Genomic DNA, 60666 nt, shown 5'->3' with positions numbered 1-60666 from the left:
TGAATTCCCACGTGTTCAAACCCAAGGTGTTTAAAAATGTGGGTATCGGCGGACACTGGTGGCTGTGCTCGTGTGTAAATTGTACAAGGGGCATCTTTCCTAGTGAGTGAGGCGGCCCCTCAGGGAAAGGCCCTGGAAAAGAGCGTCTGCTTTGCATAGAGTTTAAAAAACAGTGGAGAATCAGGGTAGGTTATGTCATAGCTGTCAACTTTTCCCTTTTCTTGGGAGGAATCCTATTCGGAATAAGGGGATTTTCCTTTTAAAAAAAAGGAACAGCTATGGGTTTTGTTATTAGTTGCCTTCCACATACGTTCCAAGGCAATGTACAAAGTATAAAAGAAGTAGAAACAGTTACTACAGCACAAACAAAACAAAAGAGTTTAAAAACAATACAAAAATGGACACATACTCGTCCAGCTGGAAACTGTACTGTATTGTTAATTTCTTATAACCCGTCACAGGACCATATGTGGCAGGAGGGTGGGTAAGAAATTAGTAATAGTAACAGTAATAATAGCATAGTAATAATAGTTTCCAGTCAATTCAACTACATGCATACCCTCCAACATTTCTCCCATTAAAATAGGGATGTCCTATTCCATAATAAGAATAATAAGAATAATTTTATTATTTATACCCCACCTTCTGACTGGGTTGCCCCAGCCACTCTGGGTGGCTTTCAACATATATAAAAATACAATACTGTGATACATTAAACATTTTTTTTTAAAAAAAACATTCCTATACAATGCTGCCTTCAGATGTCTTCTAAAGGTTGTATAGCTTTATCAGAATTCTAAGGTATCAAATATAGAATAAGTGGTCATAAATGCACAAGGTAACCACACACACCTAAGTATATAAACCACATGTTTGAAATAGTACAGGAGAGCAATCCTGAAGCCATTTTGACTCTCCCAAAGTGACCTCAAATGTTTCTCTGCAATAGGAGGAAATGGGGAAAGCTTTCCAGTTGTATTTTCACTTGCAAATCCCATTAACAAAACTGCCTGCAATTCAGCCCCTCCCTTCTGAAATTAGGGTAAAGTTACCAGATTTTTTTCCAATGGATTTTTTATGGGGACTGATTTGTAAATCCGAGGACTGTCCTGGGAAACAGGGACATCTGGTAACCTTATTTAAGGGTGGTCTTAGGCTAAGGGGTTGGAAATTTCAAAAGCCTTTAAAGGTTCCTGCACGCTATTTCTTTCTTTTTTCTTTTTTCTTTTTAAAGAAATAGAAGAATTTGGACAGGTGGCAGGTTTTAAATTGAATAAGAAAAAAACCAAAATAATGGTGAGAAACATAGACCAAGAAACTAGTGAAAGAATACAGCAACAGACTGAGATTGAGGTGGTAAAGAAAGTGAAATATTTAGGGATTGTATTGACTCCCAGAAATATTGACATGTTTCAAAATAATTATGTACCAGTATGGAATAAAGTTAAACGAGACTTAGAGGTGTGGGGTAGAATTAAATTATCATTTTGGGGAAGAATTGCAACGATAAAGATGAGTGTGTTACCAAAAATGCTGTTTTTGTTCCAAGCAATTCCAATAATTAAAGGAGTTGCAATATTTTAAGAGTGGCAAAAAGTGATTTCAAGATATATCTGGCAGGGCAAAAAGCCGAGAATAAAATGTAAGTTGTTAACAGATTTAAAAGAGAGGGGAGGCTTCACCCTGCCAGATATGAAGAGTTTGAAGAAGAAGAAGAGTTTGGATTTGATATCCCGCTTTATCACTACCCGAAGGAGTCTCAAAGCGGCTAACATTCTCCTTTCCCTTCCTCCCCCACAACAAACACTCTGTGAGGTCAGTGGGGCTGAGAGACTTCAAAGACTAGCCCAAGGTCACCCAGCAGCTGCATGTGGAGGAGCGGAGACGCGAACCCGGTTCCCCAGATTACGAGACTACCGCTCTTAACCACTACACCACACTGGCTCACCACACTGAGATTATATCATGAAGCATCATGCATATGTTGGTTGAAAGAATGGATGAAATTTGAAAATACAGATTTGTTAGATCTGGAAGGTTATGATAATAGATTCGGTTGGTAGGCATATTTATGGTATGACAAAAAACGAGTGCATAAAGGTTTTGAAAATCATATTATTAGAGGATCTCTGATTGAGGTATGGGGTAGGTACAAAAACCTACTTGAACCAAAAATACCACACTGGTTATCACCATTAGAGGTGATAGAGGTGATGAGTGTTAAAAAGATCAATATGACTGGGAGGTGGATAACATATGGGAGTTTAATTGAGAAAGAGGGAAGTAAGTGGAAAATGAAACCATATGAAGAAGTGAAAGAATATGTAAACGATTGGCTGCATTACTTTCAGATTAATGAAATGTTTAGAAAAGAGGTTGCAGAAAGAGGCTATTTTGAAAAAGAATCTAGGTTTCAACGAGAAGTATTGAATAATGAAGTTAAAAATTTATCTATGCTGTATAAATTATTATTGGAATGGCATTTGAAGGATGAAGAGGTTAAATCAGTTATGATTCAATGGGCCAAAGACTTTGGATATAACATTCAATTTGATGATTGGATAAAATTGTGGAAGGAAGGGATGAGATTTACAGCATGTACCACAATTAAAGAAAATGTTATGAAAATGATATATCGATGGTATATAACACCAGTTAAATTAAGTAAGATGTATAAGGTGAGTAATAAATGTTGGAAATGTAAGGAGAAAGAAGGGACATTTTATAATATGTGGTGGGAATGTAAAAAAATGAAGTGCTTCTGGGAAATGATATATAATGAGATAATGAAAATACTGAAATATACATTTGTTAAAAAACCAGAAGCATTTTTATTAGGAATACTAGGTGGTGAAATAAAAAGGAACGATCAGAAACTATTTCTGTATGCAGTAACAGCAGCCAGAACTCTTTTGGCCCAGAAATGGAAACAAGAAGAAATGCCTACGATTGAAGAATGGAGATCGAAATTAATGGATTACGTGGAACTGGACAGATTGACAGGCAGGATTCGCAACCGACGAGACCAAAGATTCACTGAGGACTGGAGTAAATTTACAGAATATCTTAAAAATATTTGTGGTAATGATATAACTTTTGTAAGTTTTCAAGAAGCTCTGTAAGAAGATTTGGTAGAAATATTGTTTAAACAACATGGTAAGATAAGATATATATAGTGCAATATAAATTTAAAAAGGTGAAGATTTGTGATAATTACGGAAAATTATCAGACATGTTGATGGAAGTCTAAAAGAAAAAAAGATGTGTGATGAGTTTTTGATGTTTAATAATGTTATAAATTTGTTTTTATTGGAAAATTAATAAAAATTATAAATAATAATAATAATAATAATAATAATAATAATAATAATAATAAAGGTTCCTGCACACTTTGTTCTGGGTCTCTATTACCTCCTTGCAAGGAGGGGAGGGAACTCTGTTGCAACAGAAAAATGAAGATCTGCCTTACTTTCACTATCCTGCCTCCATCCATTCATCTCTGGCTGATCACCTTATTCTTCTTTGGTGAGTAAGATTGTCTTCCATGAACACTGACTTAACAGTGTGTTTGTAAGCGACTGTGGAGGTCAATTCTGGATCCACACATCTTTCCACAGTGGGGACATAAGTTTCCGGGCTTAGGGGACTCAGTCCCTTGCAGAGTTGGGCAAAAAAAGCCAACCACTCCTAGTTTCTATATCAATAGTTACTTCTCTCCTTGGCTTGGGGTCACATAACTCCATACTCTTCAGCATTTTTCTGATGAAAATAGGGACATTCTATCATATGCACCAACATTTATTCGATGAAAATAGAGACTTTCTAAAGAAAAGCGGGACATTTCAGAGTAAAATCAGAAACCGGGATGGCTTATGTTAATCTGGGACTGTCCCTGGAAAATAGGGACACTTAGAGGGCCAGCTACATGTTGCATCCAGCAAATAATTGTAGACTAGTAGCTTTTGTGAATTACTGTAAGCATTATTTAATTCACTGGTCCTTCAACTCAACTACTGGGTCATAGCCAGATCTAAGGTGGTGTGGGTAATGACAGCAGCACTACCTCCCCACTCCAATTATGGTATACTATAGTAATCAGAATAAGAAGTGGGTCCTCAAAGGCATGTTGGATGGGTCCTGGGTCTGAAAAAGTTGAAGACTACTACTTTAACCAGATTGGAATGGGAGCACTGAAGACCTTGTCCTGCAATTTATGACACCAACAAACTGTGTTTTTATAGTTCGGCATCTTATTAATGATCTAAGCACTGTACAAATGTTTGTAAAAGAAACAACACTGTCCTGCTGGCTTAAAGAGCACCTTTGGCATTTCTAGCTGGTGTGAGTAGGAAGGAAGCAAAGAGGTGTGAGCAACAGCAACCAGCCTCATAAAGAGCCAGCTAATTACTTTTCAGCAGGCAATGACATCACCATTGCCTGATAAGAGTTGGTCCATTTCTAAACATTTACCTCTCCCTTATAAACAACTACCTACCACCCTGGGCTTATTTGGCTTCTGGCCTATTGCAGTGTGGTATCAGGAAGCAAAGCTGCAGGGGCTGAAAGATGCCCCTGAGATGCCTTTTCCCAAGACAACCTCTCCCACACCCTCCCAGTGTTTGTATCAGGGCAGGTCCATTTGGTTACCAACAGGGAAGGTTGGTGTCCATTGGGACTGGTAGGATGGAAGGCTAGCAGGAGACCAAGGCAAAATGAATAGCAGATACAGAGCAAATAATAGGCAGAGCCAACCTTTTCTTGTTTTGTCCCCATCCTCCTTCCTGCCAACATGTAGACTGCGGACGAGGAAGTTGACAAGCAATTCCACTCTTCTGACTGGTTTAAAATAGGCAGGCAGGCAGGTTGGGGCTACCTGAGGGCAGACAGAGCTTGGTGGGTCCCATTTGGTCCAGAATTGCAGATATTTGACTATACAATACCTGTGCTTTGTCAGCCTCGCTGGCTCCCATTTAATATCCAAGCCCAATTTAAGACATTTTTAATATTTAAAGCTCAAGAGTATTGGGACCAGGTTACCTGAATATATGCCTTCCCTCATATGTACCTACCTAAACATTATGATCTCCTTCAGAGGTCCTGTACTGAGTGACCCCGTCAAATGAAGTAAGCGGGGAACCACTAGTGTAACTGTTGTGTATTGAGTCAAAGGATTTTATATCTGAATTATTATTGTCTGTATTGCATTAGGGTAAAGTAACTGCCTTTTGGTTCCAGAGGGTACAGCTACTATTGGTTCATTTAAGCTGCTGTATTTGGATCCTCTGTCTTATTGGTTTCCTCCAAAAGGCAGGACTGTGATTGCCTGATATTGTTCCCTCCAAAATGTATCCTTTCTAGCTTGTTCCCTGTCCCTATAAATGTAGCTCTCCCCTCCTCAAGTCTTAGTCTTGTTTGCTTTAATAAAGAAGTGTTACTAGAGAACTGTCTCCAGCATATTATGTCAAGAGAGCTGAAATCACAAACCCCACGTCACAACAACTGGCGACGAGGATGGGATCCGGAATGCTGAGGAGCGGTTAACGCAGCCCTGCCTCAGAGTCCGGATTGAAGCTAAAACAAGACTCACTGGCCAGCTGAGAAGACGACCCCGCCCACAGGACAATGGAGAGTCCAAGGGTATTGGAGCCCTTCCAGCCATCAGAGCCCCACACGTGGGAAGACTACGTCGAACGCTTCGAGTTCTTCGCGGAGGCTCAAGGGATCACCGATGCCAGCAAAAGAAGGGCCACATTCCTGAGCTACTGTGGGCCTGAGATCTTCACGCTGGCCAAGGCATTGCTTGCTCCAGCGAAGCTAAGTGAGACATCTCTCAAAGATATTCTTGCCTGCCTAACAAGCCATTTGGCGCCTACTGAGACCAAGATGGCCCGGCGGATGGAGTTTCATAAGAGGCAGCAGCGTGCTGGGAGTCTGTATCTGCATTTCTAGCGGAACTGCGGAAGCTCGCTCAGCACTGCGACTTCCAAGATCTGGAAGAGACTCTCCTGGATCGTTTTATCGGTGGTCTGAGCAGCAAGAAAGCCAGAAGACGCATCGTGGCTAAAGAAGAGGTTACCCTTGCTTCAGCCTTGAAGGAGGCCACCGCCACGGAGAATTATGAAAGAGAGGCGCTTGATGCCAGTTGCAGGGCCCCTAAGCCACAGATAGAAGTTGCGCATGCCATGGACGAGCTAGAGGCTACTTCGAGCCAGAGCCCAGTCCGTGGGGTCGAGTCAGTGCGTCAGGCCTGCACAGTGCACAAAGATCACCGAGGCAGGTGCCCTGGTTGTGGCGGAAACCATGAGCGGAAGAGTTGTCGTTTCCGGGATGCTATGTGCCGGACGTGCGGGAAGACAGGTCACATCGCCAGGGTCTGTAGATCGGCGGCGTTGGGAGCGACAGGAGCGCCTAGACTGGAGCATCGCAGACCGCCCACAGCAACCCACGTTCTACAGGACTGCCACTACGTAACGGAGATCAACGGGAGGGTCGTGCAGTTTCCAGCGCAAGGCAAGGCACACGTCAAGGTGAAGATTGAGGGTCAGCTGTGCGACATGGAGGTGGACTCCGGATCTGGATTCACTATCGTGTCGGACCAGACCGCGAGGACATTCTTCCCCAGGGGTAAGTTGCCCCCTCTGGAGCCCTTCCCGGCAACTTTGCAGTCATACTCAGCGGGCCGCATCCATGTCATGGGAATGTGTGCCGTGAGAGTACAGTTCCGGGACAAACAGGCGGTACTCAAACTGGTGATTGCGAAGGGCAGTCGCCCCAGTCTCCTGGGCACTGACTGGTTCCCCGCCCTGGGACTGAGTATATCAGGGCTTAATTCAATCCAAACCTGCCCTGAGATGAGTGAGGCATTATACAAAGAATTTGCTGGTCTCTTTAATGGAAAACTGGGTTGTTATAAAGGGCCCCCAGTTGACTTCAAATTGGACCCTGGGGTGGCCCCAATCTGACTCAAACCAAGGCGAGTGCCATTTGCACTGCAACCCAAGATCGAAGCAGAGCTGGATAAATTGGTCAAGCAGGGAGTTCTCTCACCCGTGGACTCTGCTAAGTGGGAGACTCCAATCATCACGCCCCTTAAAGCAAATGGGGAAGTCAGGATCTGTGCTGATTACAAATGTACTATCAATAAGGCACTCAGGGGAAACTCATACCCCGTTCCAGTCGTATCACATCTGTTGGCTAAACTGGCTGGGGGCAAGGTGTTCGCCAAAATTGACCTGGCACAAGCTTACCAACAGCTGCCAGTAACCCCACAATCAGCGGAAGCACAGACTATTGTCACACATAAAGGGTCGTTCAGAGTTAACAGATTACAATTGGCTATGCTGGCAGGTACTGATGGGAGTTGAGAGTCGAACACAAGAAGCTGCCTTATACTGAGACAGACCACTGGTCCAGCTAGCTCAATTTTGTCTACAGCAGGTATGGGGAACCTTTGTCCTTCCAGGTGTTGCTGAACTACAATTCCCATCATTCCCTAACTAATGACCATGCTTGCTGAGACAGATGGTTGCTGTAGTTCAGTAACATCTGGCCAAAGGCTCGCTACACGTAGTCTACTGTAGCTTGCAGCACCTCTCCAGGTGTCAGACAGGGGCATTCCCAGTTCAACCTGGAGATGTCAACATTAAACCTGAGATCTTCTGCATGCAAAGCAGATGCTCTACCAAGGAGCTATATACCCCATCCCCATATAGAGAGCAGCTTGCTCCCCATCTCTGCTCTAATCCACAAAAGCTGATGCATCAGTAAATGTTTCACAAGATCCATGAGGACCCCATCAATTATGTGGTTCCTTCCCATGATGGTGTTTCTCCTCCCACAGAGAGCCGGACAGGTCTGAGAAGAATCACATTAATACACTCCTCAGAGATGACCTAGGCTAGTTTTATGCCTGATCAGAGAAGTTTAAATGGGATTCCCCATCTCCATGAAGAAAATATCACAATCCCCTCTATTTTTAATGTTCAGGTGGTGAGTGTCATTGCATATGTAACCAAAATAGTACTTCCCATGTGTGATAGGGAGGCATCAGCGGGATCAGGGTAACTCCAAGATTTACAAAGTACAAAACATGTTATTTTATCTTTGTGAAAAAAGCCCCTAAAGGGGAAAACCATTGAGGACTCTGAGCATGATCATGCTAATTGACAGCTGGAGGCAGTGGGGTGGAAAATAAGGAAGGAGGGGGAGTGGAATGGAGTATCCTGAGCAGGAGCAGTTCATAATGCAACATTCTCTTGCAGATTCTGTAGCAGGTTTAGATGGATTTGCTGGGGTAGCTCAGTCAAGTAGAGCATGAGACCTTTTAACCTGAGGGTTGTGGGTTTGAGCCCCATGTTGGGTAAAGGTTCCTGCATTGCAGGGGGTTAAACTAGATGATCCTTGTGGTCCTTTTCAACTCTACAATCCTATGATTTTGTGATATGCTAATGCCAATTCAAGTCCTTTAATGCTTACAGAGTTGGAGCCAAAACAACACAATCCTTGTGCAAAAGAGAGAGACCACTGGAGTTAGGCTAACCAGGAGTTTTGCAGATAGTTAAAAAAATGTGCAAGGGGAAACATTTCCCCATGCTGCATTGAGGAAGATGCTCGGTGCTAGAGCATGTGTCATGCATACAGACAGTCTCAGGTTCAACCCCTGGCATCACCAGGTACGGTTTGTAGTGTACCCTATCCAAAATTCTAGAGCTTGATGGACCAATTAATTCAACTCAGCATAAGGCATAAGTCCTATGTTCTTATTCTTTCCTTCCGCCCTGCCCTATAAAATGCCAGCCCCCTAATAGCTAACTAGCTGTGTAAGTGGAGAAAATAACAGACAACTAGGTAGACTGAAGTGGCTATTTTTAAATGTCCCCAAGGATAGAAGAGATGGCTGCTCAAGCATATCAATGGAGAAACTATGACATTTAATGTAGCTGGGTTTGGGCATCATTGTGCCATAGCAGCTCCTCCATCCCCTGGTAATATAGTTTAGGAACCAGGCCTTTTAAAGCAAACTGACAATATTGGAAGTGACATAACAATGAGCACTAGGATTCAACCTTTCAGCCGATCTTTGATGGGTGATGGGTCAGCTCAGAGATCAGCTCCAACTCAAGTCAGTGAGCACTGCTCTATTCAGTACTGAGAAATCTGGTTAATCCAGTCAGGAAGAGAGGAGACCAGAACATTTACTGCCACCATTCATAGACAAGGCTGTGACAGTCAAGCCCTGGGCCTGCCTCCTGGTGACTCAGAAACCAGTGACAGCTGGTGAAACCAACAGCCAGTCAGGAGAAAGAGAGGGGAAGTTTTAAGTGTAGGCTTACTGTTTTAACTCTCAGGTAGGTACTCAAGAATGTAGACCAGGATTATATGTGGCAGAGCTTTCCAAACTTTTTATATTGGTGGTGGCACACTTTTTAGACATGCATCGTTTTGCAAGACAGTAGTTCAGTTTTAATAGCAAGGTAAAGGTAAAGGGACCCCTGGCCGTTAGGTCCAGTAGCAGACAACTCTGGGGTTGCAGATCTCATCTCGCTTTATTGGCCGAGGGAGCCAGCGTACAGCTTCCGGGTCATGTGGCCAGTATGACTAAGCCGCTTCTGGTGAACCAGAGCAGCGCACAAAAATGCCGTTTACCTTCCCGCCGGAGTGGTACCTATTTATCTACTTACACTTTGACGTGATTTCGAACTGCTAGGTTGGCAGGAGCAGGGGCCCAGCAATGGCAGCTCACCCCGTCATGGGGATTCGAACCGCTGACCTTCTGATTGGCAAGCCCTAGGCTCTGTGGTTTAACCCACAGCACCACCCGTGTCCCTTTTTAATAGCAAACCAGAGGTTAAACTAACTCCTTTCCGAGCATTTGCACGACACACCTACACACTGCGGCCAACACACTAATGTGTTGTGACAGTATGGAATGCTCTGGTTTGCATATTAGACAGGGACAGTAGAGATAGGGAGAAACTTTCAGTGTGGGCAGTTGGGGTTTGGGCTATCTGAGTGGGTTAGCTAGGCAGGGCAACCCAGTTTTGATTCCCTGAAGAGATCTTAAATTCCAGAAGGGAATGGGTGAGTGTTGCTGGTTAGGAACATGAATAGCCATTCTAGGTTGGAAAAGTCTATCTGAATCTTAAAATTGAAAAAGTGCTGTTTTAAATTCTCTGTAAAGAGTTTGTGTCTTGAACCAAGTTTAGGGTCCCGCTTAGCGTCACCATCATGCTTTACACTCTCGGAGTGTGTAACTAAATAAACATTCAGTTTTGTTACCAAAGTGTCTCTTCATCTTTTGAACCTATGCATGGGAAATTAGTGAATATTGTGCAGCCTTTGCAGAAGTACACCACTTTGCTTGGCAGTGTAATCATAAATACTACCAGAAACAGCTAAGTCTATACTTCTCTCCTGAGTTAATAACAGGGTTGTTGTTTTTCCTGTTAACATACCAATAAAACCAGTCACGTTACCCAGCACCCATCTTCAGTGAAGGTGTTTATCACAAGGGCTTGTTCAGATCACAAACCAGCAGAAACAAAGCTACAACCAAACCAGTTGAATGCCATACAAATTTTATTATTAACTTAACATTTAACTTAGATTGAGACAAGCGGGTCTTGTTTCAGTTCATCAAGGGACTAAACCATCTGTCCTTCTCACTCACAGTCACACACATACCCATTAAATGGTCAGGAATTGCAACCTCAACAGTTCAGCAGGGACAAGGGTTTTTGCTGCTCCCGTCTGCATTAAGCGTCATTCTCGGTGCCTTCCCCTGCTGCCTCTCCATATCCCGATAAAGTAGAGACTTCTGGGCCTTCAGCCGGCAAGCCAGACACATGAAAATAGATTCCACATTCTGACTTTCTTTGGGGTCCTTGGCTGAGGTTTCAAACAAAAGCATATTATGTGCATCAGCAAACTTCAGGGCCATGCTAGATGGCACCTGGATCTGGTCCCGCAAGTCACACTTGTTTCCCACAAGCACTTTAGGGACAAGGGCAGGGACTGCATGGCCATTGCACTCCTCAATCCAGGTCTTAAGATTGATGAAGGAAGCCATCTTGGTGACATCATAGACGAAGACAACAGCATGCACATTGCGGTAGTAGTGCTCCACCATGCTCTTCCGGAACCTTTCCTGGCCTGCTGTGTCCCAGACCTGCACCTGTGGAACAGAGCAGAATTTCTGAGGAGTCTACAAACCAGGTAGAGAGTACATTCATGCAGGATCAGATCCAGCATTAAGGGTCGACATGGAGGAAGATCCAAAGATCAAGGTATGAGCACCTGCTTTGCCTGTAGACAATCCCTGGTTCAATTACAGGTGGAGCTTGGAATGTCTCCTGACTAAATCCTCAAGAGCTGCTCCCAGTCTTTGTTGATAATATTGAACTGGAAGGACCAATGGTCTGACTGGGTATATAGGGCAGCTATCTATGCTCATATGATGGCCCTCAGTAAAGTGCTTTTGGCAGGCTCTGGGCTCACCCATCTTAGGCAGCAGGCAGCTACAAGTTGACACTGAAACAAATTCCCACAATGCCCATGCTGTACTGTTGTCTTTTTATTTTGTATAATGGCATGGAGCCAAGTAATGCCAGAGGCACTGTGGGAAAACTAACAAGGAAGCTCACAGACCCAGCCACTGTGTGTGTGTGTGTGTGTGTGTGCGAGCGCGCATGTACGCACCCAAGACAGGAACCAGGGCAAATGAGCTCTGAAGGAAATGCTAGGATCTTTTAACAGCTGACAGAAAATGTTCAGCCTCCATTTATATCCAGCTTTTTCTTCAGGAAGCCCAGAGTGTCCCACATGGTTTTTCCTCCCTCTTTTATTTTATATAACCCCCTGGTATGGCTGAGATTTCTCCCAATTCATCTTCTGAGCTTTGTGGCCGATTCATGATTTGAAGCTGGACCCTAGTCTGACACACTTAGGCCACCACATTATCTAAGGTCATATCCACACCATTTAAAGCACACGGTTTTCCCCTAATGAATGCTGGGAACTGTAGTTTGCCTGCAGTGCTCTGTAAGGGTAAACTACTGTTCTCAGGATTTTTTGGGAGAAGCTCTAACTTTTAAAGTGGTAAAAGTGTGTATTGGTTGTGATCTAGTTTAAAATATATGCGGATTTATAAACTGCTTCACAAGAAAAATATGCTGAAGGGGTATATTAAATAAAAATCAAATATAGAAGCCTAAAAGATTATGAATTCAATAAAATCAAAGTCAATTAAAGTTTTTTCTACAATTATAGTTATTATTCCCTAATATGACCCATTTCATAGGTAGGGTCAGCCTTCTCCCCAGCTGAGACAAGGAGAGATTAACAAGAAGACATGGGCCTACTTCCTAGCCCACACCTTTCTTAGTTGAGTAAACATGAATTGACCTCCCTTCACCTAATCTTTTCCCACAACCAGCAATCTCTTCCACATGTTAGCCTTTGTAATCTGGTCTTGAAGCAAAACAAGGCCAAATGGCCAATCTTTGTCCTCAGAAGGTTTTCTGAGGGCCTGAAGGCAGAGGAGCTTCAAGGAAACTGGGTCTGCATTCATGAGGCAATAGGAATACACTGCACTGCTTAAGACAGGGGTGCCCATACTTTTTTTCAAAGAGGGCCAGATTTGATGAAGTGAACATGCATGAGGGCCGACCAAATTAAATTGACCGCCGGGCTGGATTAGGCCCCTGAAACGGACTTTGCACATGCCTGGCTTAAGACCATGTGGGCTGGTTCCACTCTTGAATGCTTCCTTGCTTTTTGTTGTTTTTTTAATTAAAAAAACCCCACACACTGCATCTTCTCTGTAACCTGGGGCAGGCAGGCTCTTCCAGGAGAAAGGTTTGCATGCAGATCTTGGTCTGCTGTGATGGCTTTATATTTGAAGTGACTTTTTCCACAGCCTGGTGCACTTTGCCCGCAGCACTAAGCCAAAACCACAGCTAAGCATGAATGCACTAGTGTGTGGATTCTCACAGTAAAAAAGAATAGTGACTGCTTCACTTCATCCCAGGGTCATCCTGCTCCCATGCTAGTACCTGGAACAAAGGCATGCTCTGGCTTAGCATTATGGTTTGCCTCCTGCAGATAAGGCATGAACAGTAATCCAAAAGCAAACCTTGGCTACAGTTCATGGTTTGTTTGGAGTGAGACAAACCCCAAGCCTCAGAGTTCAGACTTAACATTACGCCAAACCATCCCTTAGCTATGGGGAATGAGAGCAACGGTCATTTTGACTGCATGTACCCACACACTCACATTATATGGGGTTATTTTTAGAGAACACGTTCATGTGGTTGGGAGAGGATGCAAGCTTGCCATACAGAGGGTAACATGTGCGTTTACAACCCTGTGTGGCAGGAAAAAGATGCTGGGGGGGGGGGGAGAGGTTTGCAGTTAAGAAATTGTAATGAGGAAAGGATCAAGCAAAATGTTTCCTGCCAGCTCTCTACTGTCGACCTCCCTTTTTTAAAAGCATTAAAAAGAAAGAAAGACGTTTTTAAACATTACATCCATTTGGGCACTCCAGGTCAGAACCCACAACTGCATGGCATCCTGATCACTGGGGTATCTGCAGTTTTCTTTAAAAAGGAGAAACAAAGAGAATGAGCTATGAGATGCAAGGGAAGGAGAGCTCTTTTACCTTTGACAGTTGAGCAGGACAGGGAATAATGTTGACTGCAGCAGCTTGTTAACCTTAGGAAAAGTAAAGGTAAAGGGACCCCTGACTATTAGGTCCAGTCGCGGACGACTCTGGGGTTGCCGTTCATCTTGCTTTACTGGCCAAGGGAGCCGGCGTACAGCTTCCGGGTCATGTGACCAGCATGACTAAGCCACTTCTGGCGAACCAGAGCAGGGCACAGAAACACCATTTACCTTCCCGCCGGATTGGTACCTATATATCTACTTGCACTGTGTGTTTTCGAACTGCTAGGTTGGCAGGAGCAGCGACTGAACAACGGGAGCTCACCCCGTCGCAGGGATTCGAACTGCCGACCTTCTGATCGGCAAGTCCTAGGCTCTGTGGTTTAACCCACAGCGCCATCCGCGTCCCCAACCTTAGGTAAAGATAACTGCAACTACACTAACTCCCTCTCCTGAACAAAATTCCTTACTGTTCTGAACTGCGCTTGGGAACTGTGGATAGAAAAAGGAGAAAGGTGGACATGAGAGTGGTGGACAGGTCAGATGCTATGGCTGAATGCTTATGAAATTGCTCTGTAGAGTTTGAGGTGGGGTTGAATCCCATGAGCACCTGCTCTTTCAGAAGGGGCTGTAGCTCAGTTATGGAGTATATGTTTTCCATGCAAAAGGTCCAAGTCCAAGCCCTGGCATCTTCAGGTAGGGTTGGGAAAGATCCATGTCAAAACCCTATTGGTTGTCCATGTAGACCAGCCTTTCCCAGCCTGGTGCCCTCCAGATTTTTGGACTATAACTCTCATCAGTCCCAGCCAGCATGACCAGTGGTAAGGGATGATGTTAATTGTAATCCAAACCCCCTAGAGAGCATCAAATTAAGAAAGGTTAGTATATTAAGTTTAAACCCCGCCACTTTGGCAAATTCCTCTATTTTCTGCAGGGCTTCTTGTATACTTTTCTTTGGATCTTCTAATGTTATAACTAGATTGACAGCAAACACTTTTATTTTAAACTCTTTTACTCCCACCCTAACCCCTCTAATTTCTGATGTTTCTCTCAAATTCTTATTTAGAACTTCCAAAGCTGTAATAAACACCAAAGGTGACAGGGGAGACCCCTGTCTGCTCCCCTTGGAAATTTCAAAAGTGTCCGACAAATTATTATTTATAATAAGTTTGGCTTTTTGTTCTAGATATATGGCTTCCATACCTTTGAGAAAAGACCAATAATGTTAGTTAAAAACATGAACAAAGAAGAGACAGAGGAATTGCAAGAGGAGACAGGAATCATGGTGACTAAGAAAGTGAAATACCTCAGAATATGGTTGACAACAAAAAATATAAATTTGTATAAAGATGATTATGAAACTACATGGAGAGAGTTTAAGAAAGATCTAGAAATTTGGGATAGGCTGAAACTCTCTTTCCTGGACAGAATATTGGTGATTAAGATAAATGTTTTACCTAGAATGTTATTCTTGTTCCAAACAATTCCAGTGATTAAGGGGACAGGACAATATAGAGAGTGGCAAAAAATACTGTCGAGATTTGTCTGGCAGGGAAAGAAGCCGAGGATTAAAATGAAAATTTTGATAGATAAAAAAGAAAGAGGCAGATTTGCCCTACCGGACATGAATCTCTATTATGAAGCGTCCTGTCTTTGGATAACACTGGAAAACACAGACCTTTTGGATTTAGAAGGGCATGATAATAGGTACGGGTGGTACTCGTACCTGTGTTATGACAAAATAAAGGTCCATAAAGGTTTTTTAAACCATATGATAAGAAGGTCAATCTATGAGGTGTGAGAAAGAAATAAAAAAATTATTGGGAAAAAAATTATCCACCCCATGGTGGATATCGCCAATAGAAGTGTTGACCATCAAGAAAGTTAACATGGAGGGAAAGAAGAAATTACTGGTACTAGAAAAATTACTAGAAAAATGGAACAAGAGATAAAACTTAAGCCATATGATCAAAGAGAAGGTATGCTTACAGGTTGGCTGCAATACCATCAGCTTAATGATATACTGAAGGATGACACAAAGAAAGCTGGGTTTGAAGACAAAAAAAATCAAGATTTCAAATAGACTTAATAGAAGGCAGAGGTAAAACATTATCCAAAATGTATGATTTGTTATTAGAATGGTTTACAAAAGATGAGGAAATGAAAGAAGCAATGATAAAACGGGCTATAGATTTTGGGCATAATATTGAATTGGATGCATGGTATGAGTTGTGGAAGGTAAATATGAAATTTACGGCATGTACAGCTTTAAAAGAAAACCTAATGAAAATGATCTATAGGTGGCATTTAACAGCGGTAAAGCTGGCAAAAATGTACAGGATGAAGGATAAAAAATGTTGGAAGTGCAAAGAGGTGGATGGAGATTTCTATCATATGTGGTGGACTTGTGATAAAGTTAAGAACTTTTGGGAGCTAATTTATAATGAACTTAAGAAAATATTTAAGTACACTTTCCCCAAAAAACCAGAAGCCTTTTTGTTGGGTTTGATGGTGAAATAAATTAATAAAGTAGACCAAAGATTCTTTATGTATGCCACAGCTGCAGCAAGAAATATGCTTGCCCCAAACTGGAAAGTGCAAGAAGTCCCTACCATTGCGGAGTGGCAGACGAAAATGATGAGTTATGCAGAGTTAGCCAAACTGATGGGAAGAATTTGGGACCAGGATGACCAGAGGTTTCAAGAAAGTTGGAGTAAATTTATGGTGTATACAAAATACAATTGTAAAACTTTAAAAACACTGGCAAGATTGAAATAGCTCTTACAATGTATGGCAGATATAAGATTAAATAAATAGAATATGCAATATAAGAAAATAAGGGATACTCGCTGAAGTATCCCTTCAGCGGATGGGAAGTTGTGAGCTTGGCAGAGCTAAAGTAATTATATGATTTACTGTATTGTATTGTTAAAGTATGAATAAGGAAAATAATAAAAAAAATACTGGAAAAAAGAGGGGGGGGAAGAGAAAGGTTAGTATAGGCAATCTCCTATATGAATTTTTGCTCTTTAAAGGTCTATGACTCATAGAAGCATATAGTTGTAGAGTTGGAAGGAACCCTAAACATACCAAACTCCTACAACCATTCCTCATAAGGCTTGGTTTCCAAACCCTTGATCCTCTTGGTTACCCTCTGCATACATTCCAGCTTGTCAATATCCTTCTTAAACTGAGTATGGCATTAGTATGTAACGTATACTTTGCCCTGGAATTTACAGTAACTGAGCAATCTGAACACTTCTGCAGATGCCGATTTTATGATATCTAAATATTCTGGATTTTATATCTTTCTTCTCCCATCTCCAATGTCAATATGTGTGCTCTCGATTGGCCTAACATTACAAGGATGTAGCAGAGATGACTGAACCAGGACACATATATCCAGTCCTTAATTCCTGGTGTGCAAAAGTGATCCAAAACTAAAACATCCAGAGTTAATAACAGCATCAGAATCCCACAGTATAGGTAGTCCTTGTGCAATCACACAGAGACCTCAACAGAAGTCTGCATAACAGAAGCACCAGGGGCTGAGTACAGTTTCAGGGCTGTGATGTGACTGTGAGAATGCACTGAAATCTTGGCCCTGCTCATACCTCCCCCTTCTACCAGTGTATCTCCCCCACACCTTGTCCATTCTACTGGGAAGGAGGTGTTTGCTTAGTGAAACATGTGAAGTAGCCATAAAGAACAGAGCATCTGAGCACAGTACAGTTATGGAGGCTGGTTCATTCATGCATGCCAATTGATTATGGACATGGTAGTGAACTGCCTGTAGGAAAAGGCCATCACAGATTCCAGCACTGAAGCCAGAACTTTCATATCAGGCATAACAGGGGAGGAGGGTGTCAGTTCACAGATGCAAGTCATCAAGTAGTTGAGTAATGAAGTGATGTAAATGCAGTGAGCACTATGCCCTGGCCCTCTTTTTCTCTTGCCACTATAGGGCATCACAACCAGCTTTAGCAATCGGGAGTTGCCAAGTTGGGGGTGAGGGACAGGGAATGCTTCCACCACACTTGACTTCCAGACACTGTGGAGCCCTAAAACACTTGTAATTTTAGAAATTAGTCACTGTGAAATTAATACCCCAACCTTCAGAAGAACCTGGAGCCAGAATGATGTAAGTAGTTAGGGAGAATATACATGCAACACAGTCAGCCATTGGTCTGTCTATACTGAATAGCAGAGCCTATCCAAGGTTGCAGGCAGGGTTCTTTCTTCCAGCTTTATCAAGGATTGAACCTGGGACCTTCTGCATGCAAAGCAGGAGCTCTACCAAAGATTTACAGCCCTTCAAATCCTTACTTAGCCATTAAGTTTACTGGGCCAGTCCTCGTTTTGCTGTCTCTCCCTCCTTCATCATTTCCCACCCAATAGGGTTTTTGTGAGCATATTAAGATGGTGGTGAGGAGAACAGCACCAGGATTTGGATTAGACAAAATATATACATTTTACACACTGTGCCTTAAGAAGCTTGCAGTTCAGGGTAGATTGCCTACTGTTGCTCCTCCTCCCCAAGCCTGTCTTATACTGGTTTCCCGTTACTCTCCCAAGACCAAACAGGGTTCTATAGCCTGCTTCTCCGGGAGTCCATCGATTTTTTGCTCCCCAGCTCTCCTCACCTCCATGGGGCGCCCTACATCCTTTCAGACATGGCAGCAATAGAAGACGAGCGGAGCTTTCAGAAGCAGCATCCTCAATTATGGTTGCTTTAAAAAACACCCCGATAACAACAGACGAGGCCACCTGGAAGGAGAACCCGGCTCCCAGAAAAGGCTGTGTGCACCAGGCCCGGCTCCCCCGCTCTCTCCCTCTTCCCTCCCTGCTTTTCTTCCTGCTGTACCTTGATGTGCTCTCCCTCGATCTCCACCGCCTTCTCCCTGAAGTCCACGCCGATGGTGGCTTCGGTGTTTGCCGGGAAGGCTCCCCCGCAGAAGCGCACAGTCAGGCAGGTCTTGCCCACGTTGGAGTCGCCAATGACGATGATCTTGAAGATGCGCGTCTGAACGGACTGCTCCATCGAGGCTTCCAGCTCCATTCTGGAAGGACACGCCGTCGGCGCTGGCTAGCAGGCTAGGCGAGGATAAGGCTCGGCTTTTCCGTAGCGCGAGAGCGGGAGGAACGCGCCGCGCAAAAGGAACAAATAAGCAAACCCAACGAAGGCAGGACTCGACGAAAAAGCTCAGGGTTGGCTCAGTACGGCCGGCATGGCGACCGAGGCGAAACACAGCTTCCTGCCTACAAGACTCCAAGCTGACGGTCCAGCCAGCCGCATTTAAGCAATGAGTCGCAGCTGCGGGAGCACCCTCGAGTCACCGGCCAGGAGCCGCCCATCGCTCCGCGTTTCCATTGGCTGCCGACACCCAGCCGGCTTCCAGGGCACAGCCCCAAAGGCGGAACCTTAGCAGCACCCCACCGGCGCCTTGTGTTGCGCTTAGCCAACTAGAAGGCAGGACGAGGGAAACCAATAAGCCTGGGTGGCCCCCGCTTGCTTGCCGGCTCTCTCAGCTCCTAACTGTTCATCCCCTGCTGCGCATGGAAATGTGCTCATTTCCTTAGCGCTTGCTAACATCTGAGACGGGGGTGCTTGGTGACCCACGTTCTGCTGCTCAAAGGAATGTAAAAACAATTATAATAGAAGACACGTACGGAGGCCTCTCATGTTTACAGTGATGGAACGAACACATGCTGCCTAAACAACGCACTCCAATGTCGGTGAGGGCTGTATTGCTGAGAATGTCGGGATAGGACTGGGAAGATCCTGGCTAAAATCCTCACTCATGAAGCTAACTTGACCTTGGGCCAGTCCAGTAGAAAATGATGCTTCTTGGACTTCAGCTCCCATCATCCCTGACTTTGGTCTATGCTTGCTGGGACTGATGGGAATCTGCATCCCAACAACATCTGGAGGGCTCCACATTGACTAGCCCTGGCCAGTGGCCCACCTAGGGTCCCTTGTGCCCTTGGCAAGGAGCTGCATATGCCCACCCCTCAAAAAAAGAACCTTGATCCAACACAGAAGATTCAATGACATATGCTCTCAGGTTAGGCTGTAATCTTAACCCCATTTACCTGGGACTAAATTCCACTGATGGGACGTGGGTGGCTTATGGGTCACAGGTGGCTCTGTGGGTTAAACCACAGAGCCTAGGACTTGCTGATCAGAAGGTTGGCAGTTCGAATCCCCGCGACGGGGTGAGCTCCTGTTGCTCGGTCCCTGCTCCTGCCAATCTAGCAGTTCGAAAGCACGTCAAAGTGCAAGTAGATAAATAGGTACCACTCCGGTGGGAAGGTAAACGGCATTTCCGTGCGCTGCTCTGGTTCACCAGAAGTGGCTTAGTCATGCTGGCCACATGACCTGGAAGCTGTATGCCGGCTCCCTCGGCTAATAAAGCGAGATGAGCGCTGCAACCCCAGAGTCGGTCACGACTGGACCTAATGGCCAGGGGTCCCTTTACCTTTAAATTCCACTGAAATTTACTTCTGAGATTTGGTTAGGATTTTACTGTTAGCGTAGATAAGATTGTGCTGCAGAGTTGTCATCTTTAAACATGCTTACCCATAAGTGAATCCAATGTGAATTCTGTTGGGTTTGGTATATGATTTTAGGTTTGCTGTTTTAATCTGGTCTAGAAGTAGTGACTAACTAAATGGAATATAACTGGTTGGCGTCTGTCTTGGGCAACAATGGAGGAGTGCACCTTTGGGTGTGAAGTCAAAAGGTTGCAGTGCTATGGCTGTAGAGACTGATGCAGGAGAGACATGTTTTGTTGCAGCTGGGGCAGATGAATATAATTAATTGTGCAGTATTCATAAGATAATCAGAATAAATAATAAGACTATGGGCAAGTGGTTCTCAGTTTTAACTGAATAAGGTCAACCTGAAAGATAGAGGAAAATCCCCAGAAGGAGACGCCTTCCACAAATGATGCTTGATTGTAAATGGGGTTTTTGTTCTCCTGGCATGTTAAAGGGTGCATGAAGTTTTTCAGCTGTGACTCTGTTGTCATCCTTGGAGAATTCCAGAGCAGAAGACCAGGTGAAACCAGAAGCTCTCCTGCTTGTGGCAGAATTGCTGAAGGGGTTTGCACCTGCTTCAGTAAAGCAGCATCTTACAATGCTGGTGAGGATGACAGTTAGGATTAAGCTGCTGCTGCTACTATACAAAGTCTAGGCTCAGTTGTTTCTTGCTGAAGCGATCTTAGAATTCTGCCAAGCCTTAGATCAGTGCTCACATTATACGTGGTGCCCACAATACGTTGCTCAGGATTGCAAATGTGCCTTTGGATCCTAAAAAGTGTTGACCACCACCCTGGGATACAGAAATGATATTGGCACATGATTATGGCCAATATTTGTTTGTCATTTCTATCAGCCTTTCCTTTTGTTTACAAAGTGCTTTATGCAATTTTTATATCTTTCATATCTTCTTCAGTCTGCAGGCTGATGCCCTGTTCATGGGGATTCAGCAACTGTACCCATTTAGTAAATAGCTTGCACTGCAACTCCATGCTCAGAACTAGGGGCCCCCTCCAGTCATCCTTTTTGTTTCATTTCCCTGTGCGCTTCCCTGCCCTTCCCTTGAGCACAATGGAAAGGAAGAAGACAACCAGGTAGTTTCACACCACTGGTTTGAGATCCCCCAAAATTGTGCACTCAGTTCTTTCTTTGTTCCCCCACCCCACTCCCTGAAGGGGCCACACACTGCCCAGATCTATGATCCTTGCCCATCACCTTACGAGATGGTTGTGAGCAGGTAGAAGAGCAGGGATTCTCCCAACCAAGACTGCCTGGTAACCCAGGAGTGCCAAGCAACTGTGTGATTTTTGTGGAGTGTGTGTGCTACCTTCTGGGGTGGGGACTAACTTGGCCAGTCCCCCTAGGTACACCTCTGCCTAGGCCAGTCAATCTCTCTCTTAAGTAGGGTTGTTGCGAGGGAATAAATGAGGGGTTGGTATAAAGGAGTCCATGGACACTGCCTTAAGCTCCTTATTGGAAAGGCTGGATAGACAGGTAATAAACCCTGACATCTGTATGACTTGCTGCTAGGAAAATAGAGATAGACACAAGCAGAAAGTTCTACTTGTAGCAGACTCTTATTCACTCACATTCCCCAGGTCTGGCCTTTAAAGCAGGTATTAGGGCTAAAGCATGTGGAAGAATTGAAAACTAACTTCATCCAATGGCATATATACAGTCAGGTGTGTTTCAGTAGCAATGACGCACATACATATGCACACATTTACAATACTCCATGCTTTAGCAGAGCACTAACCTCTCATTCCCCTTCATGGATCACTGCCTTGCCGTGATGAAGGGGCTTGAATAACTCAGAGAAGCTATGAACTATGCTGAGCAGGGCACCCAAGATGAACAGGTCATAGTGGAGAGTTTTGACCAAACGTGATCCACCTGGAGGAGGAACCAGCAAGCCACTCCAGTATCCCTGCCAAGAAAACTCCACGGACAAAGACAACAGGCATATAAAAGTTATGACGCTGGAAGATGAGCCCCTCAGGTCAGAAGGCGTCCAACATGCTACTGAGGAAGAGCGGACAAGTACAAGTAGATTCAGAGCTGATGAAGCGGCTGAGCCAAAGCTGAAAGGATGCTCAGTTGCAGATAAGCCTGGAAGTGAAAGGAAAGTCCAATGCTGTAAAGAAAAATATTGCATAGGAACCTGGAATGTAAGAACCATGAACCTGGCCAAGTTGGATGTGGTCAAAAATGAGATGGCAAGAATAAATATTGACATCCTGGGCATCAGTGAACTAAAATGGATGGAAATGGGCGAATTCAGTTCAGATGACCATCATATCTACTACTGTGGGCAAGAAACCGGTAAAAGAAATGGAGTGGCCCCCATAGTCAAGAAAAGAGTGGCGAAAGCTGTACTGGGATGCAATCTCAAAAATGATAGAATGATCTCGATACGAATCCAAGGCAGACCTTTTAACATCACAGTAATCCAAGTTTATGCACCAACTACTGGTGCTGAAGAAACTGAAATTGACCAATTCTATGAAGACTTACAACACCTTATAGAAGTGATACCAAAGAAGGATGTTCTCATTATAGGGGATTGGAATGCTAAAGTAGGGAATCAAGAGATAAAAGGAACAACTGGCAAGTTTGGCCTTGGAGAGCAAAACGAAGAAGGGGAAAAGCTAATAGAGTTCTGTCAAGAGAACAAGCTGGTCATCACAAACACGCTTTTCCAACAACACAAGAGACGACTCTACACATGGACATCACCAGATGGGCATCATCGAAATCAGATAGATTATATTCTCTGCAGCCAAAGATGGAGAAGCTCTAGACAGTCAGCAAAAACAAGACCTGGAGCTGACTGTGGCTCAGATCATCAGCTTCTTATAGCAAAATTCAAGCCTAAACTGAAGAAAGTAGGAAAAACCACTGGGCCGGTAAGATACAATCTAAATCAAATCCCTTATGAATACACAGTGGAAGTGAGGAACAGGTTTAAGGATTAAGATTTGCTGGACAGAGTGCCTGAAGAACTATGGATGGAGGCCTGTAACATTATACAGGAGGCAGCAACGAAAACCATCCCAATGAAAAGGAAATGCAAGAAAGCAAAGTGGCTGTCCAACGAGGCCTTACAAATAGCGGGGGAGAGAAGGCAAGCAAAATGCAAGAGAGATAGTGAAAGATACAGGAAATTGAATGCAGATTTCCAAAAAAAATAGCAAGGAGAGACAAGAAGGCCTTCTTAAACGAGCAATGCAAATAGAGGAAAACAACAGAATGGGAAGAACCAGAGATCTGTTCAAGAAAATTGGAGATATGAAAGGAACATTTCGTACAAAGATCACCATAATAAAGGACAAAAGTAGTAAGGACCTAACAGAAGCAGAAGACATCAAGAAGAGGTGGCAAGAATACACAGAGGAATTATACCAGAAGGATATGGATGGCTCGTACACCCCAGGTAGTGTGGTTGCTGACCTTGAGCCAGACATCCTAGAGAGTGAAGTCAAATGGGCCTTAGAAAGCACTGCAAATAACAAGGCCAGTGGAAGTGATGGTATTCCAGCTGAACTATTTAAAATTTTAATAGATGATGCTGTTAAAGTGCTACACTCAATATGCCAGCAAGTCTGGAAAACTCAGCAGTGGCCAGAGGATCGGAGAAGATCAGTCTACATCCCAATCCCAAAGAAGGGCAGTGCCAAAGAATGCTTCAACTACCGCACAATTGCACTCATTTCACACGCTAGCAAGGTTATGCTTAAAATTCTACAAGGAAGGCTCAAGCAGTATGTGGACCGAGAACGAAGATCATGGCCACTGGTCCCATCACCTCCTGCCAAATAGAAGGGGAAGAAATGGAGGCAGTGAGAGATTTTACTTTCTTGGGCTCCTTGATCACTGCAGATGGTGACAGCAGCCACAAAATTAAAAGACGCCTGCTTCTTGGGAGAAAAGCAATGACAAACCTAGACAGCATCTTAAAAAGTAGAGACATCACCTTGCCAACAAAGGTCCGTATAGTAAAAGCTATGGTCTTCCCAGTAGTGATGTATGGAAGTGAAAGCTGGGCCATAAAGAAGGCTGATCGCCGAAGAATTGATGCTTTTGAATTATGGTGCTGGAGGAGACTCTTGAGAGTCCCATGGACTGCAAGAAGATCAAACATATCCATTCTTAAGGAAATCAGCCCTGAGTGCTCACTGGAAGGACAGATCGTGAAGCTGAGGCTCCAATACTTTGACCACCTCATGAGAAGAGAAGACTCCCTGGAAAAGACCCTGATGTTGGGAAAGATGGAGGGCACAAGGAGAAGGGGATGACAGAGGACGAGATGGTTGGATAGTGTTCTCGAAGCTACCAGCATGAGTTTGACCAAACTGCGGGAGGTGGTGGAAGACAGAAGAGCCTGGCGTGCTCTGGTCCATGGGGTCACGAAGAGTCGGACACGACTAAATGACTAAACAAAACAACAACCTCTCATTACTGGGGTATTTGATTAATTATAAAAGGATACTCTCAATTAATTTTGCATGTGTATATATATAATAAAAAGGTGGTGAGCAGGTGGCGCTGTGGTCTAAACCACTGAGCCTCTTGGGCTTGCCGATCACAAGGTCAGTGGTTCGAATCCCCGCAACAGGGTGAGCTCCTGTTGGTTTTTCCCAGCTCCTGCCAACCTAGCAGTTCGAAAGCACACCAGTGCACGTAGATAAATAGGTACCGCTGTGGCGGGAAGGTAAACAGCGTTTCTGTGTGCTCTGGTTTCCATCACGGTGTCCCACTGCACCAGAAGTGGTTTAGTCATGCTGGCCACATGACCTGGAAAGCTGTCTGTGGACAAACGCCGGCTCCCTTGGACTGAAAGCGAGATGAGCGCTGCACCCTATAGTCTCCTTTGCCTGGACTTTACCACCTAGGGGTCCTTGACCTTTACCTTTTACACACACAGTTACAAAAGTTGCAGGTGCTAGATACCTTCTTAGCAACAAAGCAAGCTATTAGACTGCAGTTACATAATCTCTGCATTGGCTGTTCTGTCTGTGGTTGATGGGAACTGGAGCCCCACATCTGGAAGGCAATTCCTGATCTAAAAGCAGAACTATTACTTTATTCAAATTAACATTTGTGAATCAGTTAATATCCATTATGATAGGAACATAGGAAGCTGCTTTAACATGGGGTCATCTAGCTCAGTATTGTCTATACTGCCTGACAGTAGCTGTCCAGGATTCAGGCAAGACTATCCCCCAGCCCTATCTAGAGTTGTCAGGGATGCAAAGCAGATTCTCTGCTACTGAGCTATGGCTCTTTCCAATGTCTCTGATCTATGGCCTGCTGACTGGGACTGATGAGAGTTGGAGCCCAGAAATATCTAGAGGACTAGTTTCCCCATCCCAAATTTAAAGACCAACGTACATGAGCAGGGGTAGGCAGACTCCAAGTTTATGAGATCCTGTTAATAGGACCCCGAAATCCACCCATAGGAACCATGTATTGAATGTTGGCTTGGGTGGTGCTCCTGGACATGCATTTAGAATAAAGAAAAGCACCACCTGCTCAGGTAGCAATTTGTTTTCACTACCAAAATCAAAACCTTGATTCCAGTCGTTGGTTTTCCTCCAAAATTTGTTTCAGCAGCTTAATGGGGGGGGGGCTGTTTATTGTTGCAATTGCTAAACCACTGGGCATCCCAAACCACTGCTGATATCCTGCAAATCACTCAAGAGCTTCATCTATGTTTTGCCTGCATCTGTATTGTGGGACACTGCAGAGGTGGGAAAGATGTGGCTTTCCAGATGTTGCCTGACTCCAACTTCCATCATCCTTGAGTATCAGCTATGTTGGCTGGGGCTAATGGGAGCTGGGAGCCCCAGAAAATCTGGAGGGCCATAGTTTCCATGTCCCTGTCCTCAAGCTTCACATCCCTGCCACATTAATATGCCAGCATTCACAGACATCAAACCCATGCTTCCCAGTCCCCCCAGCCTCTGGAATACAAACAATGTTCTGTGTCTCATACTGGGAATTTTTCCTGAACTGGAGAACAGACTTTGGCAACGTGTTTTCCAAAGGCATGGAGGTTTTTGAAAGGGTGGAGTGCCTCTTCAAGCCGTGACTGATTGCCAAGTGGCAGCTGGACCCCACAGGCTGGACCCCATCTGGGACAATAAGAACTCCAGCTCACCATTTGTGACTGTCCTCCTCAACCAGTGTGTGGGCAAAGCCATACTCTGCCCCTACTACTTTGCTGACACCTGGATGATGTTCAGCAACAATTTTCAGGAGAATCAGCTCTCACCAACACACCACACCACATCCTCAGACTGGTCAATGAGAAGTGAGTGCTATCCTAAATCTTCTGTGTGTGGGGATTGATAAGAGATGTGCCTTAAAAGGAATTATTATCCTCAGTGGGGCCATCAGAGTAATATGCACCAGAGCCAAGCTAGCTCTCCCTTTCAATGAATGAACCTTGTTACTAGGCACTATTGTGAATGAACTTAAGAGAGTAAATACCTACACCGTGCCGCCAACCATTTACTAAAATGTAACCATAAGGCACAAGTTGCCATCTTTTTTCTCCTTCTGAAAGCATAAAAAGAGACTACTTGTGGGTGATCTTCTGCAGCATCTGTTGATTTTTCCAGCTTTGGAAATTGGGTTCATTTGGATTTTTCCAGCTTTGGAAATAGGAGCCCAGCATCTGGCCCAAGCCTCCTGCCTTCAAAGGGAGACCTTTCGCCATAGTAGCGAGGAAGAAAGTTCAAGTTGCTTAGAGACCTTTCTGTGGGACTAACACCCAGCCTGGTGAGGATTTTATCAGCAGTGTTTGGGATCATTGGTTGCAGGAGGCTCCCATAAATCCGAAGGCATTCCAGAGTGACGTGCAGGATGGTGTCTTGCCACTGCTCCTCCTCAGGATCTTCACGACGTAGTTTCCAAGGTGCGTGCCTCTGAAGGAAGCCATTTGTCTGCCTCACGCAGTCCAGGATCGATTCTAAAGCTTTGTAGATCTGAAAGCGTTCGAAGCAGTCGCTCACATGAGCAGGCAGGTCTTTCACTGATGACACCAGTTTGTAGTCCTCAGCCATGGCTTTGCCTCTCCTATTATGAAGATCCATGACCCGAGGGAAACATGCCTCTGAAAAGCCTGGGTAGCTTCCGCTAGGGTTGAGGCTGGGGGCCGTGCACCGGTTAAGAAGACCCCCCAAGGCATCAGCCAACTCTGAATTGACCAAGTTGACAGCCTTCTCATCATAGTAGTCGCAGTCTCGCTCAGGGACACCCTGTCTCAGCAGGAAGTACCGAAAGCCATCCACTGAGTACCGCTGGAAACAGGCCTGAGGGTCTACCACATTGCCCAGAGTTTTTGACATCTTCTGCCCCTGAACTGTCCAGTGGGAGTGCACCAGGATTTTCTCTGGAGGCTCCAGCCCCACTGCCATGAGGAGGGCAGGCCAGTAGATGGCATGGAACTTGAGGATATCTTTGCCCACAATGTGGGTTGCACGGGGCCACCAGGTGTGGTGTGTGTCAGGATAACCCACAACGGTCAGGTAGTTCACCAGGGCATCGACCCAGACGTAAATGGTCTGCGTCGAGTCGTGGGGGACAGGGATGCCCCACTGCAGCCGCTTTCGGTCACGCGACACAGAGAGGTCAGGCAAATCCTGCTCCAGCCAGTGGAGCACCTGCTGATGGAAAGGCTCAGGGGTTATGGCTGCCTTGCTGTCCTGGAGCCATCTCAGCAAAGGTTCCCGGAATTCGGACAGTTTGAACATGAAGTTCTCCTCTTTGGTCCAGTGCACCTGAGATGCAAGAGAGAAACTGGTCACAACCTTTTTTTTGCTGTCTCCCCTACAAATAGTTATTCATTTGTTTATATTCATTGCATCTATGATGGAACATTTGGCCTTCCAGATATTGCTGGACTATTACTCCCATTGCCTTTTATAGTTCATAAGTACAACTCCCATCACCCCAAACTATGCTGGCTGGGGCTGATGGGAATTAGAGTCCAACAACATCTGCAAGGCCAGAAGTTCTCCCACATTTGCATTACATTTATATTCCCCCCCCCCATGCTGAAATCCCAAGGGAGCAGATAAGACTATACGACCACAGCCGTGCGGATGTTATTGGTCCAGAGATGGAAAGAAGATAAAGTCCCTACCAGAGAAGAATGGCAGATCAAGTTGATGGATTATGCTGAAATGGCCAAAATGACCAGAAGAATAAGAAATCAGGAAGACCGAAATTTTAATAAGGAACGGGGAAAGATTATAACTTATTTTACAAACCATTGTAAGCAGTTAAAATCGTTAGTGGGATTGGAATATCACTTGTAGTTTAATGGTGAATTTTGGACACAACGGAGAGGTAAAAGATTCTGGACTATCATAAAAGATGAGGGAAATGATTAACAAGAGGACCCACAAAGGGGAGGAGGGAAGTCCAAGAGATTCCTTGGAATCTTGTTTTTATGTTGTAAGTTGGACACGTGACTGTAAAATTCTAATTTGAAAAAGCAACCAAACATTTATATTCCCCCTTTATTTCATAGAGTTTAAGGCAGCATATATAGAGCTCCTAGGCAACCTCCCATCCAGGCACTGATCACTCTCAAACCCCATGAACACTATATATTTAAAGCAATATCCTGGCTTTGGCTTCCCCCAAAGAATTCTGAGAACTGTAGTTTGTTAAGGGTGTTGGTAACTGTAGCTCTGCAAAGGTAATGGGGGGCGGGTCAGCTAAAATCTCTCAGACCCTTACGAAACTACAGTTCCCAGGACATTTTATTGAAAGTATAGCACACATGGGTCCTCAGACTTGCTAGGCTCCAGAAAAATTGCTACACGATATTCCTTCATACCAGGACGGTTCAACACATGGCCCAAGGGCCACATGTCACCCTTGAGGCCTTTCAGGTGGCCCTCAGCAACGTTTGACTCTCCCCAACCATCTAAGCAAGGCACTAGGCTTTGAGATGGAGGCAGGGGGGTCTTCCTACCTCCTTTCCAAAACCTTGTTCCTGCTTCTCCAGCTTCGGGAAGGAGGTGGTGCTGCTTAAGCCTCATACCTCCTTGCCAAAAACCAGTACCTCATTTATTTGGCAGCATGAGGGGGCATCACATTTTAGCATTCCAGTCCCCATGACAACACGGCATGCGGTTTGCTGGTTCTGTGTTGAAGTACTCTTGCAGTCCACTTAGTATGAAAAGTTGGACTGCCCTGCTTCAGTCAATAACCAGGAACCATTATTCATTTCCCCCCAGCATTTATACCATGCCTTTCTATAATAAAGCAGGCTGATTCACACAAACACCAGCTATGCCCTCCAAAATGGATTAAGTATTAAACAATGTATAAAAATAAATCAAATCCCTCATAACATGCAGAAAATGTCCACCCAGAATTAAAGGCCAAATTGTTGTTTCTGCATAATCCAAGGCTGTGCATATGCAGCATTGTTTGGTGCCAAGAGAAACCAAATCCTATAACCTGCATAAATTGTGCAAATTAAGCAACCCTAATGTGTCTGCTTATGTTACACCAACAAGTCGAACCTGCAACAAAATGTTTCAGTGCTAAGTGTCTTGCTTGGAGTGTTCAAGGTCCCAGCCACACATTATTTCTATCTTTCCAGGTTCCATTCCCCCTCCCACACAAAACTCCATCATCATTCTGTGCCCACTAAATTTGCTCAATCCTCACTTAGTTCCCATCCGTCACCTTTATAGCTTTTATTCCCTTAAGGTTTTTGTGTTTCTACAAGGTTCCTTTGAGCCTGCTGCTAATTCCTTCTTATGCAGTTTTGATATTTCAGCAAAATTAAGATTCAGAGTCAGAGAACTTTCACTATTAATGTACAGGACTGATTTTTCTTTGCTTCTCATAGAATACAGAAACACAGCTGTTAAGGGCTTCTTACTGGAAATCTTGCTCAGCCTCATAAAGGTAAAGGTAAAGGGACCCCTGACCATTAGGTCCAGTCGTGACAGACTCTGGGGTTGCAGCGCTCATCTTGCTTTATTGGCTGAGGGAGCCGGTGTACAGCTTCCGGGTCATGTGGCCAGTATGACTAAGCCACTTCTGGCGAACCAGAGCAGTGCACGAAAACGCCGTTTATCTTCCCGCCGGAGCAGTACCTATTTATCTACTTGCACTTTGACGTGCTTTCGAACTGCTAGGTTGGCAGGAGCAGGAGCCGAGCAACGGGAGCTGACCCCGTCACGGGGATTCGAACTGCCGACCTTCTGATCGGCAAGTCCTAGGCTCTGTGGTTTAACCCACAGCGCCACCCGCGTCCCTTATTTGGCCTCATACGTGACTTAATTGCTCAGTCATTTCTGCTGTGATTCCACCTGTAAAAAAAGCATGAGATTGTGTGTACCAATGTTGCAAGAGACATTTGCATTTTCCCAATGCCCGAGACACATTATAGAAAAAGGAGCCAAATTTCTAAGCCATGACTCATATAGCAACCTCTTCTCATCATTCAGCCTCCCTCACTCACACAGAACGTTTGTGTGCTTGCAATTGAATGGCTGGACAGAAGCCCTTCTGGAGCGATTTTGCAAGATGCAGCATTGCTTGGTGACACTACGTAACCTCGTGGTGTCTGCAGTCATTTGGGAATCAGCCATGCAGTAAAGTCAATGTGACTGTGTTCTTGCTACTGCATGAAAAGGAAGGGGCAGAGGAGGATTTCTTAGCAGGATAAAAAGAGATAGGTCTTCAAATATAATAATCAAAGGTTGGAGGGGGGGGGGGAATCAAAGCAATAACTATGGACTTCAGATTTCACACCAGTCTGCCAATGTGCTGAGGTCATCATCAGAGGCCTTCCTCAAACATCAAAGTGAGGGGGGTGAGGTATGGAGAGAGGGGCTGTGTACCCAGAATACATTTCAAGCACATTTAAATCACACCTGTTCCCCAAATAAGAATCCTCAGAACTGTAGTTTATCCCTCACAGAGCTACAGTTCCCAGCACCCTTAATAAATGACAGTTCTCATGATTGTAGGGGAAAGGCGGGCGTTTAAACGTATGGTGTGAATGTAGCCAGGGTCTTCTCACTTTGTGAGTTGCCGTGTGTCTCTGAAATGCTCTACCAAAGTAGGGCCACCTGATACCTACTTTGCTAAGTTTTCAGCACCATGGAAATATATTTCTTTAACACCCACCCACCAGCTTCTAACTCTGAAAACTGAAACAATTTAATTGTTTACAGTTACTAATCCACTGCTCTCAATCTTCCATTAATTTTTTTATAGTATTTGTTTTATTCTTATGTGAATCACCCTGGGAATATTTATGGTGAATAAATAATAAAATTTCACAAGTCTCACTGAAAGCTTTCTTGCTTAAAGCCAAGGCAGAGGTAAGATGAAAAGTGTTTCTAAAATATAACTGCATCTGTGTGCTTCCTATTTGCCCCAAATGCTTGTTGAGATGTGTTGCATGAGATCATAGGGGCCATCCTAAAGCAGACTCTGCTGCAAATCCCAAAAGATACTTCCCCGAGTGATGGAACCCTACAAAACAGGGCTTCCCTATCAGAACTGAAAAGACACAGAGGGGAACTCATACAGAGGGGCTTTTCATTACCTGGTGGCCACTCTCAAGCGAGACCATGTGCCTGTTGCCATGAGCATCAGGACGCTCAGTGACCTGGGAAGCAGCCAAGAACGTTTCTTCAGCAGTACAGTACCAGCCTTCATAGTGGGCCTGGTAGAGCCAGCCCTGGTCCTGCAGAGAAGCCCAGAAGTGCTCTACAGCCCGTTTGTGCCGAGGTTCTGTGGTACGGATGAAGTCTGTATAAGAGATGCCCGCCTGGGTGAAGAGTTCTTTGAATTTAGCTGACATACAGTCACAGAACGGTGCAGGGGAACTGCCTGCAGCTGCTGCTGTCATCTGGATCTTCAGACCATGTTCATCAGTTCCTGTGCAGAGATATAGGAGAGTGCAAAGAATTAAGAATCCAACAGACCTAGTATCTGTGGGCCTCCAGATGTTGTTGGGCTACAACTCTCATCATCCCTGACCAATGATCAAGGATGATGGGAACTGCAGCTAACCAACATCTGGGTAGCCAAGGTTGGAAGGCTGCACTAGACAGCCTTCTAATGTGATCCAGCTGTTCTGGTGTTCTTAGGGCTGGAAAATGAAGAAAACTGGTTATATTAAAGGAAAAAGAATCCCCCTCCCCAAATATGTTGTTGGACTACAGCATCCATCTATCATCTCTGCTGGCAATTCTGGCTGAGACTAATGAGAGCTGCAGCCCAAGAACATCTGGCAGCTAGGTGGGTGGGTAAGGAGTGTGTCAAGGCTGTTGCTGCCACTGCAGCAGCAGGTGATGCATTACTGTCTGGGATCTGCTGCCCCTGTGGATCCTGCCCACAAAGCGACTGCCTCACCTTCCCTCGCGAGTTGGCTGGTTCCGCACACTTGCATGCACACGTGCTTCACTGAAACTTCATTCTGCTATTTACCCATCTCCCCGCGGAAAAGATTGTAAGATTGAGGGAGGTAAGCCTCCGCACAAGGGAGACGAACACAACAACAACAACAACAACAACCGCTTTAAAGAACGCTCAAGGGAAAGCCTCCACCGATCAGCAGCATCTAGCATCCTTTGACACGAGAAGAAAACCCACCACCCATTCACACAACCCCCTTTGCCAGCCCTCTCACTGACCCGTGGTAAAGCGCCCTCTTCCGCGGCCCTGCAGCTCCCGGTGCCGGTGCAGCGCATCAGCCAGCACCGCAGAGTACAGGTGCCCGATGTGCGGCGGGCCGTTCGCGTAGAAGATGGGCGTGGTGAGCAGCAGCGGCCGGCCGCTCCGGTCCGAGGCGTGGCAGCCTCTCCGCGAGCCCTGCCCGGGGAGGAGAGCAGCGCGGAGAAGGCGGCGCGAGGCGAGGGAGCGGAGCAGCAGCAGCAGCATGACCGCCGCACGCGGGGAGGACAAGGAGGCCACGCCCCTCCACAGGCGCCCCTCCCCCTGGCCGGAGAGTCACAGAGCCCCCGTTCCTAGAGCGGCAGCGCGCGCTGACAGGGAACACGCGTGCGCAGGGAGACCGGCGTTCCGCGGGCGTCTTTCTGTCAGTAGAGGTGGAGACCGGGATCGGACCTGAATCGGGTCGGTGCCCGTTGCCGCCGCCATCATGTTCCGCTACCGCGTGGCTACCAGGCTAGTGCGGGCGCTGGGCCCAAGGTCACGGGGCCGTGCGGGGACAGGTGAGCGGGGGTTTCGCCGGCGTGGCCTGAAAGGGGAAGGCAGGGCAGGCGGGGGTGGGGGGGGTGCGAATCTCCAGAAGGTCTTTCCAGAAGTCCCTCAGTCTCCCCTTCGGGAAAATGGGTTCAGTGCTTCCTTTGCTGCAGTGCGATTGTCATAAATGACGTGTCTTTGTTTTTAGGGTACATTAAACACACACACACCCGCTAATTCTGAGCGTAGGTAACATGTTCACAACTTCTAGTTACGAAATTGCTTCATTCGTTCCAGATGCCCACGTAAGGAAATCAGTTCCACCTGCTTTGATTCTCGGGGTGGGGGTGGGCCAAGGAGAGCTATTTAGGATGGAGTTGCCAGCTAACCAAAAACAAAGAAAAACCCCGAGGTACCGCATAATGCACAAAGGAAATGCGAAGCTGACGCTTTATTCCAAGGAAGTTTATGGGTCGTTATGACGCTATACTTCTGCAAAGGTTGATGTGCATGCCAACTCTTTCCCAAAGCTCTTAAAGGAAAAAAAACAAACGAGGACCAACGTAATATTCCCAAGCAGGTCTACCTGGAAGGTATCCCTGCTGATTTCAGTGGGGCTTATTAATTAATAAACATGTGTAAAGTACAGATATGTAGCTACCCATTTCACTCCCGGAGGGACACTCCATTGTCTCTTGAGATCGATTGATGCCAACAACAATTCCAGATCTTTCCAAGTGAATGGAAGTCACTTTTCTATCCTAAAAGGTAGAGTTATTGGTCTTGCAACCAATTATTACTGTTGTTTCATCCTTTGCTTACGTCCTAAAAAGCCTTTGTTGGCACCCATATGTTAATAGCCTAGATTTTTGGAGAACATTTATTTGTTTATTTATTTTCAAATTTGTTAGGATTGAAGTTAGGATGGTATTAAGAGGCCAGAGAAGAGAATTTGGTAAACCTAAATGGGCAAATATCCATGTACAGTGCCTAGAGTCAACAAACCCTCCTGGTGTTGGTTAATCAAATCAAAAATTTCAAGAAGAGCCCAGCTCTTCATACATACATATTCATACATCTAACTAATTGGTCAGTGTAGATATTTGGCTGTTGAATTCCTAAAATGATCTCATTTCTGAAATCAAGAACGTCAGCCTATATTTCTCCCTGGTCAATTATAAAAGTGTTTGCTTGGAAATAAGTCTGAAATCATTTTGGTGCAACTTCCCTGTTGATCTTTTTTGAGGAATGGAATGTGTGTTAGTTGTAGCTTCTTCTGTTTTCAAGTAAAATGTGGTTATAGTAATGAAGAAAGAAGTGAGTGGGGATGCTGGAATATTTAAAGCTTAGCTCTCTGCATCTCTGACAAGTCTGATTCTGTACACATTAATGGTGCTTAAAGTCAATGATTTCAGTGAGCTTAGGAATACCTTAGCTCTGCATAGACTTGGGCTGCAAGACTCATGTGACTAAATTGTAGTAGGCATGATGGGGGAAACAGACTCCCATTTACTTAACCTTTACTATGTCATTGAAGGTGTCAAATCACAGCTGAAGCAGACTTGTATTGGATCAGGAATTCCACATAGGCAAGTTAGCAAGCTGATGAAGGAGGGACAGAGTGCTTTCTGCCACTCCTTCACATGTTTGCTGCACTTTTAAGCCTCCTTTAAACAAACAAACCAGTCTGTTTTTCATTCACAAGAGGAATGTCCCTTATGAGTACAAAGCAGGTAAGTAAAAATTATTGCAGGTTTCTAATGCTAGGGGACTTAGTAACAGGGAGAAGTTAATGGGTGCTTATGAACAGTTACTCTTGTTTTTGGAAATCAGTCCGCTTGTCTGTGGACAGGAATGGAATGCCAAGTTGTCAATCAATGCTTTTAGTCAGTGTTAAACTTAGTTCTTGGCTGTGGCCTCAAAGCTTGCTATGGTTCTAAGTTGTGGCCTTAGAGTTGCCAATGATGTAGATTACTATTGGTACCTTTGAGTGTATTCTGCTGAACCCAGTTGCCAACTGAATTTGACCAAGAACTGTTGCACACTTGCCTGGGAGGAAGTAAAGTATCACTGAGTGTGGCTAATACACATGTATAGGATTGCATATGATAGGTATAGGATTGAAACAAAAAGTTTTCAGCAAGCATCTAAAAGATTATAGTGATGGTGCCTGCCTAATAGCAATAGGCAGGGAGTTTCAAAGTACAGGTGCTTCCTAACAAGCCATGATTGCTAGCCAACCTGAAGGCATGGCTTGGAGATCATGGCCTCTTAGGGAGCTACAAACCATGATTCTTGGTTCAGACATAACAGGGAACCAAGGTTTTGTGGTTTGCTTATCCTGTTTGCCCTGGGGAAGACTAAAGTGGGAGTGATGGGACAGCATGTGTACCAGCCTATTTCATATTCACAATAAACCACGGTAAGCAAGAATATCTATTATGTGGCTCTTGTCTCTTAACTTACAAGGTGATTGTGAATATAGAGATGGGGGGAGGGGAGGAACCTTGTTGTGAGTCACCTTAAGCCCCTTATTTTAAATCCGAGGCCCACCTTTGTGCTTTGCATTAGAGGGTAAACAGCTCAATTTTTATCTTTTGGGATGTCTCAGTGAAATAATTTTAGTACCAATGTAGCACTGGCTGTGAAATAAGTAGATTGCTCAACTGTCAATTTATAACTTAGCTGGTGTATTAAGGTACACTGTTGACTATTCTCCCTCCTAACAAATTGTGTTTCCAGGCAACTTCTTTCAGCGATGGAAAGTTCCCTTAGAAGTTCAGCTGAGCAGACAAATGACCAGTTCTGGTGTTCCGGGAGGCAAAGGCGAAAATACTGTCTTTGCCTTTCTTGTGGGCTTATCCGCCTTAGGAGCAGGGGCCTATGTAAGTAGAAAGGCCTGATGGTCAAGAAAAGTGCAAGATGTCTCCTGCTACACGGTGGTCATTTCTCTTCTAAGCTCTCCTTTGGTGTCTGCTCTTCCTGCTTCTCATCTCTGTTTCTGTGCTTCTCTTCTCCGTCAGCAAAATCTCACAGGAGCAAAGTTAAGCCTGGCTCAAAAGTTAACCTTTTCTCTCATCTCATTGTTTCAGTTATCTCACAAGAAGGGCAAACACTATATATCCACAAACAAATGGCTACTTTGTCTGCTATACAGTGGTACCTTGGTTCTTGAACTTAATCCATTCTGGAAGTCCGTTCGACTTCTAAAACGTTTGCAAACCAAGGCTCGGCTTCTAATCTGGGGCTGATTGGCCCCAGAAACAATGCCAACAGCTGAAACAGATGTTCAGCTTCCAGAAAACATTCGCAAACTGGAACACTTGTGGGTTTGCAGCGTTTGGGAGCCAAGCCGTTCGGGAACCAAGGTACCACTTTATTGAGTTTGTACAGAAACTAGATTGAAATTCTATGTTTATTCTTACTGGTTGGAAGAATTCTGATATTTTTTTGTAAAGGAGAGTTTTTTTTAGCAATTATTGCATCATACACTGAGCTCGTCCCTAAACACAGGCTGATACACTTGTTTAGCCTGAGAGTTCTGTTTATTGCTGCTTTCCAGACACATTATAATGCTGTAAATGCCATAGCTTATGACATTAGCAGAAGATAAAGCCATTGTTTTAGTCTCCAAGGAAACTTGCAGATTTGGTGTTCTGGTATTCCTGGAGATTTGGTATATGCAAATTTGGTTTAAGGATTTTCCTCCCACGATACCCTTTTTTCAAAAGAAGGTCAGTTATGAATTATTATTTAAAATCAGATTCTTAAATAGCAAGACTTAACCGAGGGCAAAAAAAGGAACATTGGCTTCATTCTTAAATTATGGTTTGGTCACCAGGATCAGACCTCAGACTTGTTGCACTCCTTGCACACTCTGATTTCCTTCCTAGTTTGAGTATACCATGGGTGGCTGTTATGTTCAACTCGATCAAACTATGGTTTGCCTCCAAAACAGATTTGGAAATCCATTTCAAACCAAGGTTCCAGGCCATCACTGGAAAACTTTGGGGAAAGAATGGGTACATGAGCCTGATGTGTGAACCTGATAGCAGAACAATTGGTTTGTTTGTTCTTTGAGAATTGAACCCCTGAGTCTTTAAGCAGTTGGGATCTGCTGGATGCTTTGATTGCATTTGTGCAACATGCTCTTAGTTCATGCCTCATAGAATCCTAGAGTTGGAAGAGACCACAAGGGCCATCGAGTCCAACCCCCTGCCAAGCAGGAAACACCATCAGAGCACTCCTGACATACGGTTGTCAAGCCTCTGCTTAAAGACCTCCAAAGAAGGAGACTCCACCACACTCCTTGGCAGCAAATTCCACTGTCGAACAGCTCTTACTGTCAGGAAGTTCTTCCTAATGTTTAGGTGGAATCTTCTTTCTTGTAGTTTGGATCCATTGCTCCGTCTCCGCTTCTCTGGAGCAGCAGAAAACAACCTTTCTCCCTCCTCTATGTGACATCCTTTTATATATTTGAACATGGCTATCATATCACCCTTAACCTCCTCTTCTCCAGGCTAAACATGCCCAGCTCCCTTAGCCGTTCCTCATAAGGCATCGTTTCCAGGCCTTTGACCATTTTGGTTGCCCTCCTCTGGACACGTTCCAGTTTGTCAGTGTCCTTTTGAACTGTGGTGCCCAGTTCTGACCAGAGCAGAATACAGTGGCACTATTACTTCCCTTGATCTAGATGCTATACTCCTATTGATGCAGCCCAGAATTGCATTGGCTTTTTTAGCTGCCGCGTCACACTGTTGGCTCATGTCAAGTTTGTGGTCAACCAAGACTTCTAGATCCTTTTCACATGTACTGCTTTCAAGCCAGGTGTCACCCATCTTGTATTTGTGCCTCTCATTTTTTTTTGCCCAAGTGCAATACTTTACATTTCTCCTCGTTAAAATTCATCCTGTTTGTTTTGGCCCAGTTCTCTAATCTGTCAAGGTCGTTTTGAAGTGTGATCCTGTCCTCTGGGGTGTTAGCCAGTTTGGTGTCATCTGCAAATTTGATCAGGATGCCCTTGAGTCCATCATCCAAGTTGTTGATAAAGATTTTGAATAAGACCGGGCCCAAGACAGAACCCTGTGGCACCCCACTAGTCACTCTTCTCCAGGATGAAGAGGGACCATTGATGAGCACCCTTTGGGTTCATTCAGTCAGCCAGTTACAAATCCACTGAGTGGTAGCATAGTCAAGACCGCATTTTACCAGCTTCTTTACAAGAATATCATGGGGCACCTTGTCAAATGCCTTGCTGAAATCAAGGTAGGCTACATCCACTGCGTTCCCTTCATCTACCAGGCTTGTAATTCTGTCAAAAAACGAGATCAGGTTAGTCTGACATGACTTATTTTTCAGAAATCCATGCTGACTATTGGTGATCACAGCATTCCTTTCTAGGTGCTCACAGACTGTTTGCTTAATGATCTGCTCCAGAATCTTCCCTGGTATTGATATGTCTTGCTTTGATGCTGTTCTATCTCAGCAAGCTTTCCATGGCCCACTAGAGACCCTTTTAAAATAGAAAAGCTGCTATTATTCAGTATCTCTTCTTCTTGCCCCCAACCCCGGTGAAATCCTGCATCAACCACTGGTGCCACTACTGACCAGCTATTTTGTAGTTGTGCTGATTTGGGAGTAGGTGCCAGGAACTGTGGGACTAGGGAGAATGGGTCTAAGAAATATTTACCAGGTCAGACAAGTAGTTGATCTGTCCAGGGCCATTACCAAGTCACAGTCTATTACTAGCCAGGCTATTACCAGTCATCCATTGTCTCTTTGTTGAAACCCTTTTACTAGGAAAGCTTTTACATTGGACTTTGCCTATATAAAGCATAGCTTACAATTAAAGCATTAGGTTTTCTAAACAACAGAACAATATATAAAGATATTGTTCTAAGTAATATTTATTATACTAGCTACTTTTAACTTGAGGTTCCCAGTGGTCTCTGATCCCAGTGGACTGGCCAAGTCTAACCCTTCTTAGCTTGAACACCTACACAGCATCAGATGCTTCCCAAACCATTCAAAGGATCTTCCCGTGGAACACACCAAAATCATTTTCTAAAGGGAAACTGCTGGGGACAGCCTAAAACACTCTTCAAAGGAGCTAATAACTGATGTTGTAAATGAAAAGAGGCCATTAAGTTGCCCATTGTTTTGGCAAATGAATGGTGACAATTTTCCAGGGTTTGGGGCTGAGATATCTCCCATGACCTACTTCCCGATACTTTCTTTAAAGTGTAGATGCCAGCAATTGAACTGGAGACTTGTGTATGCAAAGCACACACTCTACTCTTTGCATGTGCTTCCTCTTCTAAAAAAACAGTATAGGGTATGGGGTGGGCAGTTTGAAACCTGTTTTGGTGGAGACATGGGTACATCTAGTGCATTGTGCAAATGTACAGTTACCTGCCACCTTAAGACATTATGCTGGGTTCCTTGAACAGAGAGATGTGTATAATCTCAGAAAGCAACTAGATGGAGATTCAGAGTGTGCCTCTCATTTATTTTGAATGATAGGAAAGGACCTTCGGAATAGTGTGAACCTCTTGTGCAATGCTGCCACTTCATACATCGTCATCATCATGTCAAAATGTTTAGGACCCAATCCAAAGAAGCAGCAGAGCCTTTGCAACTGCTGGTGGTAATGGGGAATAATTATGGCATCTGGGAGTAAGACAAACACCTGCTTTTGCATTCTCTTCTGCAGAAGAATTTCATGAAATAGCAGATGTTATGTGCAGACCTCATCTTCTCACATGCCTCAGCTGCAGGAGGGGAAGGCAGTGGCTGTTCTTGAACAAGGCTGCTTCTTTTCATGGTCAAAGCTAAATCTACAATGAATCAGGGATGAAAAGAGTCCTTTTCTTTACTATAAATGAACACCTTCTGTCTTTTAGCATACTGGTTTTGACACAGCCCTTGCTCACCCCAAGATCTGTATAATCCAGTGTCCTAATTTCATACTCAGAGCTCTCTGCTTCCTTTCCCTCTTCTCTTTCCTCCCTGTTTCCTTTTACAGTTTTGCAGTGCCTGCATCTCAGACCCCCTTCTAGATCGCTAACGTCTCCAGGTGCTCCTGGCAAGGGCAGCAGCAACCTAATGTACTTCTTAATTGTAGGAGGAGCAGTTACGGGGGCAGGCGCTTATGTAAGCTGCTTTCCATTGAGTTTGGTTGCCGGGGCTTGTGGGTGGTGCATGACATAACTGAAGCTTGCCATTTCATGCTGGCAGTCTTAAATATTCACAACCTAATCTTTCCATAAAATCGAGCTTTACTGCAGCCTTCTCCAACCTGGTGCTCTCTAGTTGTTGTTGCACTACAACTCCCATCAGCACTGACCTTCAGCCATGTTGGCTTGGCCTAGTGGGAGTCCAAATAAACATCTAGAGAGTGCCAGGCTGGGGAAGGCTGACTTTGGAGTTCATGCTTCTGGTTGTGATAAATCAAATGCTTGTCTTTGCTCCTGCTGTCTTTGAAGGCTCAGCTTCTTTGTTGATTGATGTTGATTCTCTCTCTGTCTATCTCTCTCTGTCTCCCCATCATTATTCTTTTATCTTACATAATTTTGTACCTGTTTAAGAAGAACCTTGCACACTTCTTCATTTTTAGCATTTAACTTTCCTTTCTCCCCCACGTCTTCTCCCTCATATTTGTGTGATTTTTGCTTCTTGCTAATAGATGCTTTAATTCACTTTTTGCATGGAGTTGGTGTATCCTGTTACTTTTTCAGACCCCCTTTGGGGAAGTATACATGGTTTTATTTATTTACTTTTTGTTGAGAGGGGAAGAAATAGTCCACAGGCACACTTTGAACCAACTTATTTCTCAGCAATGTAACTCCAGTCGGCAGCGACTTTCACTAGAGTCAACATTTGAGTACAACTAGCCTGCTGAGACTTATCTAGCCTCTCAAGACCACAGCCACTGCTTCCCCCATCCCACAGCTGTCTTGCCCCTGCATTGATGGTGCCTTAAGAGAGCAACATTTGGATTTGGCCTCTGAGCCCAGTAGCTGCTGATCCATGGATCAGGTTTTCCAGTTGTCTGCACCAGTTGTTTTCCAGTTGTTTGCTGAATCTAAGCCTGGCCAGTCCTCTGTAGCAACCTTCACTTGGAGTTGCAGAAATTCTCTCCCATCTGCAAAAGGGGACTCTCAAATTACCCATTGCATTTTAAGCCCACAATCTTTGTATAAAATGTCTTCCCACTGCCCTCCCCTGGAGAGGCAGATGCTTCCCTTTTTTTGTTTTACTTCCTTGGAATGAAGCCACTTTTCCTGAGTGTGCCGGGTGGACAAAAGCCAATCAAATGCAAAGATAAATGCAAAGATAAACCAAAATGTATGTCAAAATTGTCACCTGTTTGGTTGTCTAGGCATACAAGACATTAAGAGAAGATCAAAAGCGGTATAATGAGCGCATTGCAACAATGGATCAGCGCCCCGAGCGGGATGCAAAACCCCTGTCAGGTATGTATCTAGCTTTATCAGGATTGCCTCAACCTTTAGAAGAGGGATGTGTAACACCTCCAGATGTTTGTGTAACACCCCCAGATGTTTGTGTAACACCTCCAGATGTTGTTGAGCTCAAGCTCTCATCACTCCTGACAGCTGTCCATACTGGCTGGGGCTGATAGGAGTCAAAGCAGGTCCCTGCTATAAAATGTTGGTTTGCAAGTTGGGATCTGCAAAGAAGAGAGTTCAAATGAGGTTTGCTGTTTAAAAAGGTTTTACCATCATGTAAGGAAACGGAGCTGTCAACAAAGGGAAACAGGCCTTTAGCAGTAAGATTCTGAGCAAATACGACCCTATCCTGTTAGCTGTAGCAGAAATTGCCATCAAATTAGCATGTTGGCCTGATCTGCGTGTGATGTGAAGTTGCATTCTGCTTACCTGAACAGGGCAGCTTTCCAAATTGCATCTCCTCTCTTTCCAGAAGCAGATGCTGCCTCCCAGAGCACAGCAGGTGAGAGAGGGCTTCAAGACAGACAGACTTTGTATCCTTCCCACCACCACCAAAGTATCTTTGAATAGTGTTATTTTTACAATGTGTGCTGGTTCAAAAATAAATGCTGCAGTGGAGGCTATGATGGAGTGGCTGTCCGCTCTTCTGTTTTGAATTAAAGGGAAGGAAGAGACGTTTTTGGGATCCCCTGGGAAAATTCTGTATTTTGCCCCTGTGCTTGGCTTGTGATCCTGGTGTGGCTTTGATGCTACTGTGAATACAGGAAGCTGCTTTCTACAGAGTCAGAGCAGTGATCTGTCTAGCTTAATATTATTTCCTGCCCTCCAGGGTTTCCTGTCCCTACATGGTGATGTCAAGGAATTTAACCTGCATTTAAGCTTTAGGCTGACCCTGTTTGTCTCTTTGGAGTAACCGCCATTGTTTTGGAGGGTTTGCTAAGTTGTAGTAAGGCTTACAACAGGAGCAGAGCACCTGTACCCCTCCAGGTGTTGCTACAATTCACATCACACCTGACAGTTGTTTGTGCCGATAGGTGGTTTTAGGTAAGCTACTGTCCTCTCAGCTTCAGCCCCTCATTTCCAATCTGTGGGTGGCATTATCAACCTACTTCATAGGGGTGTTCTGAGGATTGCAACAATGAAAATATCAGATGCATGTTGAATACATGAAGTCACTATATTACACACTAATATTGTTTCTTTGGTATTAAAATTATTCTCAGGTAGAGAGATAAGACTTAGCTCTTTTCCCTTTCTGTTTCTTTTGGACAAGAGACCTTTTTCTGTTCGGGTGTACCTTTGTGGTTGCCTTCACTGTCCACTTGGTTATCTGTTGCTTGCAGCCCAAGAAACAGAAGCAGCCACTCGCTCAGAAGTTCCATCCCATGCTCCTTTCCTACTAATTGGTGGAGGCACTGCTGCTTTTGCTGCAGCCAGATCCATCCGGGCTCGAGATCCTGGGGCCAAGGTAAGTGACAGAAGCACAGAGTTTGGCTGTGACATCAAATTTTCTTGTACTTGTTGAGGTTCTCAAGGTAAATATTTCCACTGCCTCATGTTCAAGGTATTGATTGTGTCTGAAGACCCTGAACTTCCATACATGCGGCCCCCACTTTCCAAAGAACTGTGGTTTTCAGATGACCCAGATGTCCCAGAAACGCTGCGATTCAAGCAATGGAATGGTAAACAGAGGAGGTGTGTTTCTTGTTCCTCCCTCACTACATATTCCCCCAAAATGTGCCAAAATGATAATCAATGTGAGTGTTTGAGACTTGGAATCCAAAGCAATGCCCTGGAAAGTATCTGCTGTTACCCAAATAGGTGCCTCATGTTCCTGCTTGGCAATGAGATGAGTGGTGCAGAATAGGTCCCTAGAAGTCTGGTCAGAGCTCTTTACTTTGCTGGTTGAAATCTTTGTTCCCTGCTCCCTGTATGGATTTGCTAGCTGTTCCTGAGGTACCTCCTCCCTCAAGTGCTGCAGCTGTTTCCCAACTGAATAAATTTGGAGCAAAAAAGTTGGATTGTTATCTGCAGGTTGGGGCGTTGGCTCCTAGACGTGCTTGTTGCCGGGATCCTTGCAAACAGTGATGGACCTCTTGGCTCTTGGTCCAGCATGGCTCATTATATGTCCTTGAGCAAGAGTGTATACTCAGGATTGCTCAACACAGATCAGTTACGGCTTAAGTATTGAGAGATTGTGAATTGCTTGCTTTGTACCTTTAAAACATGCTGGGGGAACATGAAGATTCTGTGTTTTAAAAAAAGTATGAGGTCAACCCATCCCTGGCACGAAGGATCCTGGTATCTTTCCCAAGAATTGCTTTTGAGTTTTAAGTTTCATGTACAGTTTAGTATTTTTGTCCAGTTTTGTTGACCAAAAGTTAAGGGCTCTCGAGGCAGCTTATGATCCATTGAATGATATAATAATCCAAGAGTAAGCACAATAAAAATGGGCACCCTGTATAATAATAACCTGCAACAATAAAATAACAGCAGCAGCCAGTCTTAAGCAGCAAGTGTTGTTCCTAACTAAGATTTTACCTGCTTTTAAATATTCATCAAGGATTGACTTTCACTGGTCTCATGGGACAGTGAATTCCACCCAGAGGGTATCACTACCCAGAAGTCCTAATCTTCAGCTGCCTAACTTGAGGAGAGTAGTGCAAGCACTTTGAAGCAGGGTCACCTCTGGAGATATTAAAACAGGAATAGGCTGTGTAGGGTCTTCCAGGCATTGTTGGACTACCAAAACCCCAGGGCCAGTGGTCAGGGATGATGGGAAATGTCATCTAACAGCAACTGGAGGGGACCACATTGGCCACTACTGGGTTTGAGTATGTGGAGGTATACATGGGAGGAAGCAAGTCTGAAGATAATGGCTATTTAGAGTGGAGCATCACTTTCTTCCATCTTATTTATCACCCCACTGCAGTATATACTTCCAGCCACCTTCGTTCTATGTATCTGCACGTGACCTGCCTCACTTAGAGAATGGTGGAGTGGCCGTCCTCACTGGAAGGAAGGTTGGTGTAGCATTGATTACATCTGTTTCATCAGTACCATATCTGAAGGGATTTATATCCTCTCCTTTGTTTCTTGAAACCAAAGCAGAATCAATAATAAACCCAATCAGTGTCAAAACTGAAAGAGATGCCGCTGTATATAAAACAGCATGACACCCAATTTTAGCAGGGGGCTGGCAGAAGGGTCATAGCTCATTGGCGGAGTGCATGTGTTGGCTGTGGAAGGTCACAGGTTCAGTCTCCGAGTCAGGCTGGGAAAGACCTCTGTTGGAAATGGTAGAGAGCTTTTTCTGCCAGTCAGTGCACAGACAACGTGTATTTAGATAGTTCAGTAGCCTGACTTGTACTAAGGTTGTTTCCTATGTTCCTAGGGAGGAGAAATCTTAAAAGGCTCACAAAAATTAAAAAGGGCTTGCCTGGTGCCAGAAGATAAGAGTTGGCACCAGGGAATGGATAGTTTGTTCCATAGCTGTGGTTGCCTCCATTTCTCTTCTTGTCACCCAAGCCAGGGGAGCTCATAGGAGGTCCTCTCAGGATGATGTAGGCAGGAGGAGGAACCTCAGGTCTCAGGGGCAATGTTGGCCCTCCAAGCCTCTCTGCTTAGCCCCCCACCTTAGGCAATGACTCATACCAGCCCTTCTCTTTATCCTCCTTATGTGTGTTTTCCTGGCTGGAATTCATCCTTGAACTGCAGTGATGCATCCTGTTGGCCTGAATGTAGAGATAGAGGGAATGGGAATCTTTGGCTTTTACATGGCTGAATGAAGCCAGCTGTACAGAAGTAAGAGTTAGAACCATTTCTCTGCCCACTTTGCCTCTGGCCCCACACACCACTGGCAAGCAAAGGTTACTTGTTAGGGCAGCTCTTCCCAGCCTTAGATCCCTAGACATTGTTGGACTGCAACTCTCATCATCCCTAGCTGGTAGGACTGGTTGGGAGTTGTAGTCCCAACAACATCTGGGGACCCAAGGTTGAGAAAGGCTGCATTAGGGAATGCTGCTCAGGTTCTGTGTGCTCACTCATTTCTGTGCGAAACATGAGCTTGTGTTTGACTTGCAGGTGGTCCACATGGACATCAGAGGCAACATAGTGAAACTTGACAACGGTTCAGAGATCTCCTACGACAAGTGCTTAATTGCCACAGGTTAGGATGTGGAGGCTGCCTCTTTTTCTCTTTCAATCTACAGTGGGTGGACATGGGGTGTATTAGCCAAGATGCCAGAGGGCTCTGATATTCTGCCTAGATGTGATTTTGGTATTTCGTTTGTATCCTCAGGTGGTTCTCCAAGGAATCTTCCTGTGATTGAGAGGGCAGGCAAAGAGGTTCAGCAGAGGCTCACCCTTTTCCGGAAGGTAATCTGAAGAGGGGAACCATATTATGACCAACAATTCATCCATCAGTTGCCATCATGAATTTATGCTTATTAATTGACTTGTTTTTAAGAAATTGTATTGAACTGAAAGCTTATTGATTCCCCCCTAAAAAGCATATTAAAAAAAGAAAATGCAAAGCAGATAAGCACCAGTGTTTCTTGAACATCTCAAGATACGAAAGATATCAGAAAATCCCAGAGCAATTTCTCATTTTTCCTTGTCTTCTTCCCCACCTCCCTGCCACCCCAAATTTATAACATTAGATGCAAGTGTCTTTCATGTGTTGTTTTTCCTGAGTGTGTGAGTGTGTAGAGAGAGAGAAGGAGAGAGTTTAATTTCTATCCTGCTTTCCTCACAAAGGAGCCCAGGGTGGCAGACAACAAAGTAGTTGGAACAGTGTAGTTGATTTAAAATAAAAGTATTAAAAATATTGGAAACAATAACAAACTTTTAAACATGTTAAGAACATTTTAAAAATGTTAAAATGTGCAGCAAATGAAAAATATTTTTCTAGACTGTCATCCACAAAGAACAGGTTCTGTGCCCCATTTAATTTGGATTGAAATCTTGTCCATAACCAAGAGTTTTCATAGTTACCAAATCAACTAGTAAGGTAAAGGTACCCCTGACCATTAGGTCCGGTTGTGGACGTCTCTTGGGTTGCACGCTCATCTCGCTCTATAGGCCGAGGGAGCCGGTGTTTGTCCGTAGACGGCTACCGGGTCATGTGGCCAGCATGACTAAGCTGCTTCTGGTGAACCAGAGCAGCACACGGAAATGCTGTTTACCTTCCCGCCGGAGTGGTACCTATTTATCTACTTGCACTTTGACGTGCTTTCAAACTGCTAGGTGGCTAGGAGCTGGGACCGAGCAATGGGAGCTTACCCCGTCGCGGGGATTCGAACCGCCAACTTACTGATTGGCAAGCCCTAGGCTCAGTGGTTTAACCCACAGTGCCACCCGCGTCCCTAATCAACTAGTAACAAACAAAAGCTTGGCTTTCCTTCAAACTGCTAGCTTAGTTTGCATTGATTTTCATTGTTTGATAATGTCTTCTCTTATTTTGCTTTATTGTGTTGATATTGTATCTGTTTTGCTATTTTGCTTTTAGAAGGCTTCTTTAGAAGGAGAAAATGGGGCGTGGATATTCAACTGAAAAAAATGGGGGGATTTGTTGTTTTTGCACTACTCAGTCACAATTTGAGTGAACTGCAGATTCTCACCTGTTGGTTATGGAAAGCCCATATCCCTGTCTTGTGTTACCTGTAGACCTCAAGCAATACCGAAAGAGAATGGGCTCCTAGGTCCTCTGCTCGCCTTGTAGCTCACTGGTCTCAGTGAGAAACTATAAACTAAGAACTTTTCTGATTAATGTACTGAACAGGGACACCGTTACTAACACTGACTAAAGAGAACCACTGAAATGCTCCCCTGTCTCCTTGCAGGTTGAAGATTTCCGTTCACTGGAGAAAATTTCCAGAGAAGTCAAGTCAGTCACCATTATTGGCGGTGGTTTCCTGGGTAGTGAGTTAGCCTGTGCTTTGGGGCGAAGAGGTAAGTGTGACCTCTGATTAGTGAGAGTCTGCAAAGAGCAGGAGTTGAGAGTGTGATACCAGGGTATAAATAGCCACTGGATCATCAAGCTTATTTGGCTACACCACTCTTACTCCCTGTTCAAACCTGCTGCTGTGGTGATGAACAAGGCAAGAATTTTAAAGCGCTTTGCCACAATGCAAGGACTTAGAAATGAGAATACAGTAGTGGAATAAACACAGTGAGTTGCCTTGCTCGGAATGAATCAGTCGGGTCTGGATTGTTTTCACTGCAATTAGGTCAGCTTGGCAGCATGTAAAATCTCACATGTTCCGCCCATGTTCAAATTTTTGCCTTTTGATTTACTTCTTGGAGTTGTTGTTGAGAGACTCTTGAGAACTAGTAAGGTTAATTGTAGACTAGATGTGCTAAGTCTGTTGTCCTTTTAAAAAAATGACTGGCTTCTTAGCCCTCCATTCTCACCGCTGATGACTGGAGGTCCAGCTTATATCTTCCCAGGTTCTGAAACTGCACCAGAGGCTGCCCAGCCACTCCCCCCCCCCCGATTCTCTTCTGCAGTGATGAGGACTAGAATGTTGTTAATGTATTAAATGTGGCTGTTCTCAGGATACTGAAGTTCTACTCTCCTTCATGGGTGATTCTGGGAGCTTGGAGCACAACAGCCCTGTCTAAGTGGTGATGTGTACCAATTTCCCAGGAAGCCAAGCAGACAGACACCAGCCTTGAGGAGTTTCTCACTTTGGAGTGTGCAGAAGTCTGCTGGGTATAAAAGAAAGCAGGAGTACATGCATTTACTAGCTTTTGCTGTGACTAATCTTGTTCCTAGCCTCAGTCTTGTGTGTGCACACGCATGCACAGGTGTTTAAATATTCATATGGCACCTCTTGGTCTTTTGCTGCCAAGGTATCTTACAATAAATCTGTCACTCATTCGTGCATGCACGCAGCATCAAGAAGCAACAGTATCAAAGCATCAGGACTGAAAATAAAAGCGGGAGATAAAGCAATGGAAGCGAACACCTGCAGTCTTCCTGCAAATTGAGAAAATTGTAAAATGATATTATCCCCCAAACAATCAGTGAATTCTATTGACTTGATGCCAAAAGCTAACACTGATGGTGCTGTTGGGGGAATTTTGGATTCCATACCCAATAGCCTGTAGGTTCAGCCTGGACAGCCAATAGAACCCAGACACCAATTGTCAGTCAAACAGGATTTTTATTTAGGTGTTGCAAGGCCAGCGCAACACAACCTGAACAACAAGTAGTTGAAGGGTGGCATCCCAAATTTGAAAAAAGCACAAGCTTTTTTGTTATGTCCATAATGGGCAGTACTTCTGCCAATTAGCTTCTACTGGTTTAATTGCAAGCCATAACAACTTTCTTACCTTTTCCTCCTCGGTAAAGGTAAAGCTAAAGGGACCCCTGACCATTAGGTCCAGTCGTGGCCGACTCTGGGGTTGCGGCGCTCATCTCGCTTTATTGGCCGAGGGAGCCGGCGTACAACTTCCGGATCATGTGGCCAGCATGACTAAGCCGCTTCTGGCGAACCAGAGCAGCTCATGGAAACTCCGTTTACCTTCCCGCCGGAGCGGTACCTATTTATCTACTTGCACTTGACGTGCTTTCGAACTGCTAGGTTGGCATGTGCAGGGACTGAGCAACGGGAGCTCACCCCGTCACGGGGATTTGAACCGCCGACCTTCTGATCGGCAAGTCCTAGGCTCTGTGGTTTAACCCACAGCACCACCCGCATCCCTTTCCTCCGCCTAGTTACAGCTATAGTCCTGTGTGCATGCAATTTCATCCTTCTCTTGTGGTTCCCTTGCAAACATAGCCTTCACTTGCTCAACCCTTTTCACACACATTCCAACTTTTAATTTTATGGGCATGTCTGTGGAGGGTATTTCCTGCACTGGGTGCTAGCTCAGAAAAGACTCTTTTCCCAGGTCTCTTCCTGCTTACTCTGTGAAGGTGGGGACACCTGAAGGGCCTCTTAAATCACGGACAGGTTTAAATGGGAGAAATACAATCTTTCATGTACTCTGCTCCTAGGCCTTAGGGCTTAACCCAGCACTTTGAATTATGCCCTAAAACAAATTGTAGCTCACACTCTCCAATTCCCTTTGCAGCACAGTCAAGGGGCCTAGAAGTGATCCAGATGTTCCCAGAGAATGGCAACATGGGCAAAGTTCTTCCTGAGTACTTGAGCCACTGGACTACCAACAAAGTCAGGCGAGGTAAGGCCCTTTCTTTTCTGCCTTTGTGCTGGAGCTGTTGAGAGGCTATCCTTAAGCACCCAGACACATGTCAACCTGGGCTGTAGACTGGCATGGTCTGATTTTGAGGCTGCAACAGCCTTTCAGCAGGAAGACTTGCATGAGAATTGTCTCCAAGCCATCTTTCTGTTCCACAGTCCTTGTGCAATGAGGCAGCTCTGCCGTTTGATCCTAGGAGGCAGAGCGGAGGCTTCCCACCCCAACATTCTTATCTCATGCCTGCAGTATGGCCATGGCACATTTTTCTAGCTGCTTAAAGCATATCTGCCCTGCCGCTTACATCCAAAGCAGCCACCTAGCACCTGCATTCTGACTCCCTGTGCAATTGCTACTCTGCATTTTCGCTCTTTGGACAGCCAGGTGTAGGCTCCTTCCTGCAGCTCGGGAGTTGGGAACTGCTGTTGTGCAGGCTGAATCCGGCTTGCAGCAGATTCGTACCCAGCTGCAGTTTCACCTCATCTCTCCCAGCAACTTGCAGGAATGAGGAGCGAGTGCTGTGTTCCTCTCCTGGTGAGCCGGTTCTGTTTCTGTGTTGGGCCATGAGAAAGAAAAAGATTTTTTTTTTTAAGGGGAAGGGGGGGGACTGGCAGAAACAGAATTAAAGCGAGTGCCTGCTGGTATGTAACTCCCCCACCCCACCCTGGAGAGAATGTGGCCCTTGACTTAAAATGCTTCCCCACTTCTGTGCACCCTGCATTGCAACCCCTCCTTTGATCTCCCTGCTGTCAGCTATAACCAATAGGCAAGATCCCTTTTTGTAAACTGCATCCCAGCCTACCATGCCTCTGTAATTGCCCTACCACATCTCTTTCTGCCTTAGCTATTAATGTTCCCCCTTAAGCAAAAGCTGGGATAGCTCAGTTGGCAGAGCGTGAGACTCATAATCTCAGGTTCGTGCGCTCGAGCTCCACGTTGGGCAAAAGATTTCTGCATTGCAGGAGGTTGAAGTTGATGACCCTCGTGGTCTCTTCCAACTCTACAATTATATTATTCTAATCCCCCACCTTCTCTCTTTCTCTGCTGCATTGTAATGGTCGGTGGCACTCCTGTTCCATCCTTGCATGCTTAGTTTATGAAGCTCCTAAAGTTTGCACAGATTTATTAAAATGCCACAGTCCCTGCCTGGCAGGCTGATGAGCCTAATAGATATGAAAGCCCAAATGGAGTGGGGAAGAACAGGAAGTCAAGGCATGTAGAGGCACTCGCTCATAAAGTTAGCGTCCATGCGCACACTTCCGATATTGAAAGGAAAGGTGGCAGGCAAGAGTGCAGTGCTAGCAATTACAATGAGCATGGGGGAAGCAAATTGATCACTGGCTTTAAATTGAAGGTGTTGCGTCACCAGCACTGTTCCTTTTGCTGCCCTGGGGTGAGCTGGATGCTGTCCAGGTCTTGACCAACCCTGCTGCTGTGTCTTTTCTCTGCCTGGCTCTGCTCTGTCTGGCAGCAAGGCAGTGTGCAACCTTCAGGCATTGCTAGGGTTGCCATATTTCAAAAAGTAAAAATCAGGACACCCCTGATTTTTTAAAGAAGATCCCAAAAGTTGTTGACCTGCCTGAGATCAAGGACGAAGCACCACGTTTTGGAAATTCCCCCCATACGTCAATTCCACCTTTGAAATCCCAGTAATGTCCGGAAAAATGCAGACATCTGGGAGCCCTAGTAATGCTGTCTTTCTCCACTGTATCTCTCTGCCTCCTGCCATCAGGCAGTAGTTGTTTTCTGTGCTTTACTTGCAGAGGGAGTGAATGTGATGCCCAATGCCATTGTCAAGTCTGTATCTGTTGTTGGAAACCGGCTGCAAATAAGACTGAAGGATGGAAGGAAAGTGAGTACTGGGCAAGTGACAGGATGGATCACCTGCCTTTGCCATGTTCTGCCTCCACTGTCAGAGCCAGTGCAGTGGTTCCTCGGGTTAAGTACTTCATTCATTCCGGAGGTCCATTCTTAACCTGAAACTGTTCTTAACCTGAAGCACCACTTTAGCCAATGGGGCCTCCTGCTGCCGCCGCACCGCGATTTCTCTTCTCATCCTGAAGCAAAGTTCTTAACTCGAGGTACTATTTATGGGTTAGCGGAGTCTGTAACCTGAAGCGTATGTAACCCGAGGTACCACTGTATAACACTTGTGAATAATGTTACTGGAAACCACAGGAGGGGAGAGTGCTATTGTGATCAGGTCCTGCTTCTTCTTATGTTTATGTGTGCCTGTCTGCGCACAAAAGGAGTGAATTGTGGTCATAATATAAGCCAACACTTGGTTCCTGCTCCCTACTGAAACCAACTTAAGTCGGTGTAACGGAAGTAAGTGCATAGTCTTTCCGCTCTCCACCCCAGTTAAGCTGACTCCTGTTTCACTCCTTTTCTTCTGCTTTCTCCTCTCTGTCAAATTTTGGACTGTAAGCACTTTGGGGCTAAGACTTCTAAGTGTTGGCAGCCACATAGTACACAGGTAGTTTCAGAGGAATTAAAAAACGGTCTGCTTTTTCTGTTTTTTCAGGTGGAGACCGATCACATTGTGGCAGCTGTGGGCCTGGAGCCCAATGTTGAACTGGCCAAGTCAGCTGGCCTGGAGGTGGACTCAGATTTTGGGGGCTTTAGGGTCAATGCAGAGCTCCAGGCCCGCTCCAATATCTGGGTGGTAAGTGTGTTTGTGTATGTATGGAGAGAGCGTCCGAATGGGCATGAGCTGCTGGAGAGTTTACTGAATATAAAGATTTAGTACAAGCAACTCCCCACTTAATGTTCTGGGGCCCTGTGCGCCTAAGTAAAATTGCATAAAATGGGAAGCACCCCTAAACACCCTTTAAACACCTCTGCCACTCTCTCTCTTCAATCCATACAAAAAAATACTGTATCCAAAAGTATCCATAAGTGGAATTGAAGCTCTGGGGATAGCTGGAGGATGTGCAGGAAAGCAGTGCTGCTCCTGAGCTACCTCACTCGTTGGCTATTAGGCAAGGAGGCTGAGCAGCCAATACAAATGCCTGCTGTGCCTCTGGTCTTTTTGGGGCTTCCTCCACCCTCACTGAACTCTTCAGTGACTTTTGTCAGAGAGCCATGAGGACCCTCCAGCTCTCTCTCACCATTTCCAAGTTTGAATTGAACTGTTTAATTATTTCCCAGTACCACGCACAAATCAATCACTCTTAAGGGGGGTGGACACACGCCTGTATAATAAGAGCATCAATTATTATTTAAAGTGCTTACATACATGCAGCTTTCCAGGGCAAAGCTCTCCCAATGTGGTTTACAAAAGAGAACTAGCTTTATGTACACATCATGAACATTATGCTTACAAATGACTTGCAGAATGATCCACTTGCAATGCTTCCAGTTTAGCCCTCTCCACCCCCACACCCCAATTATTAACCCATCACCCTGTGATCTATTTCACTGTGTCTGTTCATCAGTGGTTCCCCTGCCCTGTCTCTGCTTCTCTCCTTGGATGGTCCAGTGCCTCAGAACTTTGTTCTAAGGGTGGGAAGGTTTTGGAAGTTGAACAGCAGTCTGTTTTGGATATGGTTTCAACCAGTGTTTCCTAACCTGGAGGCTTCCAGATGTTCTTGTACTACAACTCCTGTCATCCTTGCTGGCTGGGGCCGATGGGAGATGGAGTCCCAACTATCTAGAGGTTGGAGAAGTCTGTTTTTAGACTGTCTTAATTATCCTCCAAAACTCTTCACACCTGTATGCCGGACAGTAATTCAGCAGATCATAGACCTGGGTCTAAGTACAATGGAGAGGTGGCTACAGCTGTTTCTCCCTTGAATGGTCTCAGCAATGGAAATTGGTTGCTGGAGGAAGTGGGGGAGACCAAGCTCTGTTTTTATCTAATCACAATGGAGGAGTGCCCAAATGCTGTTTTCTCTCCCTCTGGATGATGACAGTTGGAAGAAACATCCAAGCATGTTGCTTTTGAGGAGCAGGGGTTAAAGGAGAATGACATGCTTGTTGGCATGGAATCTAGTAATGTGCATGGGATGCTGAGAAACTGTTCCCATTTAAAGCGAAGAAAGTTAAGCTTCTGGTCATCATGACACAAATTTCCTACTTCCCAAAAGAAAATAGCTAAGGGTTCCTGACTGTGACTAGCAGCATATTCAGTGCTGAATATGGGACAGCTTTTCTGCTCTAGTTTTAATCACTTTCCAAAAGCCCATTTCCTCTTTTTCCATCTCCACCAACGCTGCAAGCATTCTTAAAAAGAGTTTCAGGCCACCTTTCCCAGCTGGAGACCAACAATGCCCAGATTGAAGCCACGGTGGTGCTTTGAAGGACCTGATAAATCTCTCATTAATTTGACCTTTCTCTGCCCAGTCCTCACCCTTTGCACCTTTCCCAGGCAGGGGATGCTGCTTGCTTCTATGACATCAAGCTAGGCAGGCGGCGTGTGGAGCACCATGATCATGCTGTGGTGAGCGGAAGGCTGGCAGGAGAGAACATGACGGGAGCAGCAAAGCCATATTGGCACCAGTCCATGTTCTGGTAATGTGGATTCTCTTGTTCTGTCTGATTTTGCTCAGGTTGAGCTGATCTTCCTGGACCTTTTCAATGTGCTGCATTTGCATCAACTTGGTGTAGCAAAGTTGTAGAATCTGCCTATCATATTAACTTCACTCTGTTGGTTCATTTGGCCCAGTATTGTCTGCTCTTGATAGAAAGTGGCTCTCGGGTCTCTGGCAGAGGTATCTTCCCCCTGTGTTGGTGCCTGAGATCCTTGGTAGGATCAAGGTATCTCCCCTGCCAGGCAGTAGAATAAGGTGGGGATAAGATGGTTAGGCTATAGATTGAGGTTGGTTTTTGAATGCTCCCTTACTATACAAAACAAACAAACAAAAATAAAAAACCTGCACCCAACAACCCACAAGTAGAAAGCAAGGAGAGGTTCTAACATTTCTTCCTGATATGCTTTCCCTTAATTCTTGGATACATCATCATCATCATCATCATTATTATTCCCCCCCTCTTGCAATATGAAATGGAATATTCCTTTCCTCATCTCAGAATTCCAGACATCTCCCCCAAGGCTCCTACCTCTGCTACATGCAGGAGTAGCCAACATGGTGTGTCTCTGTTGTTGTTGGACTACAGTTTCAACCATCCTTAACTATTGGCCCTGCTGGCTGCAGCTGATGGTGTTGAAATCCAACGGCATCTGGAGAGCACCACGTTAGAAAGCGCTGCTATAACAAAAAGCTGTACATATTCTGCCAAACTAGGATTTGGTGTGGTGGTCAGTGTCCTTGATGCTTCAGCTTTTATTTAAAATAAAGAGGAAAGTTCTAATTCTTAGGGCATTAAAATGGTTGAGCAGAGTGCTTCCGGTTCAATCCAGCATTACCCGTTAAAGGATCTCAGGTAGCAGTTGATAGGGAAAATCTGTTACAGTAGATCCTGGACAGCCGCTACCAGTTACAGTGGACAGTTCTAGGCTTGGTGGACAGCAGTTGACCTGGATGAGGCAGCTTTGGATATCTGATGGGTTTTCAGTGGATGGTACTTTTACCCCTGCCCCTTACTTCCCATGAGTTTTCTGTCTGTCTGTCTGTCTGTGTGTCATCTATCTACCATAGAACTGGGAATCAAGGCAGCTCACAAAAATGAAAACAAACACGGATAAAACACATATGGCTAAAAACATGTTCACATGAGTAGAACAAATGCATCTAAAAACAACCAATGACATGCCACTCTACATAATACCTGTGACAGCATTTTTTTCTTGTAATCTAAGAGTTGTTCCAAAACATTGGTTGCTTTCAGCCCACATTATGAAAACATGGATGCAGTTGGGGTTTTTTTAAAGACATGCCAACCTTCCTGGGCTATAATAAAGAGATTCAAGATATTGCAGAGCCTCTCTGTGTTCAGTCACTTTCTTTGTGCTTTGAGAATGCCAGTCACAAGCTGCCTTGGATTTCTGAGCTAGCCCTTACTGTCTTTGCTTGGTTCTTTAGGAGTGATCTGGGCCCAGATGTTGGCTATGAAGCTATTGGTCTTGTGGACGGCAGCTTGCCCACTGTGGGAGTGTTTGCTAAAGCAACAGCAAAGGACACCCCAAGATCAGCCACAGAGGAATCAGGTGAGACTTCGCTCCGTAACTATGCTATGCTTGGGGGCTTAGCTTCAGTTTTTCCACTGGTTGATTCATAAAAGAGTCATCTTGGGTTGGAGGAAGTGTTTGTTTCTTCTCATAGGGGTAGCTTTTGATTTCTCCCTTGGAGTGAAATGCAGCCTACTAAAGATTATCCCAGAAGTGGGCAATCCGCGCCCTTCCTTTATTGGACTACAGTTCCCATCATCCCTTGCCATTAGCCATGCTGACATGGGCTGATGGGAGTTGTAGTCCATCATTTCATATAGAGGGCTACAGGTTGGGGGACCCTGGCATGCAAGACAGGCAGAAGAGGAGAGCACAACAGGCTGTGCACAAGGCTAAGACCAAGTTTATTCTAGGAACTGGAATCCGCTCCGAGAGTGAAACAGAATTAGAAGCACCAGAGCTCAAGGTCTCGGCCGCCTCGCCTTCCAGCCTGCAGGCCCCACAGCAGGGAGAGGACTACGGGAAAGGCGTCATTTTCTACCTCAGGGATAAAGTGGTGGTGGGAATTGTGCTGTGGAACATTTTTAACCGGATGCCAATTGCTCGAAAGGTAAGCAGCATGGGTCTGGGGGTGGGTTTATTCATGGGGTGTGCCATCGACATCCACGTGGCTGCCGTTACTTAGCCCACTGGTCTTCAACTGGTGGGTCGGAACCCACTAGCTTCAGAGTGATCCAGGGTGGGTCACAACAGGAGTGCAGACATACAGGAAAAGATTAAGAAATGCATATTTGGGTTAAAAGTAGGCCCTGGGGCTGAAAAGGTAGAAGATACATAACTTAAAAGAATCATATCATGGGCAAAAAGTAGCACTTCCTGCAGAAGCCACTTGCAGCCTTTTGATAGTCCAGAAGAAGTAATAGTTCCGTTGATGCACTCTGTGGCACTCATTGCCTCGAGATGCTGTGTTTGGCAGTTAGCATCAGTGGTCTTCAGAAAGGATTTAATTTAATTCTGTGTGCCAACAGAACTAGAACTGACTTGTCTGCCAAACTCTGAAGCTGTAATCAGACTGTTGTGAATAGGTGATGGGCAACTCTCCGTGGATGAGATGTCAGTGATCCAGTAGGGTGATGCTAGTGAAGATACAGACAGTGCTTCTAGGGAATGTGTCATTCTCCATGTGTTCACCCATATATCTGGTGTGATACCCTTGTGCTCGGTCTCTGTGACTATTTAGAGTAACTGCAGCACACCAGTGCTTCTCCAGCTCACACTTTTTTCCATGTGGCAAAAACAAGAAGAAGACGACCTTGCAAATAGGATCTAGCTAGCATAAAGCAAACTTTATAGCCATAAATGTATTGTGAATCGCAAGGTAGGAGGCTTGGAGGTGATGCTCCTGATAGCCTAATGGAAGAGAAGTACAGGGCTGGTTTTCTTGCCTGCCTTGCACAACAGCTAAGGAATAGAGAAGGCAGGATATGAGTCCTCAAGATTACATGAGTAGCTGGATTTCATTTAGGGTCTTGTCATCTTGTCCCCCATATAAATCAGTACTATTTGCCCTGACTGGGAGCTGTTTTCTAAGACCTTGGACAAGGGTATTTTCTAGCCCTGCCCCCTCCCTCTATCAGGAGATGCCAGGGAACAAACCTGAGAAACAGCATTCTACATCTGGCCAAGGCTAGGCCATTAGTTCTATCTCATCCCAGGTTTTGCAGATTAAGTATGTTGCATTGCATCTAATCTGTTTTCTGAGATAGTAACAGTGCTGAGATTGGCCCAGGGTTGGGGGGCTTTTCAAAAAGGACACCCCATGGTGTTTGATAGCAGAGTGGAGTAAGTGGCAGTTCAGGAGTTTCAGCTGAACAGTGTAGGCTCATAGCAGGTAAAGGAACACAAGGCAGAAGCTGCTTTATTTCTCTTGCAGATCATCAAGGATGGGGAAGAGCACGCTGACCTCAATGAAGTTGCCAAGCTCTTCAACATTCATGAGGAATGAGTGTCTCGCCCAAATCCTTGGTCTGGAATGCATTTGGAAACTCGAGAGATGAAGGCCTAGGCACCAGGCTGAATGGGCTTGTCTGCTTGTGTGCCCCCTCCCTGTCCTGCCCACCAGAGTGTGTGTGAATATTTGTGAATGTTTGTAATGGCCCAAGACTTGGGCTCTCTTTGCACCATGAATTAAACCGGATTCTAAATAGCAATCGTGGCCTGTTTCCTGGTAACCTCCCTGCTGCTGATTGGACACTGGCAATGCTTTTCTTTCTTTCTAGAGAAATAGGTGTTGGTACTCACCATGAAGTTGTTACCATAAGTGCCACAATTTTTAAACAACAAAAAATGAGGTGCTGGTACTGCATACCCTTGAGTACCCCCTGGGGAAAAAGCACTGAGCAATGGTCCTGTGAAGGTTAAGGTTGGGCAGTCACGGTGAAAAACAAGCCACTCCTTTCTGACATCAGCCTTTGAGGGGGAACAACTGTGCTGGGTAGGAATGAAAATCAGGAGCTCCAGAGACCAGCTGCAACAGTACGGGAAACTTCTGGTCCTGCATGCAATGTTGGATTCCAACTCCCATCAGCCTCAGCCAGCATGGCCAATGGTAAGAGATGATTAGAGTTGGTAACATCTAGAGAGCTGCTGGTTCCTCATCCCTGGCTTCAACCATCTTCCTCCTGGCCATCCTCCTCCTCTGCCCATGTTTGCCTCCCCTCTGCCCCTCTGGCTGTAGGGCAGGCTTGAGAGAATGAACACTGGAGAGACTCAGGGAAATCTCTTTGCCTCGTAACAGCAAGAGGGTAACACCTCTTCTCAAAAGCTAAAGGGGAGCTTCTTGGGTAGAGACAAAAGGAGTTATTTTCAGGCTGAGGGTTTTCATGTTCCTTTTCTTGAACCCCCCCAATATAAGGAGCAGGTTTGGTTTTGCTGATGATGGCATGCAACAAAAGTTTTCCTTGCGAGATAAACTGCAAGTAAGTTGGTGTTGAATCTATCTTCTAGCACCGTAAAACAGGGTGAAGAACTTTGGTGCCGAAGCAAGCAGGTGTAACCTGTTACTTTAATAACCACCATTAAAAGAGGATATATTATATTGGGGAAACAATACCTGGTTTTTATGACTGACTTCCTGCCACTTTGGATTTCAGCTGATTCCTGACTCAAACGTGCAGGTGGTACTGTGCAGAAGGAAGTGTTTACTAGTGGGTTTGATGGATGGCAGGGCTGGGGAACCAGTTGCTGGACTTCATACCCATCAAGCCACAGATAGCATAGTTAGTGGTCAGGGAACAACAGCCAGAGAGTTATGGATTTCTCTCTCGTGATTTATGGTAGAGCTAACTGTGGAACCTGCAGTTCTTTCTTCCTTTCCTTTCCTCTGTCTCTCTCAGAAACTGATTTAGAGCACAAGTGGCTAATATGTGCTCCCAAATGTGGTGAATCATCCTGGACCACTGGTGCTGCTGATTGGAGTTGCAGTTCAGCAGTAGCTAGAGAGCATTAACCTAGCCACCCTTGATTTAGAATCCTGGAGTTGAAGAATGACAGGGGACCAGGCTTCAGAGTCCTTTTCATTCCAAAATACACTCCTGGTTTTCCTCCAAGCTTTCTTCATTTCAGCTGCCTAATTTTTTTGGTGTGTGTGTGTGTGCCATTGCTATTGTTAAAAGCAGTTGGGTATGAGAGAGCCTTTCTGTTCTACAGCAAGACAACCAGTGAATTACCACTAGATCCTGATCTGCTTTACACCCTAGTCCAGCTAGAATTGCACCTGGATGGGATGAAGCAATCAGGGAGAGGACTCCTCTGCCCTAGGCTAATACAGTGGAAACTTAAATGACTCAGTTGCCTTAAATCAGGCATACCTAACAGAACCAGTGGTCAGGGATGGTGGGAGTTGTAGTCCCAAAACAGCTGGAGGGCCAAGTTTGGCCATGTCTGCCTTAAATGGTAAGATGCCCCAAAGACCATCTCCTCTAGCATTCTCACAGTGGCCTTGGGAAGCCCATGCTTTCCCCTTTTGATTCCTAGCAAGTGTTATTTGGACACACATTGCCCCCAATACTGGCAGTAATACAGTAATGAGTACTTGTAGCTATTCAGTCTTATCCTCAATCTTAACCCCAGATTCATAGGCATGCCTGCATTGTGTGGTGGCACATCTCATGGTTTCAGTATGTGGTGCATACATACATTTGTATGTTGAATCTTCTAAGTTTCTTTGGATGACCCAGTTCTAGTATCAGAAGAGAGAAAATGCCTACCTGCTTTCTTCACATCCTGCATAAAATTGTATGCACATTCCTACACACACTTTTTTCCAGCATTACAAATGTATCCTTTCGTTAGAGGGGATTTGTTCCTGTCCCATAATCATTTTGCTTGCCTTTTTCTGAACCTTTTTCCAGTTCTACAATGTATTTCTTAGGGACAGTGACCAGAACGGTACAGAGTATTCAAAGTGCTGTATCGCCACAGATTTGTATAGTAGTGTTGCAATACTGACAGTTGTTTTCAATCCCTTTC

The 60666-nt window shown here is 45.0% G+C and overlaps 3 protein-coding genes across 9 annotated transcripts; 1 reads left to right on the top strand and 2 right to left on the bottom strand.

The window, feature by feature from the left end:
• Window positions 1-10560: 10560 nt before the first annotated feature.
• On the bottom strand, window positions 10561-19077 carry RAB33A (RAB33A, member RAS oncogene family). The gene is made up of 2 exons (XM_083721060.1): window positions 18524-19077; window positions 10561-11173 (listed from the first exon to the last, which is right to left on the bottom strand). Exons 1-2 carry the CDS (start codon window positions 18716-18718, stop codon window positions 10718-10720), a joined length of 651 nt encoding a protein of 216 aa, XP_083577186.1. The 5' UTR covers window positions 18719-19077; the 3' UTR covers window positions 10561-10717.
• Window positions 19078-21757: 2680 nt separating this feature from the next.
• MARS2 (methionyl-tRNA synthetase 2, mitochondrial) lies at window positions 21758-33187 on the bottom strand. 2 transcript variants are annotated; one of them, XM_083722323.1, is made up of 5 exons: window positions 32883-33187; window positions 31790-32124; window positions 26360-27983; window positions 24649-26322; window positions 21758-21955 (listed from the first exon to the last, which is right to left on the bottom strand). In XM_083722323.1, the coding sequence occupies exons 1-3, from the start codon at window positions 33127-33129 to the stop codon at window positions 26838-26840; spliced, it is 1728 nt and encodes a 575-aa protein (XP_083578449.1). In that variant the 5' UTR covers window positions 33130-33187; the 3' UTR covers window positions 21758-21955; window positions 24649-26322; window positions 26360-26837. The 2 variants fall into 2 exon arrangements, with proteins under 2 accessions (XP_083578449.1, XP_083578448.1); XM_083722322.1 differs by having other exon boundaries at window positions 24649-27983.
• A 10-nt stretch (window positions 33188-33197) lies between these two features.
• On the top strand, window positions 33198-58346 carry AIFM1 (apoptosis inducing factor mitochondria associated 1). 6 transcript variants are annotated; one of them, XM_083722289.1, is made up of 17 exons: window positions 33198-33422; window positions 36136-36278; window positions 41774-41867; window positions 42334-42363; window positions 43205-43329; window positions 43426-43556; window positions 44794-44884; window positions 45945-46029; window positions 46162-46238; window positions 47705-47813; window positions 49944-50051; window positions 51830-51918; window positions 52591-52731; window positions 54436-54578; window positions 56051-56175; window positions 56550-56746; window positions 58070-58346. In XM_083722289.1, the coding sequence occupies exons 1-17, from the start codon at window positions 33350-33352 to the stop codon at window positions 58139-58141; spliced, it is 1833 nt and encodes a 610-aa protein (XP_083578415.1). In that variant the 5' UTR covers window positions 33198-33349; the 3' UTR covers window positions 58142-58346. The 6 variants fall into 6 exon arrangements, with proteins under 6 accessions (XP_083578415.1, XP_083578418.1, XP_083578417.1 ...); XM_083722290.1 differs by lacking the exon at window positions 36136-36278 and adding an exon at window positions 40418-40545 and having other exon boundaries at window positions 33245-33422; XM_083722292.1 differs by lacking the exons at window positions 36136-36278; window positions 42334-42363 and adding an exon at window positions 40418-40545 and having other exon boundaries at window positions 33224-33422.
• The last annotated feature ends 2320 nt before the right edge of the window (window positions 58347-60666 follow it).

The sequence above is a fragment of the Podarcis gaigeae genome (assembly GCF_964106915.1).
Source record: "Podarcis gaigeae genome assembly, chromosome: Z".
NCBI lineage: Eukaryota > Metazoa > Chordata > Lepidosauria > Squamata > Lacertidae > Podarcis > Podarcis gaigeae.
This window is presented reverse-complemented; position numbering and strand designations above follow the sequence as displayed.

Excerpts from the sequence above, each read along its gene's own strand:
- MARS2 (XM_083722322.1), bottom strand. The coding sequence starts at position 33,129 with ATGCTGCTGCTGCTGCTCCGCTCCCTCGCCTCGCGCCGCCTTCTCCGC. Across the intron at positions 32,125-32,882 it reads AAGAGGGCGCTTTACCACGG|GAACTGATGAACATGGTCTG; the intron begins GTCAGTGAGAGG and ends ATCTCTGCACAG. Across the intron at positions 27,984-31,789 it reads CGCTTGAGAGTGGCCACCAG|GTGCACTGGACCAAAGAGGA; the intron begins GTAATGAAAAGC and ends CTTGCATCTCAG.
- RAB33A (XM_083721060.1), bottom strand. The coding sequence starts at position 18,718 with ATGGAGCTGGAAGCCTCGATGGAGCAGTCCGTTCAGACGCGCATCTTC. Across the intron at positions 11,174-18,523 it reads TCGAGGGAGAGCACATCAAG|GTGCAGGTCTGGGACACAGC; the intron begins GTACAGCAGGAA and ends TCTGTTCCACAG.
- AIFM1 (XM_083722289.1), top strand. The coding sequence starts at position 33,350 with ATGTTCCGCTACCGCGTGGCTACCAGGCTAGTGCGGGCGCTGGGCCCA. Across the intron at positions 50,052-51,829 it reads TACCAACAAAGTCAGGCGAG|AGGGAGTGAATGTGATGCCC; the intron begins GTAAGGCCCTTT and ends CTTTACTTGCAG. Across the intron at positions 56,176-56,549 it reads ATCAGCCACAGAGGAATCAG|GAACTGGAATCCGCTCCGAG; the intron begins GTGAGACTTCGC and ends AGTTTATTCTAG.